Genomic DNA, 72089 nt, shown 5'->3' with positions numbered 1-72089 from the left:
GAGTTCGAATAAAAGTCTAGGCACTGTAAAAAATCATCGAGTTGGCCTTGAACAATTGGAGATCAATACAAATCATCATTTTGAAAATGATTGTCCAAAACACCTCTTACTCTCTTGAAATGTGGTTGGGAAACCATTGTTGAGGTTTCCTCCATGCTTTTTCATATTCAACTAAGAATAGCACAATGCAGGGCACAAACTTGAGCAACACATTCCCTTACATTCACTGTTCAACTTGCTTCCTTGCCGAAGAACTCTGACAATATCTTCAATGTTGAAGAAACTCATGAACCAGTACCAACTATCTTGACTAAGTGGATTTTATTTGTAGTAATCCCTATAAAATGCCTGAAATGTGACACATCTAAATCTCTTCAATAAGGATGAGCATTGTCATGCATTTCAACTTCTCTTTCTCGCTGAAGCACCCATGTGGACCGTCATTTCCTTGCATTGGTTATCTCTTCCAATTGAGAAGGCCCACTGCTTTGAGTAGTATTTTATCTATCTATCATATTGCATTCAAGGCCATTCAATTTCATTATCATCGTCATTGGACATGGCTATGCTTAAACATCACACAACAAAGGAAGAATTAAGCTTGGCACCCTCCTAATTGCTAGTATCTCTAATGATATACTTTGTACATCAGGGTCATGATTACCCAAAATTATTCCATCATTGCTTTTAAAATTATCATTTCTATGAGGATTGAAACACTCTTGTGCCAGGTCTGTTGAGCTGCGATTGTTCCCAATTTTAGTGATTTGTGGCTGCAAGTGTTCAATGCAATTTTGTGAATGAATAGTTTTGTCTAATTGTGCTAATTGGGATGAGGTAGTAGACATATCAAGTAGAGGGAATTAGTCATGGGGAAAATACCCTCCATCCATGCCGACTTAATACCATCATCAATCATAGTTGTGATATGAATGAATTCCATGTTGGTACTCGTATAGTTCATACATTTGCAAGTTCTCTATAGAATCCTTATCTCCCAGTCCATCATTTGACTAGAAGTTGATGTCATAAAAGACTACAACTCTATAACCTTTGATCAGTGTCCTGTCTGCATTTTCATCTCCAAGTTGTTCAACATTAACTTTGGTGACATACAAGTCTTTTCTTTCAACCATGTCTTCTACCATGTGAGACACATCTTTTTCATCTTCATCTTCCCATTCAAATTCTTCTTTCCTACGAGACCTTTCATCTTCTTCTAATCAAAATTTTGCATGTTCTTCAAAGTATTCTAATTAGAGCATCCTATGAACTCTAGATGTAAATTTATTTGTATCTTTGAGGTTGGAACCAGAAATAAGGGAAGTCATTTTATAATATCACATGTAACAGACTCCCAATCTCATCCTCTCTTGTTTTCTTTCACAATTCTTTTATGATGACTTTCTTTTGTGCACAAGTCATCCCACCAGTGCACATGACATATTCTTCTACTCTTAGTAGGCACAACATCATCTTCTACCTCGCCCCAATTTCTAAAAAAAATGTAGATGATAAAATAAACTTCATCTTTTTCCATTTGTGCTTGACTCTGATACCAATTAAAAATATAATAATGAGCAAAGAAAATATGAACACAGAAACTTACAAGACAAAACACAAGAACACATATATTTAAATTCTTATTTATATTTAACTGACACGATTTACATAGACTGTCATTTATAGAAAGCTCTTCAAATATGAAGAAACAGAGAAGACTTTATACCCCCAACACAATTTATATCCTTCCAAAAACATCTATTTAATAAATAAATTATAAAAACACAAAATAAAAACTTTCTTTTAAAATCTAAGATAATTTTAAAATAAAATAATTAAAAAGTAAAATCCAAAATTAATTTTAAAAATTAAACTAAAATCATATTAAAAATTAACTCCCCATTTCTAACTTTCACAACAAAATTTAGAATTTCATTTTGAAAAATACAATTTGGTACAAGCTAATCTTCATCATAAAAATACCAAAGAGAAAATAAAGTCAAACTTTTTTTTTTCAGATTCATAAAAACCTATGGAAATGACTGAAAGTTTCAAAAATATCTATGATATTTTCGATCTTTTGATAACGGGAAAAAATTACTGAACCATTCAGAATGGATTGAACATAACCTGATCTACATAATAATAAGATAACATTTACCAATAAAGTATATAAAAAGTTTCTAAGACAATGAAAACAGAAATTAAATGTACCAATTTCATCATGACAATGTTCTATCCGATAACTTGCAGATATCTTAAGAAATACTGAAATTCGGTGGCCGCGGAAAAATTCACCAGTAATCATATACGAACGCCATTCTTTATTTTATCATATGATTAAAAACAACAAGAAATGATTTGAAAAACCAGTCAACGAGTGACTGAAATAGAGTGGCCTCGGTCCAAGAGCTTCTTTAACACAGAAACAGAATTAGGGAAATGTAGGAATCAACAAATACATAATGTATTTGCACCACTTCATTTAAAGCAGATATTCTGTTTCAGATATACACCTGCATCAACACAAGAGGATCAAAGTTATTTATAAGAGATTTATTTCCGGTAATTAGAATTCAATTGTATAATTTCTCAAGTCAAATTGAGTTCATGTATCCATATTTCATTAGTGATATTTTAAAATAACTAATTTCTTATTGATAATGAATGAAACATTTTGTACTCATTGTATTTAGGCAATATTCACAAGGCGCAGAACATCTCATTACTACTTAGCTTAGAGGATGCTTAATGATAAAGTTCTCTCCTTGATTATCTCCACTCTACTTACAACCTCAGTCATAAAACCTTCAAGAAGTACTGTACCTTCTGAACTATTATTCAAAAAGCCCCTTAACTCATTAGTTAATAGCAAGTCAAATTGTGATGTGACTATTATTGTTCAAGTGATTGATTTTTTGAAACAAACTCATTGACCCATGTTTCTTGAATAGTGCTTCAAAATAACCAATCTTTCCTAAGAATGAATAGAACACTTTAACACTCATTTCACCTAGATGAATTTTAGATAGAACACCTAAAATAAATTAATAGTTACCCATCCCTTTACCACTCCAACTCAAATACACTTAATTAAAAACTCTCCCATAAATTAACTATGCTTTAAAAAAATATTCTCAGCTAATGATATTCTGATCTTTTCCATCTCAATACATGAAAGAATTACCAAATGATATTCACCTCGGTGTTCTAATTTATTCAAGATGAATCTGTGGGGACTCGCTGGCCAAAGGAATTACGTAGAATTGCCTTCTCACCAAACATAGTCTTAACATTCAGAGGCCAAATAGAGGCATCAAATGGAATGTCGTTGATGAATGCATTTGATGGAGGAATATTCTAACTACCATTACTGAGAATCTAATGTTTCATGTTAGATTGAAATCGACCATCACTTCATTCGAGATTTGGTTCGGTTACTGTTTTGCCCAACTTCTGAGCAAGTTGCTGATATATTCACCAGAGCTCTCACTACATCCAGTTTTACTACTTTGAAAACTCAACTCGGTCTCTTTCCCATTTTTCATTATAGAGGGGAGATTGAAGCCACGTGTTTTGATTTCTTGCGGCATGCACTCAAGAATGATAAAAATAAGAGATCTAATATTGAAATAAGCACAAATAATTGGCAATGAAAGAACAAAAATAAACACTTAAGAGAGAAGCAAATTTTATTCATCAAACTGATTGCCACAAGGCTATGCAATGGCCTCTATAAATAGAGAGCCCATGAGATGAGAAGATGATTCTAGGGGATAAGGTGATAAGGTTGTATGACCTAGTATCAAGGAGGACATTCATATCTTCTTAGGATAATGTTGTATGACCTAGTTTCATGGAGGACATTCCTATCTTGTTACCAATTTAATAGAAAATGTGTGGCATACTTGCTGTTTGGTTATAACACCATGACTATTGACTATTTCTAACATCCTCCCTTAATTTCTACCACTAATGATAATGTATGGGAGAAATTACAATAAAAAATATAGATAGGATAGGTCCCGACATTCAGCCTTGTTAGGTACCTATTTACAACAAAAGAAAGAGAGGGGAACATGACATGACTATCCCCCCTTAATGTTCACCTCAATCATGCCGAGCATGCCTCATAGTTTCAGAAATTTGGCCTCAAGCATACTCTTAGTAAATATATCTGCTGCTTGGTCTTCACTTGGACAAAAGAGAAGATTAATAAAATTTTCTTGAATAGGATCCCGAATATAGTGAACATCAATCTCAATGTGTTTTGTTTTAGCATGAAAAAAAGGATTATTTGCAACTTGAATAGCACTTTGATTATCACAATACAAAGGAGTAGCTGAACTTTGTGCAAAACCAAGCTCAAATAAAAGGTTGTGAATCCAAACTACTTCCTTTCCAACTTCTTTTGTTGCTCTATATTCTGCTTCACATGAGGACAATGATGTAGTAGTTTTTTTTTTGCTGCTCCATGTAATTGGACTTGACCCGAGTTGAAAAATATAACCACAAGTAGATTTTTTATCATCTATGTCACCTCCCAAGTCTGAATCTGTGAAGCCAGTCAAAGAAATTGAAGACTTGTAACTATAATGAATGCCATAGTAAATGGTGCCACGAATGTATCATAAAATTCTTTTGGCAACCACCCAATGAGTTATTTTTGGTTCCTGCATAAATCTAGATACCAAATTGATTGCAAAACAAATGTCTGGTCTAGACTATGTTAGATAAACCAAGCTACCAACAAGCTATCTATATAAAGTAGCATCCACCTTCTTGGAAATACATTCTTTAGTAACCTTAATTCCAGATTGAAAAGGAGTAGGGGCTGGCTTATATTCAAGCATGTTAAATTTATCTAAAAGATCCAAAGCATATTTTGCTTGAGAGATAAATAACCCATCATGAAGTCTACTAATTTGCAAGCCAAGAAAATAATTTAGTTCACCCAAATCAATCATATGAAATTCCCCTTTAAGATCTAATTTGAAATCACTAATTGACCCAATATTTGGTCCAGCTATGAGTAAATCATCCACATAAACTTCAACAATAATAATTTCATTTTGCACTCTCTTCACATAAAGATTTGGATCTGATTTGTATTTTTGAAACCCATGAAGCTGAAAATACCTATCAATCTTCTCATTCCATGCTCTTGGTGCTTGTTTAAGCCCATAAAGTGACTTCTGTAATCTACAAACAAGATTAGGATGTTGCTGATCTACAAAACCTGGTGGCTGATCCATATATATTTCTTCATATAAATCTCTATTTAAGAAAGCATTTTTTACATCCATTTGATGAATATGCCACCCAAGACTTGTAGCCAAAGAAAGAATAATTCTAACTGTATTCATTTTAATGACAGGAGCAAAAGTTTCTTCATAATCAACACCCTCTTTTTGATTAAATCCCTTAGCAACCAATCTAGCTTTAAATTTTTCTATAGCACCATCTGATTTAAATTCTGTTTTATAAATCCATTTGCAACCAATGACATTCTTACCTTTGGGAAGTTGCACAAGTTCCCAAGTTTTATTTTTCACCAAAGCATCATATTCTGCTTCCATAGCTTGCTCCCATTCTTTCTTCCCTCTAGCTTCCTCATATGATCTTGGGTCATTTACTTGTAATACTTTGGCCATGAGAGCACTACCATTCCTCTCTTGGATCTTTGAGCCTTGCCTATATATTTCTTCAACACTCCTTGTCTTTTGGCTAGCCGAAAAGTTATCTTCTTCATCATTACTACCTGCAGAAAATGTCTGATTACAAGCATTAGTTGTGTTGTTTTCACTGGTATTTTCATCATTTGTAAAAGTGCACAACTCATCCTCATCAATGTAATCTCCATTTCCTCCTAAAATATCTGAAAAATGAGAAGCATTTGTTGTTATAGAGTGAGAAGGAGTGGCTCTAAGTTGTGAATGCTCATCAAACTTCACATCTCTACTAACAAAGACCTTGTTTGTTGTCAAATCATATAACCTATAAGCCTTTGATTCTTCACTATAACCCATAAACAAACATTTATGACTCTTTGGTTCTAACTTTTCCCTTTGTGCATCAGGAATGTGTGCCCAAGCAATACACCCAAATACTTTAAAATATCCAATGTGAGGTTTCTTACCACTCCATGCTTCTTCAGGGGTGATATTTGTGAGAGCTTTGGTGGGGATTCTATTTATAATATGTGCAGCACAAGAAACAGCCAAACCCTAAAATTTATTATGCAAACTTTTAAAATGCAACATACAATGAGCCATTTCTAAAAGAGTTCTATTCATTCGTTCAGCCACCCCATTTTGTTGAGGAGTATAAGGAACTGTTCTTTGCACCTTAATACTATAATTTTCACAAAATGACTCAAAAACATAATTGCAATATTCACCCCCATTATCTGTCCTTAAACATTTAATTGTTTTGCCACTTTGATTTTCAACTAATGCCTTAAACTTTTGAAATACTTCAAACACTTCTTTTTTCCTTTCAAGAAAATAAACCCATATTCTCCTGCTATAATCATCAGTAAAAGTGAGAAGGTACCTAGCACCTGAAAGTGAAGGATATCCTGGTTCACATAAATCACTATGAATAAGTTGCAATGGATGATTAGCTCTCCATGCTTTACCTAAATCAAAAGGATCTCAATGATGTTTCCCTAACACACAACCTTCACACACACCTTCACAAGCTGAAATTTTTGTTAATCCTCTAACCATATCCATTCTAACCATATCTTGTAATTTTCTATAATTTAAATGTCCAAGTCTAGCATGCCAAATTTGTGACATATAATCAGTATGAGTAATAAAAGCATGAGAGAGTGTATATTTATCATCAAGAAACCCCACAAATTTAAATAGATTCTCTTCATGATCAACTCTACCAATAACAATTATATTGCTTGGGTCTTTTCTATGTCTAACAATAACTTGATCAGCATTGACAACAAACTCATATCCAGCTTGAACTATTTTGTATACTGAAATAAGATTCACCCCCAATCCTTTAACCAATAAAACATTTTTCAAAGATCCATGTGTTACATTAACAGTTCCTGTTCCTAAAACTGGAAGTTTCATTTTATTGCCAATAGAAATTTTTTGATCTGAATTCTTCCCTTCATAAAAATCAATAAACAAAGATCTATCTCCAGTCATGTGAGATGATGTCCCCAAATCTAAAATCTATTCTTTATTAGAATCTGAAGCAAATTATCCCCCTTTAACACTAGATTTACTTTTGGGTGTAGCAATTACCTCCTCATTTGATTTCTCTTGCCTTTTTAAAGAGATAGCTATGAAACTATGATTATCCTTCTTTCCATCTTTAAACCTGTCTTTCTTGGGCTTATATTGCTGCCTTTCATTTTCCCTCTTCTTCAAACAAAACTTCTCTATGTGATTCTCACCTCCACAATACCTGCAAATAAAAGACTTTTTTCCAGCTTGCTTTTCTACACCATCATTTCTAGAAAAATGATTAGAACCTTCATGATTTTGAAATTTATTATATCCTTTTGAATTCTTTTTTCCATCATTTTTAAAGAATTTACTTTTGACTATATATGCATGATTCTTTTTAATATGCCCTTCTTTAATAAGTTGAACTTCTTCATCTAAAACAGATTTGCAAAATTGATCAAAAGTTTGCTGGGGGGTATTGGGATTTAATTGAAGAACCCTTTTCCTTGATTCCTTAAAAACTTTATATGGTTGGGGAATTTTACTTTCAACCATTGCAATCAACTGAAAATCCTTTTTTGCATATTCAGCACCTATTTTTTTTAGCAGAGTATTTTAAAAAGTAACTTCATTGAAGTAATCAGACATTTTTTCAAAATAAGATGGATCTAAATTCATCAATTTTTCTTCTATACTAAACGTGCTAGCCATGTCTGCATCTTTATAATCTTTTTCTAAAGTCTACCATAGCTCTATTGGGTTATCAATATCAACAAATCTTCTATTGAGATTGGGGCTCAAAGCTTTACCAATAATACCTCTAGCTTGCTCCAACTTACATTTCCACAACTCCTTTTCTTTATCAGTTTGTTGAGGTTCCCCAATTTCTTTATTTATTATCCTACATAAAGCCTTCTCTCTTGGAGCATTCTTGACTGCAATCTTCCAATCTGCAAAACCACTTCCATCAAAGATAGGCACAACTTCATTTGAAGAACCCATGTTAGCAAAAAGATCAAGTTCAAAAAAATCTAGCAATACTCCAACAGCATAATAGCCCTGCAATCAAATATCACTCCAAAAAAAATCTGCCCTGCAAACAAACTATTTTCAGCAAACAATTTGCCTGCAACAAAACCCTCTAGCAATATTTCTAGCTGAATTTCTAAATAAATCTCCAACTGAACTTGGCTAAACCTTGCTCTAATACCATGATAAAAATAAGAGATCTAAGATTGAAATAAGCACAAATACTTGGCAATGAAAGAACAAAAATAAACACTTAAGAGAGAAGCAAATTTTATTCATCAAACTGATTGCCACAAGGCTATGCAATGGCCTCTATATATAGAGAGCCCATGAGATGAGAAGATGATTCTAGAGGATAAGGTGATAAGGTTGTATGACCTAGTATCAAGGAGGACATTGATATCTTCTTAGGATAATGTTGTATGACCTAGTTTCATGGAGGACATTCCTATCTTGTTACCAATTTAATAGGAAATGTGTGGTATACTTTTTGTTTGGTTATAACAGCATGATTGTTGACTATTTCTAACAAATAACACATCCACTCACCGCTCACTGCTCATGATTGACAATATGAAGCCTTAGCATCCATCTTATTTTAGATTGTTTTATTTATTATCATGCAATCACTTTGCATGTTATTGTTTAGGTTTTTTTATTGTATTTAACTTTGATTTCTTTCATCAGAGTACAAGATTGAGACTTCTAGTTTTTCTCTATAATGTAACTTTAATTTCAAAAATTCACATTCAATAAAAATATGATTTTTATTATGATCTCATTGTAAGAAATATATTAAAAAATTAATTTAATACACAAATACTCACAATCCTAAAACTATAATCTTTACTCGACACTTGGAAAAAGTGCTCGGCACATGAAGGTGTCGAGTGCCAGTTTTACTCGGCACTTGATGGTGCCGAGTGAGCTCGGCACACAAAGGATAGGTGCCGAGTTAGCTCGGCACTCAAAGAAGACAATGGATGCTGAGTAAGGTCGGCTCCAACTAATAAGATTTATAACTTAGAAAAAATCTAATGTGAATGCTTTCACGATTAAAACCAGAGAGCTGAGCTTTAACCTTTCAACCAAGTTTCTAAAATACAATGAATAGAAGAGGAAGAACAATAGATTCAAGTATGCCTACTTTCTTTTCTATTCAATTGAGATGTAAACTATTACAAAATCTGGGAGCATTTGGCTTCAACCAAAAAACCCTAAAATAACCCTAAATGGATAATACTTCAAACTTCAATAAACTTTTAAACTTGCAGCTCTAATGGCTACATACAATGGTGCCTAGAGAAATCACTGCTTCAACAAGATAAATCTAACAATGAAAAACTTATAGAGTGAATAGGGGAAACACGTGCAACTGCAAGCACAAACTTCTTTCCTTTTTCGTTCTCTGCTCAACTCTGCAACTTGTCTCTGATCTTCTTGATTTGCAAACTCTCTGAATGAATGAATAAAACATTCCTTTTGTCACATTCTAGTTTTCTCCTCTTTTCAAAATTTGAAAACCTCACCTATCCATATTAATTTTTCTGTCTATTTTGGATGTCAAGGAGTAGGTGAGCGTTTGGCTCTAGGCAAAAATGTCAATGCTGCATTAAATATTTCAACACTCCCCCTTTATCTTGAGCCAAACAAACAAGGATCATAGTTGATCCAAATCAACTACACCAAGACACTCTCTTAGGTGTACAAAAGATCCAATGCCTAATGGCTTTGTGAAAATGTCTGCTAGCTGCTGCTCAGAATTGGAAAAATTCATTTTGATATCCCCATTCTCCACCAACTCTTTGATGAAGTGATATCTGATCTCAATATGCTTGCTTCTCCCATGGAAGGCTGGATTCTTGGACAATGCAATTGATGAGATGTTGTCACAATAAATTGTGGTTCCATCCTCTTACCTTTCATTCAAATCTATCAAGATCCTCCTTAGCCAAATTGCTTGACATGCTATTGCATTTGCTGCTATGTATTCAACCTTTTCTATAGATTGAGCAACAATAGGTTGCTTCTTGGATGCCCATGAAATTGCACCTGATCCCATATGAAACATGTATCCGGAAGTGCTCTTCCTATCATCTAAACTTTCAGCCCAATCACTATCAGTGTAAACAACCAACTTGGAATCATCATTTGCAGTATATAAAATTTCAAATCCCTTGGTACCTTTCACATACCTTAGGATCCTCTTTCCCGCTTGCTAATGGAAATCCTTTGGTGTTTCCATAAATCTAGAAATCAGACTTACTGCATGCATTAGGTCTGGCTGAGTTGCAGTCAAATACATTAAACTTTCAACCATACTCTTGTATAGTGTTGGATCCACTCTCTTGCTAGAGTCTTCCTTGCTCAACTTCAGACCTACTGCTATTGGTGTGGGGGCTTCCTTGTTGTTCTGCATTTTAAATCTCTCCAAGATCTGCCTTGCATTCTTTTCTTGAGAGATGAAGATGCCATCATGCATTTGTTTTACTTCTATGCCTAGAAAGTATTTCAAGAGACCTAGGTCTGTTATTTTAAATTCACTTTTCATGGCCTTTTTAAACTCACCAATTAGAGCTTTATCATTACCAATAAAAATCAAATCATCTACATACAAGACAACAATCAATACATTACCATCTACTGCCTTGATGTAAAGAGTGGGCTCATCATTGCTTTTGCTAAAGCCATTGATCATCAAATATGAGTCAATCCTAATGTACCATGCCCATGGAGCTTGCTTGAGCCCATAAAGAGCTCTCTTCAATCTATATACTTTGTTCTCTTCACCTGCAACTTCATAACTAGGTGGCTGCTCCACATATACTTCTTCTTTCAATACACCATTAAGGAAGGCGGACTTCACATCCATTTGAAATACTTTCCACTTGTGCTGAGCTGCAATTGCTATGATAGCACACATAGTTTCCATTCTTGCAACTAGGGAATAGGTCTCATCATAATCTCTTCCATACTGTTGTTTGTAGCCCTTGACTACCAGCCTTTCCTTATACCTATCAATCTTGCCTTCAACATTGCATTTGGTCTTATAGAACCATTTCACTCCAATCACTTGCTTCTTTGGAGGCAATTCAGTTAGCTCTCATGTCTCATTTCTTTCTATAGCATCTATTTCCTCATTCATGGTATTACACCATTTCTTCTCCTTAATAGCTTCCTCAAAATATACTAGATCACTATGAGAAAATAATGCAAAATTAACACTCTTATCATAATCTTCATACCTTTCATCTTGGTATATCTCCCTAAGATTCCTGGTCTTTCTTGGTAAGAGAGAGGAGAGTGTAGGATCAGAATCTTCACTACTAATGCTTTGCCGACCAACTTGGTCTTCACTGTTACTCAGCACTAACATCGGTCATGCCTAGAGAAGCTCATCAATGACTGAATCTGCTTGCCTTTTCTTCTACGTACTCCTTCTTGTTGTTCATCAGCATCTTCTTTTCTCTTAATTGGCACTTTATTAGAAGTGCTTGGTGACTCATAATTGAACCATACCAAGAATGATTTTCAAGAAATTCCACATTTCTTTTGAGAGTCATCTTGTTGTTCAATGGGTCATACAATCTATATGCCTTTGATTCTAGGTTGTACCCTTGAAAATACATTTCACACCTTTGTCATTCAATTTCTGCCTTTTCTCTTTAGGCACATGTGCATATGCAACACATCCAAACACCCTTAGGTGTTCAACTGTCCATCTTCTTCGTGACCATGCTTCCATTGGAATTATGTCACGAACTACCTTTTTAGGACACCTATTAATTAGATAAATTGATGTTGCTATAGCCTCTCCCCAAAATTCAATTGGGAGACCTTTCTCTTTCATCATGCTCCTTGTCATTTCAACAATGGTCATGTTCTTTCTTTCAACCACTCCATTCTGATGTGGTGTATAGCTGGCTGTGAGCTCTTTCTTTATACCATGTTTCCTACAAAAATTTACAAAAGAATTGGAGGTATACTCCCGTCATCTATCTGATCTTAGGACCTTGATATAGTGTCCACATTCTCTTTTAGCCTAGGCTTTAAATTTTACAAATTTATCAAATGCTTCAAATTTTTTCTTTAAGAAATACATGTCATGTCCCCAATTTTTAGGTGACAGTTCGATTTAATTAATTTAATTAATGGTTGTCCAAGGACGACTAATTAGTTAATTTAATTAAATAAATAAATATTAAAAGATGACCTTTATATTTAATAAAGTTACTTGGAGTATTTAATAAAGTCACTTGAGGGATAAGATCAAAAAGGTTCTAGAAGTCTCTGGAGAGGATGGAGAAAAATAATAAATAGGCACCCCGGGGCTCCATTCGAATCAAGCAGTTGTTTTATCTCTCTTTGTGTTTTCAGATTGTGATTCAATCACAGGTGCATTGTGAAACCTAGGGTTTTCGCAATTGTCACAGTTGGCCATTGAGAACGATAACTCTCAATTGGTACGCAATTTTGAGGGTGTGAAATATCACTCGAATTATTGCACTTTGGAAGTGGCATTCAGCCATTTCAAGTTGGATTAATTTGGAGGGTTTTCTAGTTATTCATTCTCAGCCTGGAGTGCCATTTGGCAAGGAGAGGAATCCTATTTTGCAAGAAAGGGTCCGATTTTGTCCAAGAATACTTACCAGATCAGTTGTGATAATTTTTGAAGGAGTTGGCAGGGTTTTTTTGCAATAGTACCATACTGTACCAGATCTATCATACTACACCTGCGACTGTACATCCAGTCATCTCGGCAGTTTCAAAAAAAATTATAAAAACTCTTTAAGGAATCGCAGAGATCCCAGTGGCTAGGCGTCAGCATTTCTGGGCATTTTTGTCAGTTTTATAGCAGGGAAAAAGTGTGTCCTGGAAGGTTTGGTCTCTGGTCTGTACAGCCCAGTTTGGTGGCAGCACTTTTTGGCAGGTCTGGCACTGCCAGTTACAGGACTGCATCGCTCGGTTGGAAGGGACATTTGGCTATCAACTCCAGCATTCTTCACAAGCAGTTCGAACTTCAGTTTGGACATTCACTATCATTTTTGGCTTCAGCATTCCCAGGTTTTGTCATTGCTAATCAATTGGATTTAAACAGGATAGTTTTCAGTTTGAATTAAATGTTGTAGGAAAGATTTTAACAGTGCCGAATCTAGCTTGTATCTTTCTTGCTGAGGCAATTCGAACTTTCATGTATTGGTTGAAGGTAATATCTAATGTAATGAGTGGTTGGAAGGAGATAAACTATTAAATTAGTACTTAGTTTTGCAAAGTTTGGGATGGTTCAGCTTGTTCCTAATTGCTTGCCAATTGTTTGGTATATTGTCTTAGTTCAGTACATGTTTGGTATCTTTTACATCAGCTTGTTGTTACTCAACCATATCTTAAGTTCACATTGATCTTCAGCAGTAGTATGCCAAGTGTTTAAAGAATTGCCATACTCAGTTAGTGAGGTCCATGAGAATGTTATAACCAGCTCTACTGCACATTAATTCTAAGATGGAAGTTAACAGGGTCCTTGCCATTGTAATTTGTTGTGAAATGTTTATTGGCTCATAATAAAATTACACTGGAAACCTTTCATTTCTGAACCAGTTGGTTAGCACTTTGCCAGTATGAGCAGCTAAGGGCTATTACAGTAATAACAGAGTTTGTATTTGCTAATTGTTTGACAAAATGTCAAACCTTTGAAGTTTTAGTATTTTTGGGTACTGGAGTAAGCAATAACCTGTCGGGGTTATTATAGTGGTATCAGAGCAGTTTTCTTGCCATCCTGTGGGGTGAGAACCGAATTACATGAGTGATCAGCACTCGACTTCAACCAAGATGGACAGGTATAGCACAAAGTCTCCAAGGACACAATCTCGGACAAGTAATAGACAGAGTATGCAGAGTCGGAAATGTGGAAAGGAGGACTATTCAGACATTCAGGATGAGCTCAGAAAGATCAAACATAACATGTCTGAACTGTTGGTTAAACACCACGATATGCTGGACAGGCTGTCCGTCCCAGCTAAGGTGAATAAATCAACTGGATTTCATTTTGACAAATCTTCTCACAAAGCGTTGACTGATACAATGAGAGATGTTACTAGGAACCTTAATGAGGAATTCGAGGAACAAGTGTGCAACCGGTCAGAGGTTTCAGTTCAGCCTCAGGAAGAAGCGGTGAAGGATATTACGCTGATGGATAGTAACTGTCAACTTGACACTCAAGTTGAGACAGTTGAATACGAGTTTTCCAAAGGTGATGTCTCAGATACTAAAGGTGGTTTGGTTCCGACAGTCAATGATTACAGTGAAGTGAGTTTAGATGATGAAGATGTCATTGTGCATGATGATGAGGATGTTGATGGTAAGGTACCAGGTAGAGATGAGCAAACACTGCGTATTCATGATTTTGCTGAGAGAGAGTACCAGGCTCAGTTAGATGAGAATGGCAGTACTTCACATGATTTTTCCAGCCAGCTGAAGGTAAGCAAAGATAGTATTGTGGCTTCTTTATCTCATCATGACAGGATGCAGGAGATGTTAGAAGAGCACATCCAGATGATTCAGTTACAAGGAAGACATAAGGGAGTTCAGGAAAATTCTTCCTGCTGTGACTTACATGCAATTGGTGAAGGAATGGGAACGACGAAGTTGAGCTATTTACATCTTCTATCAGATCGTGACCATCTTCTAAGCCTTGCCAAAGACTATTCAGATGCCTTGAGGAGGAAGGAAGAAGAAGTTGTCAAGCTATCTCGCGAGCTTGAGGACACTCGAGCAGTTTTGGCATTACAGGACTGGGAGAAACAAGGGCAAGAGCACGACATGGAGCTAAGCTTAAGATCATCTTGCACTCAGTTTTTGACAGAAGAGGGATCATATATGGTAGCTGATAATGTTACGAGTTCATCTAGCATTCACATTCAGGACACAAGGACAATGGCAGACAGGTATGTGAAGTTAGCTGGTATTGGTCACATTACTCAGGTAAGTAGTTTGCTTGAGTTACCAGTTGTTTCTTGCATATGGATTCGGGAATGTTTCAACAGCATTTGGGATTCAGTCAACCGAAGATCTTTAGCACTTTATGATAGCCATGATTGTTTGAGTACTATCATGGATTTTATTAGAAGAATATACGGCGTTATTTTCCCTTGTGCCAGAACATCCGATGTTGGTATTAGTTTTTATACACCGTTATTGAGCTTGGTTCATATATGTAGACGACCCTTCTTGCTGAAAGGTGTTGAAGATTTTTCATATTTGCCAGTGTGTACGGATGAGTCCCAGGATCATTTTGGCCTTGATGACATCCAGGAGGATGAAGTGAACAGTTTTGAAGATTCAGCTTCCTTGACAGTTTCTCTAGGTACAGAAGAGCTTGACAGCAGTACTACAATCTTTGACAAATTGGATATCGATATGGACCTTGGAGATGATTCACGAGATATGGATGTTAATATTGAGGATACTCCTTTAAGAGCTCCAGAAGAAGATTGTTGGAGACAGTTCAGCCAGAGCCATCGTGTGACTAGCCAGTTAAAAGTTAGTGAGTGAGACATTGCTATCGCTTGTGAGCATTTTGATACTGCTCGTCATTTGTTGGCCATTACTGGTTGGGGTACTTCTATGATGGATGAGCCAAGCGGTGGTTACTTTTCTTTGGCAGAGATTCATGCCTTGCGTGAAGCTGTTCGGATTTTGAAGCAGGATTACTTACTATTGGTAACCGACCGTGATCACTTGGTTGAGTGGGGGAGTACAGCATATGAGGCACTCTTGGATCGTGAAGAGGAGGTGAGTAAGCTTTCCCAAGAACTCATAGCGACTACTGAGGCGTTAGAGGACACACAGCGAGATCTACAGAAGTCGCAGTTTCAGTTAAAGGAGGTGACCGTGGAGTTGGAGCATTTGCGGTCAAAACCAGCCCCAGATCCAGCTCATTTGTCTATTGAGGTAGATGACGGTAAGTACACTCCTACAGTTGCTTTTGAGGATCTTATTGTTGAGACTGACACACATGTTCAGGGTTTGGAAGAAGTTGGTTTTAATGAGTTTGGGATACCGGTAGAGTCAAGTTTCCAGATTGATTCTTCTCAGATAGTTGATAGTGTGGTACAGCTAAGTATGCCACCCTTACAGGAGGACCAATTGTGGTGTAAAGGGGAATATGTTAATGTTTCCTCATATAATTTTTACTGCGCTGAACCACTCATGGAATATTTGCTGGATATTGCATGTGTTCATTTGGACTCGCATAAAGTGACAGAAGGTGTTCTCATCCATGATACTAGTGTTATTCGCGGATTGGTTGAGAAGATTATAGGGGTCCTTTCTACTATGCTACCTCACAGGGATCTCGAGGAAGGATTTGTTGAGCAGAATGCACGGGATCCTATCCAGCCTACAGTCACTCGGAGTAGGAGATTGGAGCCATATATTGATTCCCAGTTCAGTGATGATGAGCCAGCAGCAGAGTCTGGATGTTCTTACCAGTATTATACGGTAGGGTACGCTCATCATTTCTCTTTTGACACAGAGATAGAAGATTTAATTTCATGCAGATGTAGATTGGCTCCAGTTTCTTACCATCCATTAGGGGATAGATGGGCACCATCTTTTGAAAATAAAATTGGTAGTAGCAAGTTACTCAGCCTGCAGCATCGACACACCCGGAGCAATTTTTCAGAGATTGGAGTTGATGGCAGTAATTCAAGTACCTATAGCTGTTGTCATATCTATAGTCCAGTTGGGTGCAGGTGTCTTTTTGACAGAGGCTTGAGTTTCGATAGAGTTGATGTTTCAGTTGGCTTGAGTTCCGCAGAATGGTTTCTTCTACTAACATCTACAGTTGGTTTTCAGATGATTTCATCAGAAGTGTCAGTTGTTTGGATGTTGAGTACAGTTTCTCAGTTACTGGTATTGATGATTTCTCCACGGGAGTATGATGAGGATTGGGATGACATACAGATTTACATTTGGGACCCAGGCATACTGATCGGTTCATGATTCAGCCATTGCTTGGGGACAAGCAATTTCAGGAAGGGCGGACTGTCATGTCCCCAATTTTTAGGTGACAGTTTGATTTAATTAATTTAATTAATGGTTGTCCAAGGACGACTAATTAGTTAATTTAATTAAATAAATAAATATTAAAAGATGACCTTTATATTTAATAAAGTTACTTGGAGTATTTAATAAAGTCACTTGAGAAATAAGATCAAAAAGGTTCTAGAAGTCTCTGGAGAGGATGGAGAAAAAGAATAAATAGGCACCCCGGGGCTCCATTCGAATCAAGCAGTTGTTTTATCTCTCTTTGTGTTTTCAGATTGTGATTCAATCACAGGTGCATTGTGAAACCTAGGGTTTTCGCAATTGTCATAGTTGGCCATTGAGAACGATAACTCTCAATTGGTACGCAATTTTGAGGGTGTGAAATATCACTCGAATTATTGCACTTTGGAAGTGGCATTCAGCCATTTCAAGTTGGATTAATTTGGAGGGTTTTCTAGTTATTCATTCTCAGCCTGGAGTGCCATTTGGCAAGGAGAGGAATCCTATTTTGCAAGAAAGGGTCCGATTTTGTCCAAGAATACTTACCAGATCAGTTGTGATAATTTTTGAAGGAGTTGGCAGGGTTTTTTTGCAATAGTACCATACTGTACCAGATCTATCATACTACACCTGCGACTGTACATCCAGTCATCTCGGCAGTTTCAAAAAAAATTATAAAAACTCTTTAAGGAATCGCAGAGATCCCAGTGGCTAGGCGTCAGCATTTCTGGGCATTTTTGTCAGTTTTATAGCAGGGAAAAAGTGTGTCCTGGAAGGTTTGGTCTCTGGTCTGTACAGCCCAGTTTGGTGGCAGCACTTTTTGGCAGGTCTGGCACTGCCAGTTACAGGACTGCATCGCTCGGTTGGAAGGGACATTTGGCTATCAACTCCAGCATTCTTCACAAGCAGTTCGAACTTCAGTTTGGACATTCACTATCATTTTTGGCTTCAGCATTCCCAGGTTTTGTCATTGCTAATCAATTGGATTTAAACAGGATAGTTTTCAGTTTGAATTAAATGTTGTAGGAAAGATTTTAACAGTGCCGAATCTAGCTTGTATCTTTCTTGCTGAGGCAATTCGAACTTTCATGTATTGGCTGAAGGTAATATCTAATGTAATGAGTGGTTGGAAGGAGATAAACTATTAAATTAGTACTTAGTTTTGCAAAGTTTGGGATGGTTCAGCTTGTTCCTAATTGCTTGCCAATTGTTTGGTATATTGTCTTAGTTCAGTACATGTTTGGTATCTTTTACATCAGCTTGTTGTTACTCAACCATATCTTAAGTTCACATTGATCTTCAGCAGTAGTATGCCAAGTGTTTAAAGAATTGCCATACTCAGTTAGTGAGGTCCATGAGAATGTTATAACCAGCTCTACTGCACATTAATTCTAAGATGGAAGTTAACAGGGTCCTTGCCATTGTAATTTGTTGTGAAATGTTTATTGGCTCATAATAAAATTACACTGGAAACCTTTCATTTCTGAACCAGTTGGTTAGCACTTTGCCAGTATGAGCAGCTAAGGGCTATTACAGTAATAACAGAGTTTGTATTTGCTAATTGTTTGACGAAATGTCAAACCTTTGAAGTTTTAGTATTTTTGGGTACTGGAGTAAGCAATAACCTGTCGGGGTTATTTCAATACACCCATGTCCTATGATTGAAATCATCAATAAATGTCATGAAATAAGTACTCCCCCCAATGGAAGTAACTTGCATAGGACCAACTAGGTCAGTATGCACTAACTCTAATGGAAATCTATCCCTCCTAGAATTTTCAGAATTAAAGGGAAGCCTATGTTGCTTACCCAAAATACAAGCCTCATAGTTGTCACATGAATTTTTTATACGTGGCAAACCTTCTACCATTATTTTATTTGACAATAAATTTAAACCAGCATAGCCTAGATGACCATACCTAAGGTGCCATAGCCGTGAGGGGTCTTCAATCACACTCCTTAGAGCTGATTGTGTGTGAGGTGTAGCATAAACTTAAGATGAGAAACATGTCTCTATCTTCAAGGGAAACATTCTTTTTTTGTCATTTGAACTGCTGCAAGTAAATTCTTGCTTCCATCTTTTTCATGAATGACACACATGTCATTCTCCATTAGCACTTTGTATCCATTTTGAATGAGCTGACCAATGCTCATCAAATTGTGCTTCATATTAGGGCCAAAATACACATTTTGAATTTCCCTTTTCTTACCTTTCTTGGTGCAGACCATAATAGATCCTTTGCCCACAACTAGTAGGGTTCCATTGTTACCCATCTTAATTTCTGATTTAAAACTCTTGTCAATGAATGAAAACAAGATTTTATTACCACTCATGTGGTTGCTACATCCACTGTCAAGGTACCAAACCTCAGGGCTTCCTTCTTCACCAACATTACACATGATGAAGGCAGTAGCATTGGGTCCACTTCCCATGTTCACATCAGCCACATTGCTTGTCCTGACTGATCATTCTACTTCTTCCAGCATTCATTTGCATAATGCCCATATTTATGATAGTACTAGCATTCTACATAACTCTTATTTGAGTTGTAGTTTTTTTTACCTCCTCTTGAAGTATTTTGTGAGCTACTTGCTCCATCTGCTCTTCCTGAGCTTTCTGTTGCAACATTTCTTTGTCCTCCATTTCTTCGGCCTCTATCTCTAAGTTTTTGCCTGAGCCATTTCTTCTTCTCCCCCTTCCTCTTGAATTTGTCTGAGCCTTGAATGCTTGCTCTTGGGAAGATGAAGAAGTAGATCTGTTGATCCTATGCTCATGGGTTTGAAGTGTACCCATCAACTCATTCATTGTCAAAACAGTGAGGTATTTTGCCTCTTCTATGGTCATGACCAAATTGTTATATTTATGAGGTAAACTTCTCAATATCTTCTCCTCTATCCTGTGCTCTTGATAGTCTTCTCCATTTGACTTTAGTTAGTTAATCACATTGGAGGTCCTTGAATTGAAGTCTACAACTGATTCATTTTTCTTCATCTAAAGGTTCTCAAACACCCTCCTGATGTTTTGTAGCTTTATAGTACGGACTTTATCAGTCCCCTTGAAGTTTGTCTCAAGGATATCCCATGCTTCCTTTGCATAATTTGCTGCTGCAATCTTAGAGAATATAGTCTCTGTCATTGCTACTTCAATCAAACTTAATGCCTTAGCATCCTTCCTCCTTGACTCTTTCAAATGAGTCTTTTGTGCAGTTGTGAGAGCAACATACTGAGTTGGGTTTGTCATATCATTGAACCCATTAACTACAAACTCCCACAAATCATTTGTTACCATAATGGTCTTCATTTTCTTTGCTCATGTATCATAATTTTGCCCATTAAAGGATGGTGGCTATTGCCATATCTCTCCTGCATCTCCTACCATGTCAAATATCCTAGGAAAAAAATGCCCTAACTCATTGCGGATGTGGGGCCTCAAAGCTCTGATACCATGTGAGAAATATATTAAAAAATTAATTTAATACACAAATACTCACAACCCTAAAACTAAAATCTTTACTCAGCACTTGAAAAAAGTGCTCAGCACATGAAGGTGCTGAGTGCCAGTTTTACTTAGTACTTGCTCGGCACTTGATGGTGCCGAGTGAGCTCGACACACAAAGGATAGGTGCCAAGTTAGCTCGACACTCAAAGAAGACAATGGATGCCGAGTAAAGTTGGCTTCAACTAATAAAATTTATAACTTAGAAAAAATTTAACGTGAATGTTTTCACGATTAAAATCAGAGAGCCGAGCTTTAACCTTTCAACTAAGTTTCTCAAATACAATGAATAGAAGAGGAAGAACAATAGATTCAAGTATGCCTACTTTCTTTTCTATTCAACTGAGATTTAAACTATTACAAAATCTGGGAGCATTCGGCTTCAACCAAAAAATTCTAAAATAACCCTAAATGGATAATACTTCAAACTTTAATAAACTTTTAAACTTGCAGCTCTAATGGCTGCATACAATGGTGCCTGGAGTAATCACTGCTTCAACAAGACAAATCTAACAATGACAAACTTATAGAGTGAATAGGGGAAACACGTGCAAGTGCAGGCACAAACTTCTTTCCTTCTTCCTTCTCTGCTCAGCTCGCAACTTCTCTCTGATATGTTTGATCTGCAAACTCTCTGAATGAATGAATAAAACATTCCTTTTGTCACATTTTAGTTTCTCCCTCTTTTCAGAATTTGAAAACCTCACCATCCTGTATTAATTTTTCTATCTGTTCTGGACGTCAGAGGGGTAGGTGAGCGTTTGGCTCTAAGGACAAACATCAACGCTGCATTAAATATTCTAACACTCATTTGTTTGTTGTTTATTCAGCATAACATAAGACCTTTTGTTTTAGAACTTCAATCATATCACCATACACACCGAGCTCCTTGTGCTAGTTAAGCCAATGGTGACATAACTGGGTTGTAGGTTCCATGTCTTCCTTATTTAAATATTAGTAGAATGAAATAGAAGTAGCGTTGTGGATTTATTTAAATCCCAAGAAAGGATCAGGACCAGATGAATGTTGTTGGTCAAAAGATTCTTCTTTATCAATGTCCTTCCAATCCGCTGTGTCACATAGGGGAGCGGGACTAAAAGTGTAGACACCATAGAAATCATCGGGTCGGCCTTAAACAATTGGAGATCGATACAAATCATCATTGTGCAAAATACCTACGACTGTCTTGAAATGTGGTTGGGAAACCATTGTTGGGGTTTCCTCCATGCTTTTGCATGTTGGGCTAAGAATAGCACAGTGCAGGGCACAAACTCGAGCAACGCATTCCCTAGCATTCACTGTTCAACTTGCTTCTCCTTGCCGAGGAACTCTGACAGTATCTTCAATGTTGAAGAAACTCATGAATCAGAACCCACAACCTTGACTAAGTGGATTTTATCTGTAGTGATCCCTATAAAATGCCTGAAATTTGACGCATCTAAATCTCTTCCATAAGGATGAGCATTTTCGTGAATTTCACCTTCTCTTTCTTGTTGAGGCACCCATGTAGACCGCCATTTCCTTGCACTGGTTATCTCTTCCAGTCGAGAAGGCCCACTGCCTTGAGTAGTATTAATCTGTCTATCATACTGCATTCGAGGCCACTTAATTTCATTATTATCATCATTGGACATAGCCACCTTTAAGCATCATACACTAAGGAAAGAATTAAGCTTGACAGCTTTCTAATTTGTTGGAAAATAAATTAATTATACAAAGTACATTCTAACTACTTTGACCACTGATCAAGGAGGCTTGTAGACAATTAAAAAATCAGCACTTTCTAAATTATTCTTCCAATTTCCAACATTTTCTAGAGTATTCTTCTAGTTTCCAGATTTCTCTATCAATATATAAATTGATTATAAATTAATGAAATAGACCTCTGATCTATAAGCCCAATTTGAGTTTCCAATATGATATTGGAGCACATTTTGATTCTTGGGCAGTGATATATGTTTTATTTTTGTGCGAATTTGGAGTAAGCCCGAAGAGTATGACTAAGTGTGCATGAGAATAGTATCACGAAGTGTTAAACTTCTGATCTGACAAAAGGAAAAAGAAAAAGCGTTAGATTTGGAGCGATGGCTGTAAGAATTATTAGCGTACAAATATCAGAAATTTCCTTTTTCTCATGAAAATGCAGGTGTGTTGATATTGTGACTGCCGGGAATGAGGCCAACAAAGCCTTCGTAAAGCTCGACGCTTATGGATAGAACGTTAAATGTGGATGAAGATAAGCAAAAGAACATCTGCAGACTTGTGCTTCAATAGTGAGGTCCATGACTGTTTTCAATCACCATTCTGTGCTTAATTAGTGGATTTCGAGGTTTCTCAACGGGCTTACTTGCCAGAGCTTCTTTATTGACAAAGTCAGTAAGGCTATTCTTCACAAATCTGTTTATAGTACTCTTTGGTGCAGCAATGATGGGAACGATTCAGTTTACATTCATAGAAATTTGCAGATTTATAACAAATTAGGTCGGTGTGTAAATGAATTGTATGAGTGTCTAGTGTTATAAGTCGGTTGCAGCAGTTAGCATTGGTTGCTTCTACTATAAAATTATGCATAGAAGGTGAGATGGTGTGGTAAGAATGGTGTCATGATGTAAAGGTATGTTAGAAACTGTTTATTTAATTATGAATGCTATGTTGGTATCAAAAGTAGTCGTGTAACCGAAGAGTATTGGATTGACATCCTCTGATAATTATTATGCTCAATAATTATTGTGCAGTTGAGAGATGGTTTTCCATCATTAAAATGATATTTTTGCTAAGTCTTTGAAGGGTTTGTCATAAACCAAAACCACTTGTTATGGGTGAACCCATTAAAACCCAAAGCATAATGATAAGGAAATTCTTTCCAAAGTGATAGTGGTAATGGGAACCAAAGTTTAATGTTGTAAATGGGTACCTAACAAGACTTAATGTCGGGATCCATGCTATTTGGATCATGGGGGAATAGTCATAAAAATTGGTATAATTAATTTTGGGGGGATATTGGAAAATAAATAAATTATACCAAGTACATTCCAACTACTTTGACCACTGACCAAGGAGGCTTCTAGACACCTAAGAAAACAACACTTTCTAGAGTATTCTTCCAGTTTCCAACACTTTCTAGAGTATTCTTCTAGTTTCCAGATTTCTCTATCAATGTAGAAATTGATTATAAATTAATGAAATAGGCCTGTGATCTATAAGTCCAATTTGAGTTTGCAATATAATTACTAGCCTCCTAATGATACACTTTGTACATCAGAGTCACGAAGGATAGGTGGGGAAGCTTTTTTCTTTGACTTGCAATGCCCCTATTTAGGGAATGCATAATGTAATAGGGAAACAAAATTCTATCTTCATACTAAAAATGATTCACAAGCACAAAAATAAATAATGCACCCACTTTTTCCTACCATCTAGAGTGAAGTAATCCTTCGCACAATTTAGCACACAGTACCACAAGGGTTATTCCCTCGTTGCCTTTTAAATTATCATTTCCATGAGGATTGACACAATCTTGTGCCAGATCTATTGACCTACGATTGTTGCCAATTTAAGTGATTTGTGGCTGCAGGTGTTCAATGCAATTTTGCGAATGAATGGTCTCGCCTGATTGTGAAAAATTGAGATGAGTTAGTAGACATATCAAGTAGAGGGAAGTAGTCATGAGGAAAATATCCTCCATCGACGTTGGCCTGATACCATCATCAATCATAGTTGTGATATGGTTCATATGTTTGAAAGTTCTCTATAGAATCCTTGTCTTCTAGTGTATCATTTGACTAGAAGTCGATGTCATAAAAGATTGCAACTCTATCACCTTTGATTAGTGTCCTGTTTGCATCTCCGTATCCATGTTGAGCAACATTAACTTTGGCGACATACAAGTCTTTTCTTTCAACCATGTCTTCTATGATGTCAGACACATCTTTTCCATGTTCATCTTCTCAGTCAAATTCTTCTTTCCTACGAGACCTTTCATCTTCTTCTACTCTAAAACTTTACATGGTTTTCAAAGTATTCTAATTGGAGCATCCTATGAGCTCTCGATGTAAATTTAATTGTATCTTTGAGGTCAGAACTAGAATTAGGGAAGTAATGTTATAAAATGACATACGTGTTTGCTTCCACAATTCTTTTATGACTCTCTTTTGTACGCTTGTGTTCTTAAGAATTGCATTAAGCTCAATTTAAGATATTTTAAATCTTTTAGTTTAACCTCAGGCTTATATTCCAAGACATCCCACCAGTGCACATGGCATATTCTTCTGCTCTTAGTAGGCACAACCTCATCTTCTACCTAGCCCCAATTTCCAAAAAAAATGTTGATGACAAAATAAACCTCATCTTTTTCCATCTGTACTCCAGCCTCAACTTGGCTACGATACCAATTAAAAATATAATAACAATAAAATAAAAAATGAACATAGAAACTTAGAAGACAAAACACAATAAATCATATATTTATGGCGGTTCAATAAATCTTGCCTACTTCCACACTCTAGAATGAAATTCTTATTAATATTTATGTGATACAATATACAAAAACTATCACTTATAGAAAGCTCTTCAATTGTATAATTTTTTAATTCAAATTCATATATCTATATTCCATTAGTAATATTTTAAAAGAACTAATTTCTTATTGAACATAATGAAACACTTTGTACTCATTGTATTTAGGTGATATTCACAAAGTGCAGAATAGAGACCTCCTTTTAGATTGCTCAACTCATTACTACTTATCTCATAGAATGTTAATACTGGAGTTCTCTCCCTAGTTATCTTCACTCTGCTTGCAACATCAGTCATAAAACCTTCAAGAAGTATTGTACCTTTTGAACTATTAGTTAAAAAGCCCCTTAACTCATCAGTTAATAGCAAGTCAAATTGTGATGTAACTCTTAGAGTTCAACTGAATGATTTTTTGAAACAAACTCATTGACCCATGTTTCTTGAATAGTACCTCAAAATAACCAATCTTAAATGAGAATGAATAGAACACTTAACACTCATTTCATCTAGATGATTTTCAGAAAGAACAGCTTAAATAAATAGTTTCCCATCCCTTTACCACTCTAACTCAAATACAATTAATAAAAAACTCTTCCATAAATTACCAATAATAAAAAAAAAATTCTCAGTTAAGTATGACTCTATTTCATCAGTTAAGTGCCGCACCAGGAAGCTTCTAGATAATGCAAGTAGCACACCTGAAATAAATCAGTAATTACCTATCCCTTTACTACAATTAGAGCACACTTAATTAATTAAGAAGTCTCCGATAAGTCGACTATACTTAACAAACAAAATTCTCAACTATATAAGACTCTACTTTGTCTAATTATCACTGCATTCCAGTCTTACCATCTTTAATACATGAAAGACTTACCAAGTGATATTCACCGCAGTGTTCTAATTTCTTCAAGGCGAATCCGTGTTGATCCGCGGGGACCGGTTGGTCAGAGGAGTCAAGCAGAACCGCCTTCTCACCAAACATGGTCTTCACATTTAGAGGCCAAATGGAGGCATCAAATGCAATGCCGTTGATGAATACAGTTAATGGAGGAGTATTCTGATTACTATCACCATATTCTGTATGCAAAGTTTCAAAAGCATAAGGAGTAACATCCTTTAATAAGAGAATAGTAAGATATCTCTGTTTGTTACCCTATAGTCACATTTTACTCTAGAGATAACTTAACCCTAAAACTCAATCTGAAATAGTGCATACCAGTATGAACTGTAGAACAGTCACTTGGGATTGGTGCCACTGTATTCATCTGTTGGAGTAAAGGCATTGAAGGTGCAGAAACATCTCCACTGTTGGGCTTGGAATTACATTGAGAATCTTGCTTCTGTTTTCTCCTTTCTCTCGTTCGTCTATTCTGAAACCAATAGAATATACTGGGTTCTTCAACATGTCCATATGCTTGGAGCATTTTGGTTATCCTCCTCATCTCCTCTCTATTTGGACTTTCCATTCCTGACTTGAAAAGCTCTTCCAATATCTCCTTTTGTTCTTCAACGGTATACTTCACGCGGTTATTTTCCTGCGTTGCTCGAGGAGGCGATGTTCCTGACAAAAATACAAGAGTAAAAAAATATTAGGTTAACATGTTGGGTAAAACTAATCATGGGGTCCGAACAGAGTGAGAAAAGGATTCATAACCTTCACCAGTAGATGCCTTTTCGGTAAGGTTCACTTTGAACAGACTCGGCCAATTGCTCCTGGAACCCATTTTAATCTCAAATCGTAAGAACCGAAAAAACAAAGAAAGTAAGAGACAGAAGCTCACGGTAAACTGCGCCTTCTTCAAAAAGAGAAGAAACGACACTAGAGAGGCTTTCAAATGTTCAGAGAAGAAAGCAACAGGATCATGATATGCTCAATTACGTCATTATATATAGATAAATAGAACAGACTAGAACAAATTAGGGTTAATTCGTTAAAGGAATGAGTGGGCTTATCAAGCGCCAGTAGTGAACATATGGTATTCTAATTTCATTGGAAATGAATTTTTTTTTACCGTCCCAGCTTATTTTGTAAAGGATAGTATATAGAAAACAAAATTTGTGGCTGGATGGCCACACCTATTTTGTGTGGGTTGTTTATATTTTTTTGTCAATTTTTTAATCTAGTTATTCAAGATAGCTGTTAGTGAGTTTGAAATTTGAAAGAAGGATGGAGACAATCTGTTAAAAAGTAGTTCGAAAAATCTTTATTCTTATAACCAATTTTTCTACTAAAGTCGTGTACACAACATAGTGACAATATTACAAAAGAAATTTTGAAATTTGAAAAAGTGGATGAAAATAATCTAATAGAAGTTTATAAAATACATATGCCTTTTCTTATAAATTATTTTTCAAATAAAAAATCCCTGCAAATAGGATAATTATTTATTTGGATTAAGCTAAAATCAGGTTTTAGACTCCAAACTCAAAAGTTTCAAAGTTCAAAGATTAAAATGAAGGAGTCCAAAAATACAACACTATTGGCAAAAGATAGAACTTTTTAATTTCCAACATCTTAAAACCAATGACTGAAACCAAAACCCAAAAGCAAAACACAAAAATTACATAGAGACATTGAACTAAGCTAATTCCTTGAAGAGCTTGACTCCTATATCTTAGCAACCTCAGTATCCTCCTCCATATTCTTCGCTGCAACAATCACTTTCCTATTCAACATTCAGCCTGTTCTTTTATACTTTTCCTCTCCAATCAAGTCCACCTTGAGCTTGAAATACCCTCAGCATCGACTTTTTCTTTATCAATGATGAGTTTCTAAACTGGCCCTTGAATTTTGGAATCGCTATCCCCCATTACTTACAGATGCATTCTTCTAGCTTCGACCTCTTGTTGCAATTCTTTATCTATTTTACCCACCACCTATTTAATGGATTTAATTTCCTTTATAACCCAACTATCAAAAGAAATGGAAACCTCTTCTTTCTCCTTAACCCTACCTCTATTTTTAGGGGCTTCTTGGTTAGGGATGGAAGCAATGTCCTTCTGTTCCTTCACATTATCATTTGCATGATAATCTTCAAAATCTGACACTAAGTACCCAACAATATTCTGGATGGGAGAATCCATCCTCTCCATACTTTTTTCTTTAGCAATGTCCCCCTCTCATTGCTCTCATCTTTGGAGGTTTTCTTGTCAATGGGAGAAACATAAGCATTTTTAATTCTCTTGGTGGGAGGGGAATCTTCAATTTCTTCCCTTGTTTCCATTCCTCCACCTTCTTCACTAAAACATTCTTTAAATGCCCTATCCTCTTAAGTGTCTATAGACTCATCCTCATCACCCATTTTCTTTATTGAATCATCCCTCTCCACAATTTTTTTCTTCTTGTTGGTAGAGGATTTGTTTTTACTCCCTGACCCACTTTCAAATTTCATGCTAGGGCTTGTGGCAGGGGTTTTGGCTTTACAATACTTAATTAAAAGAAGAATGAGGACCTCATGAAGCATAGGTGGGGAAGCTTTCTTCTTGTGACTTGCAATGGCCCTCTTCTTGTGACTTGCAATGGCCCTATTCAGGGAATGCATAATGTAATAGGGAAACAAAATTCTATCTCCATACCGAAAATGATTCACAAACTCAAAGATAAAATAATGGACCCACTTTTCCTACCATCTAGGGTGAAGTAATCCTTCACACAACTCAGCACACGATGCCACAAGCATTTGATTTTCTTGTTATAAAAGGAACTACCCACCTTAACTAGAATTTTTTTCTCCATTTTATCCTTTGAGAATTTCCCCAGTGCCTTATCTATTGCTTTTCTTTCCTTATAGTATTTATTTCCATCATTCAACATCTCATGGTTTTATAGGAGAATTTGATGTTTAGAGGAAAGACACCTTGTACATTATAATATTGTATTCTTCCATCTTTCAAAAAACCCCATAGTTGTCTCTAGTTCAAAGCAATTGACACATTATAGATGTGGAGTCACTCCACCATTTACTAATTGCTCCCAAACTTGTAGACCATCCCTTTATTTCTCATAGCTACTAGGCTCCTTCCTTTTTGGCTTGCCACCCATGCTATTATAAGTAGTTTTGTCGCATTCACAATTCAAATGACTTTATCAATTGTCAAGAATAAGGAAAAGAAAAACCAAAAGAACCTAGAATGCGTGTCTATAATGACTTCATTTACTACTCTACATTCGTGACAATAAATTATAATTACTCTTATTCAGATTTAATGTATACACTATTCTTGTTTATTTAAATTTTGATGAGGAAATGTATGTTGTCCTCATAAATCTTTAATTTTAAAATGTAATCTTTTATTGGATTATCTTGCCATTATATCTTCATTTAGTCTCTACTCCCAAGTTGCCAATGTGATCTGCACATTAGCCTCTCTTTCTATTCATAAGAAATAATTACTCTCATAAATATATTTAGAATTGATCTCACCACTTTAATCATTTATGTAATTGTCCACGTGGGTTGGGTTTTCCCATTGAGATAATTAATTATATTTTATGAGTCACTTTTGATCTAAGATAATTACAATTCATAGCTTTGGAGAGCTTGATAATGACGAGATCCCCACTAGCCTTAGTCAGGTGGCTAGTTTGGGTGCAAGTGGACAAACCCGATGCAATTACCATTAGAGTCCCTAATTATTCCACCCCCACCCACCTCCCCACAAATGGGATAATTATTAAACAATATAACAAAGGGTAGATTGAATTTTGATAAAGAGGAAGGAAATAGTCTATTAGAAAGTTGTTAAAAAAAATGCTATATTTAATTTTTTAAAATTAAATATTTAATAGATTTTGTATCTCCATGTGTATATTTTTTTATTACTTTAAAATTATTCTTTAATAATATCAATGAATATAAATTATATACATATCTTTTATTATATTTAATATATATAATCATGTCTCAATTCTCATATTCTAAAATATTTGAATAGTTATTATATTCAAATAAATTCAAGAATTCTTATTTATGTCGGCTTATATATATATGATTTAATTAGGAGGGAAGGGCCTTGATCCCAAATGAAATAACTTAAAATATTATATCACAAACTATTACTGTCTTAGGGCCAAGAAGTGCAAAATCAACAAAAGACCTAGAGAACAAGAAATAGAACCACAAATATTCACATGTTGACTACTATCACTACACTCATTAGAAATTTTGAATAATCAAATTACATGTTAATACAATATTTTCTAACCATTGAATCAACCAATGAAATAATCATAGCCTATAGGCCACGAGCATCATAAAAATGAGGTAAACAACTAGTCATTATGTAAAATAAAAATCTCCAATAAAGATGATCATCATATGAATCTTAAACCTAAGGCCAATGGCCTTAAGTATCGATATCTTTAATTACATCCTTCTTTTAATAACCTCTAATTTTTTTAAGAGATTCTTTTTGTTCTCTATTTAGTATTTGTCTTCCTCATTGTTCTTTCATGGATTCCATCGATAATCCTAGAAAGGGCAGAAATTTCCTAATCAAACAATTCTCAAAGGAAGTAGAATTTTCTTTATAGTCGTCACTCTTATGTCAGGATCCTCAAATTTCTCATTGATTTAGTTATGAATTTTTTTTCTATTTAGGAACATTGGGGAAGAGGAGATAATCTTCTGCAACCATTTTCTTTACATGATCAAAGGATATAGAAGTACCTTAAATTTCAAGAATTCATACTTATGTCTCACTACAATCTAGCATAATTACAAATACTTACCCATATTCTATTTTACTATAGCATTAAATATATATTTTTTTAAATGAATACTTTTCTCCCACCATTCCAAAAAAATAAAACTTTGGGACCACGGTGTTTGAAAAACAAAAAAGACAACTAGAACACAATATTTTACATAAATAACAATAGATAAGAAAAAAATTCATTGTTTGTCATTCATTCATGAGAGATGGATTCATGTTGAATCACTACTCATGAAACATGGTTCAATGAGTTTGACTCAAAATCACATAGTTAAATCATAATAGCAATATCACAATTTGACTTGCTGTGGAAATTATTTCCTACTTATCAAATACATTTATATTTGCTAAAAAAAAATTAATTTTGACCATTAACATTTCATTTGAAACAAATAGCTTTTTAGGTCCTGTCAAAGGCCCTAACGAGTCTTAATCCTCATCACGAATGTAATATCCCATTTTCTTGGAGGAATTAATTATAAAGTTATCAATTAAAAAATATATATTACAAGGTAACTTTATAAGTTAAATAAAAAAGCTTCTAGGAAAAAGTAGACGAAAAACTTAAAAAAAAGGAGGTCGACCTATCAAGGAAAAAAGAATAAATAGGCATTGAGGGCTCATTGCCTATCATTGAGATTTATTATTGAATTTTGTTTATGTGCATTGTGGAGCCTAGGGTTTCTGCAAATAGTCACAATTGGCCATTGAGAAGAAAAAATCTCAATTGGTACGCAATTTTGAGGGTGTGAGAGATCACCTGCATTATTGCAGCTATGGGAAGGATATTTTAGTCCTTTCATTTGTGCTTAATTGCTGATTTGGAGTTTCCAGTGGAGTTGCACTGTCACCATATCATCTACAACATTCAGTCTCCACCATTTGATCAATCCAGGTTCTTCATTTCAATCTGTAGTTGCAACAAGTTCTCAATTGTATACAACCAATCAAGGTTCCTCTATAATGTTCTATGTCATAATGTTTTGGTGCTGAAATTTTCCATATCATTTGTAAAAACATTTGGTGAATACATTGGCACTATTATTTCTTTAATTTCAGCAATATACTTTAGCCGTGCATTAAATTTAGGGTTTTGTTTAGTGGCCTATTGGTACAGGTCATTACAGTGGTATTAGAGCAGTTCCCTACCAGCCTGATAGGGTTACCTAGCCACCATTTAATTTAGTTTACAAAAGAACCAGCATAACTAAGAACATGGCTGAGAGACATTCTCAAAGTCCATCCAGAAGTGTGCAAAATGATGAGACTTTATAGCAACAGGAGAGGCTTCTACATTCAATAGAGGCAAGTACACAAGCAATGATGGTTATGATGCAACATTTAATTGGAGAAAATAGGAGGAATAATCATAATAATGACCAGGATGACAGGAGCATAGCAGGATCACAACATAGGACACGATCTAGAACAGCTGACAGAACCACACGTCCTACATTCAAAGAAGAAACTCCAACACGCACATCTGATGCTATGGTAATAGATATTGTAGATGAACTCTGACAAGCAAGGAATGAGTGAGATTCATTACCAGAATATGTATAGGATGGATGGTCATTTGACAGGTGCTTGAACTATAAAGCTGCCAGGCAAAAGCAAGTAGATAAACACAGTGAGTTGCAATAGGTCACCAACAAATTGGCATTACCCACATTTGATGGTAGTGGAAAAATGACTACTTGTGCTTCAATTCATAAGGTGGATACTTTCCTATCTTTGAAAATGATGACAGAATTTGAAGCATTCAAGTATGCCACTTTACACTTAGATGGGGCAACACATGATTGCTGGACACATGGCATGATCACATTGCAACACAATCAGGTAACCACTTATCAAGAGTTTGTGGATAGATTGATAGAAAGGTTTGATAAAAAAAAATCCTAAATTTTATTTCCGAGAGTTAGCCCAGTTGAGATAGTCAGGAGGCTTAGAACAATTTATCAATGACTTCCAGAAGCTTGCAGTGATGGTGCTTGACATTTCAAAAAGGAGGCTAGTCATTTTACTCACTGATGGACTAACTGAACCACTCAAGGGGTGGGTAAATGCCTTTGATCCTCCTACATTATAGGAAGCCATGAAGAAAGCCCATAGTATGGAACTTGCAACTCCAACAAACTGGTTTAGTTCAAAGGGTTCTTCATCATTTAGAGATAACAAAGGGGAATTCAGCAAGGGTAAAGAGAAGGTTAGTGACTCAAAAGAAAAGCTAGCTACACCTTGGGATAAGGAAACACTTAATGACTTGCGTAGGAAGAAGCTATGCTTCTTTTGCAAAGGTCCCTATGAGTTTGGTCATGATTGTCCTATGAGGCCTAAGGGGAAGGCTAATTGAGCAATGTGGGCTTATTATGAAGGTTCAGATTCAGATAGCTTAGAGCACCATGATGAGGATCCTAATGAGGCAGAGGGTGAACAAGAGGTAGATAGTGCTGAAAGAAAAGAGGCTCTAGAGATACATTTACAGGAGGCACGTTTGTCTAGTATTCAAAGAGAGGGATCTTTCAGATTTTGGGGAGTCTTGGTAGGACAAAAGATTATTACTCTGTTGGATACAGGTGCCACACATAATTTCATTGATGCACGATTTGTGGAGAAGTGTAGAATCATTACGAAGGAGTTTGAGGGATTGAGAGTTAAGGTAGCTGATGGATATACTCTTCGTTGTGATAGGATGGTGCGAGATCTACCTTTGCGCCTGAACAACTATGAGTTTAAGGCGGACTATCATGTGGTCAACATGGGTGACATGGACATAGTACTTGGGATGCAATGGCTACATTCTTTGAAGGAGGTTACCCTGAGATTGGAGGATATGGAGATATGATTTGTGGTGGATGGTAGGACTCATGTGTTGAAGGCTATCCCTAATGGTGATGTTAGGACTATCTCATTTAGGTGGTTGGAGAGATTAGCTAGGCATAATATTATAGAGTGGGCAGCAATATGTGCCTTGATGCCCACCCAGGGGGAGCAACATAAGACTGAATATCATCCAGATATTCAAAAATTGAGAATCAAGTATGGGAAGGTATTTAGTGAGATTCCACTAGGCAGGCCACCAGACAGAGGTATTGAGCACATTATCAAGTTGGAGGAAGGTGCTAACCTATCATGATCACACCATACCAGCACCCAAAATGACTCAAAGATGAGATCAAGAGGACCATCAACGAGTTGCTAGCAATGGGACACATAAGACCAAGTAAGTCACCCTTTGCATCTTCTATTGTTTTAGTGAAAAAGAAGGATGGTACTCTATGAATGTGTATTGATTACAGAGTGTTGAATAAGAAAACTATAAAGAACAAGTATCCTATCCCACGCATCAACGAGCTAATAGATGAATTGCACGGGGCTTGTTATTTCACAAAAATTGATTTGAGATCAGGCTATCACCAGATTAGAGTTTGAGAGCAGGATATTGAAAAAATTGCTTTTAGATGTCATTACGGTCATTTCAAGTTTGTAGTTATGCCTTTGGGTTTGACTAATGCACCTGCCACTTTTTAGTCCACTATGAACAAGGTCTTCCACCATCAGCTGAGGAAATTTTTGCTAGTGTTCTTTGATGATATTTTGATCTATAGCAAGACATGGCAGGAACATTTAGAGCACTTAGAGATAGTATTAAGCATTTTACAGAGCGAGTCCTTGTATGCCAAGGAGTCTAAATGTGATTTGGGGATGACAGAATTGTTGTATCTTGGACACATCATTAGTGCGGAAGGAGTGCGAATGGATCCTGAAAATATCTGTGCTATTGTTGATTGGCCACCACCAGAGAACCTTACACAGTTAAGAGGGTTCCTTGGTCTATGTGGATTCTATCATAGGTTTTTTAGTGGCTACTCATGACATGCAATGCCCATGATAGATTTGCTGAAGAGAGGGGCATTTGTGTGAACTCAGGAGGCATAGGAGTGCTTTATGCAATTCAAGGAAATAATGACTACATGCCTAGTATTAGCATTACCTGATTTCACAAAGCTATTTGAGCTTCAATGTGATGTTTCTGGAGATGGATTTGGTGTTGTACTCATGCAAGACAAGCATCCTATAGCTTATGAGAGTAGGAAACTCAAAGGGGCTAAGAAATCATTCAACATATATGACAAGGAGATGTTGGCCATCATGCATGCCTTGGCCAAATTCAGACAGTATCTTGTGGGCAACAAATTTTGTATTAAAATTGATCATAATAGTTTGAAGCACTTTTTAGGACAGCGGGACCTGAATGATCGTCAGTAGAAGTGGGTGAGTAAGTTACATGCATATGATTTTGATATCACATATGTTAAGAGGACACAGAATATTGTTGCAGATGCTTTATCCCGTAGGCCACACCTCACTTCTCTGATTCAGATATCAAAGGATTGGTGACACTTGATTGTAGCAGAATATGCCAAAGACACGTGGGCCTCTTCTATAGTGGAGGGGACAACAATCGACACTAGATACACTCTCATAGATGATTTGATCATTTACAAGAACAAGATTTACTTAGTCCCAGGATCGAAAGTGAAGCAATTGATTTTTAGAGCATTCCTTAATTCACCTACAGTAGGCCATCCTGGGTATTTCAAGAGTTACAGGTTAGTACGGGAATGATTCACTTGGAAGGGACTTAAGGCTGATGTTTTGCAGTATGTGCATGAGTGTCATGTTTGCCAGTAGAACAAACAAGAGCACACTTATCCAGTAAGGCTCCTATAGCCACTTCCTATTCTTGATAGGAAGTGGGAGTGCATCTCTATGGATTTTATTACGGGCTTGCCTAGGGCCCAAGGGCGTGATTGTATCTATGTGGTGGTGGACAGGCTAACAAAATATGCTCATTTCTTCCCTATTGCTACTACATACTCAGCAACTCAAGTGGCAAAGGTCTTCTTCAAGGAGATTTTTAGATTACACGGTTTTCCTCGGAGCATTGTGAGTGACAAGGACAACCACTTCATGAGTCACTTTTGGCAGGAGATATTTTAGTTGTGTGGCACTGAGCTTACACCTAGTACCAGTTATCACCCATAGACTAATGGGCAAACAGAGATTGTAAACAAATGGGTGGAAGGGTGTTTGAGGAATTATGTGGAAGATCAACAGTGAGCTTGGGTCAGATGGATATATCTCTATGAGTATTGTTACAATACTACATATCATATGACTATACAAATGACACCCTTCATGGAACTCTATGGTTATGAGGCACCTAGTTTCTTAGATTTGTTGTTGGGAGATAATCGAGTACCCCGTGTAGGTGAACTATTACAGGAAAGTAAGGATATAGCTGCTACTCTCAGAGACAACATTGCTAGAGCTCAGAACCAACAAAAATAGTATGCAGACGAGAAGAGGGCTGAGCATAGTTTTGAGGTAAATGATATGGTTTACCTCATGTTGCAGCCATATAAGAAATCCACTCTCAAGAAGAGTGGTATAGAGAAACTCAAGCCATGCTATTATGGACCATTCAAGATCATCAAATGAGTTGGTGAGGTGGCTTATGAGTTGGAGCTTCCCACAGATAGTTGAGTGCGTAATTTGTTTCATGTATCACGCCTCAAAAAGGCGTTGGGTCATAATATGATGCCTTCTGCAGTATTACCTCCCTTGGATGATGAGGGGAAATTGATCTTAGTGCCAGAATTCATTCTAGATAGTAGAGAGAAGCAACTTCGCAGGAGAGTAATCAGAGAGAATCTAGTTAAGTGGAAAGATTTACCTATTGAAGATGCAACTTGGGAGGGAGAAGTGATTTTGCAGCATCCAACATTAAGATTGCTTGAGGCCAAGCAATTTTAGGAGGGGCAGACCTCTAATGTCCCATTTTCTTGGAGGAATTAATTATAAAGTTATCAATTAAAAAATATATATTACAAGGTAACTTTATAAATTAAATAAAAAAGCTTCTAGAGGTTGCTGGAAGAAGCAGAGGAAAAATTAAAAATAGGAGGCCGACCTATCAAGGAAAAAAGAATAAATAGGCATTGAGGGCTCATTGCCTATCATCGAGATTTATTATTGAATTTTGTTCATCTGTGTTGTGGAGCCTAGGGTTTCTGCAAATAGTCACAATTGGCCATTGAGAACAAAAAATCTCAATTGGTATGCAATTTTGAGGGTGTGAGAGATCACCTGAATTATTGCAGCTGTGGGAAGGATATTTCAGTCCTTTCATTTGTGCTTAATTGCTGATTTGGAGTTTCCAGTAGAGTTGCACCTTCACCATATCATCTATAGCATTCAGTTTCCACCATTTGATCAATCCAGGTTCTTTATTTCAATCTGTAGTTGCAACAAGTTCTCAATTGTATACAACCAATTAGGGTTCCTCTGTAATGTGTTATGTCATAATGTTTTGGTGCTGAAATTTGCCATATCATTTATAAAAACATTTGGTGAATACATTGGCACTATTATTTCTTTAATTTGAGCAATATACTTTAGCCGTGCATTAAATTTAAGGTTTTATTTAATGAACTATTGTACGGGTCATTACAATGAATTTGAATGAGCAGATTTGATGACTATCAATTATTTTGTTGTGTTTTGTTTCATTATTATTCTAATTTGCCTCTCATTTATCTTCTATAATGCTAAACCTATGACCTAATACTAATATCCTATCAAATTATCTTTCGTATTTGCATTTGGAGTACTATTATTCATCAAAAACCGATCAAAGCGAATATGATCAAGCAAGTCCAAACCTTGCATTTATGATAAATTTCTAGTAGACAACTTGGGCATGATGGATACTTTGTCAATAATGAAGGGGTTGACGAACATGTTCAAAATGAGGGCTTCCTCACATGCGCTAATAATGGAATTATTATGATTTCTTCTACTGAGAAGATGTTTGAAATACTTAAGCATAATCTGGTAATAGCTAATGGTTAGAAATATAATTTCCTAATGTTCATATGAAAATGACTAAGGGTTGACACTATAGGGCTTTAGTTACTAGGAGGAGCATTAAAGTGAGATATCTTTGTCATTGGATAGAATAAGATGAAGGTATGCAGGAAAATAATAAAGCAGATCATACAAAATAAAACATAAAACCCAAGCATACAAAACAAATAGCATATATTATAAAGGATTGTTGCACCAATTATTATGAACTTAATACATATTACAAATACAGACTGACACAGAGCTCTGTAGGAATTTATTGATCTGTTCAGATACGATGAATCAATTATTACAATAGCCTCTATTTTAGAGTAATTGAAGGTGGTTCATGAACTTGCAGGGCAGAGCAAGTCTAAAATCAAATTGGCTGCAATAATTATGAGATATCTAACATGTAGCTATTGAAAAGAATATTACCAACTTTTTGCATAAATAAATAATTTAGGCATGAAGGTAGACTAATATCTCCTATTTATGACTTGTGGTAGAAAATATCTTCTATTTATCAATTGATGAGCTTAAGGGCTTGTGTATTGAATAGGTCATGTAAGGTACAATACTTTCTAAAGATTTTATAAATGAGGTTTCAAGCAATGTGGGCATCAACAGTTTGGTTCACACTCCATGATCTATGGTCAAGATGAAAGAGATTTAGAAGAAAATGATGATGGATGATCGAGTATGATGGAAAAAAAAAAATCTTACAAAATCGAATCCTAAAACAATGCTATAATATAATTTCATATGAATGTTATACTAATGACTTTTTCATAAATATCATTTTTGTGAAGCATTGTGCTAAATGATTCAATGTCTAGTCTATGCTTTCCCATTTTGTGGACATGTCTATTAGCACAGTTGTAACTAGAACATCTGAATAAATTTTTCAATGGATCAATTTCTTCCATGGGGTTAATTTTTTTAGACTGCAATCTTTGAAGAAATGGAGGTTTTATTGACTTTTGTTGTTCCATTATGTCATGTCCCTCTCTTAGCAACGTAATTATAACAGGGGATTTGCCTATTATTGACTCTCGTAGGCAAATAATTATGTGAAGAGGGTCGATTTTGTCTTCCAAATAAGAAAGCGGGGCCTACTCATTTGAATATTAAATAAAGGTTGTATTCTAACTTTATAAAGTTTATTATTTAATTTTATAAAGTTAATATTTGTAGTGCAGGATGATTCCGGATAATTTCCAGGAACTTCCCGGCAAAAAGATAAATAGAGGGCATAGGGTTCCTTTTGAAGGCAAGCGATTTGTGGATTCAATTTCTTTTTCAAGTGAGGCAATTTGTAGCCATCGGTCTGCAAGTTCCCATGAGATCTCTGAGAACGAAAACTCTCTTAGATCTGCATAACTGAGGAGGTGGGATATCTTCCGAAGGGTTGCACATTGGAGATGGTCTTCAGCCATTTCATGCTGAAACTATTTTGGGATCATTGCCAGATGACATCTTGGAGCTCCGAGGATTGGAGAAATTAGAATCATTTAGCCAACAGCAACAGTCAGGGTATTTGTGAGGAACAAATGATGAGCCAACCAATGCATCAGGAGCAGATTGATCATGCATCCGTTTGGGAACATTTGATTTCATGAACAGAGTCGCACTGGATTTACACACTATCTGCGGACTTTACATTTCCGTTGGGGCACGATAACCAGCATCATCTCCCCTCATCACCACCGAATCGCTAGGGAAAGGTTGATCTGTTGGCCGACCATATGATTGGGAATCGGCAGTTTGAATAGCAGATTTCTGAGTTTATTTGCGGAGGGCCGGAAAGGAATTAGTGGGCGCCCTTTTGAAATCCGACTAGGATTCTCTCCACATAAGCCATTGGATCACCATAAACAAGGAGGACGCGGAGGTCCGAACCAGTAACGATATAAGGGGACAGTTCGGTCAGTGGAGATTGAGGATCGACCTCCGTCAGGGAAAGGGAGTAGGGTGCGGGTGCTAGGATTCCGTCTGAGATAGCAATACTGATGCGATTCATGGCAACCGCTGCTGTCAGGTCACTTTTTTTTTATGTTGTAAGTCAAAGACCTCAGATATTCGGATTGTTTGCAATAAGGTTATTTTTCTAAAATTTGTTGTTAAACTAATCTGCTGCATTTAGCTACACCTTGATTGGGGGAAATTAACAAATCATGGATTAATTATGTCTCATGCCAAGTGTCCGACAAATTGCCATACTTCAGCATCGGCATTTCTTTTTAACTCATATAGTGAAGGTCATCGTAGTAGTTTTTGAATTTTGCTGCAAATTGTTTGAAGAAACATCAACCCCTCAAATATTAAGATTTTTTTTGGCAATAATTTATTGAGGGTTATCTCAGTGGTATCAGAGCAGTAGTCCTGCCATCCTGATTGGGTAAAAGCACTCTAATTTTCGGAGTTGTACTCGAACACCATATTCAAGAACAGGGATATGGGTGAAAGACAGAGTCCGCCAAGATTTCCCAGAGTCGACGATGATGAAACTAGAGAATTCTACAGAGCCATGACTAATGGACAACAAGAAATAACTCAGACACTACAGGCTTTGACTACCATAATGGAAAGAGTTATTCAGCCCAGGATTCAAGATCAAGGAAGAGGCACATCTGATCACGATGATAGGAGTGTGGCAGGATCACAAGGTGCTCCTAGGCGCAGATCATGGACAGCCAATAGGCCTACTCGTCCCACCTTCCTAAGGGAAGAGGCTCAGGAGATAGGAGAAGATGATGCACCAGAAGATTTTCAGGATGATCTTAGGGCTGCTACGGCGGAATGGCAAGCATTACCCCCGCATGTGCGTGAATTATTAAACTTTGATCGATATCTAAACCAAAGAAGAGAACATATGAGGAATAGTCGCCAGAATCGGAGACCTAGAGGAAGTCATGAAAGTGAGTTACAACGAGCTGTCAGTAAACTTACTTTGCCTTTCTTCGATGGGAGTGGCCAGATGACGGCACAAGCTTGGATTCATAAGTTGGACACCTTTCTAGCATTAAGGCCTATGTCTGAAATAGATGCCATCAGATATGCTACCTTGCATCTGGAAGGCGCAGCTCATGACTGGTGGTCACATGGAATGGTTACCTTGCAGCACAATCAGGTAACATCATACCAGGACTTCGTGGATAGATTAGTTGAACGTTTTGATAAGAAGGATCCAGAAATTTATTTTCGCGACCTTGCACAATTAAAACAGACTGGCAATATCGAGGTTTATATTAGTGAATTTCAGAGGTTGTCAGTCATGGTACCGGATGTATCAGAGAGGAGGTTAGTTATCTTATTTACAGAAGGATTGTCTGAACCCCTCAAGGGATGGATTAAGGCATTTGAGCCACCAACACTACAGGAAGCCATGAGGAAAGCACGAAGTATGGAACTTACAGCTCCTTCTAACCGGTTCATTCCCAGGAGCACTACCTCTTTCAAAGACAACAGGAAGTTTGATAAAAATAAAGGGAAGAGCATTGAAACCAAAGGGAAGTCTACCACATCCCTAGATACAGAAGCACTAAATGACCTGCGAAGGAAGAAATTATGCTTCTATTGCAAAGGCCCATATGACAGGGATCATGATTGTCCCTTGCGACCTAAAGGGAAAGCCAATAGAGTTATGTGGGCATATTACGAAGGATCAGATTCTGACAGTGCGGCAAAAGAGGATGAACATACTGGATCAGAATCTGAGGAAGAGACAGGAAAGTCAGAACAAAGAGAAGAACCTGAATTGCATCTACAGCAAGGGCACTTGTCTAGCATTCAACAGGAAGGATCTTTCAGGTTACGTGGGGTCCTAGCAGGACAAAAGGTGATTACATTAGTTGATACCGGAGCTACACATAACTTCATTGATGCAAGATTGGTCGAGCGTCGTGGTATTAAGACAGAAGAATTTGAAGGTCTTCGTGTACAAGTTGCTGACGGATACACTCTTAAGTGTAACAAGATAGTCAGAGACATGCCTTTACGCCTGAATAATTATGAGTTCAAAGCGGATTACCACGTGGTCAATATGGGTGATTTGGATATCGTTTTGGGAATGACATGGTTACGTTTATTGGGTGAGGTTACTTTCCGACTCAGGGACATGGAGATTAAGTTCGAAGTAGATGGGAGGCAGCATGTATTGAGAGCTATTCGGAATAGTGATATCCGAACGATCTCTCTTAGACGATTGGAAAGATTGGTGAGACGTGAGGATCTTGAATGGGCAGCCATGTGTACTCTCATGCCTACACAGGAGGAACAACCCAAGACAGAATATCATTCTGACATACAGATATTAAGGGAAAAGTACAGTAAGGTATTCAGCGATATTCCACCTGGAACACCACCTGATAGAGGGATCGAGCACATTATCGAATTGGAAGAAGGCGCTAAACCAGTCATGATTACTCCATACAGGCATCCCAAAAGGCTTAAAGATGAGATAGAGAAAACCATCAAGGAGCTACTCGCAATGGGACACATCAGACCTAGTAAGTCTCCTTTTGCTTCCTCAGTAGTTTTGGTTAAGAAGAAAGATGGTCTGTTACGGATGTGTATAGATTATAGGATGCTGAATAAGAAAACCATTAAGAATAGATATCCTATTCCACGGATTGATGAGCTAATAGATGAACTACATGGGGCATGCTACTTTAGTAAGATTGATTTGAGATCAGGCTACCACCAAATTAGAGTCAGAGAACAGGACATTGAGAAGACAGCATTCAGGTGCCACTGTGGGCATTTTGAGTTTGTAGTGATGCCATTTGGATTGACCAATGCGCCAGCTACTTTCCAGTCTACCATGAACAAGGTCTTCCATCATCAGCTGAGAAAATTCGTGTTGGTACTCTTCGATGATATCTTGGTATACAGTCGAACATGGCAGGAGCACATGGTGCATCTTGAAACAGTATTGAAGATTTTGCAAGAAGAATCCTTGTATGCCAAAGAATCCAAATGCGATTTGGGAATGACTGAGTTGTTATACTTAGGCCATATTATCAGCCGAGAAGGTGTACGGATGGATCCTGATAAAATTCGTGCTATTGTAGAGTGGCCTACTCCTGAGAACCTAACTCAGTTAAGGGGATTCCTTGGTTTGTGTGGATTTTACCGCAGATTTGTTTGCGGATATTCACGACACGCGGCTCCTATAACCGATTTGCTTAAGCGGGGAGCTTTCGTTTGGATAGCAAAGGCACAGGCTTGTTTTGACAGGTTCAAGGAGATCATGACTTCGTGTCCGGTACTAGCGTTGCCTGATTTCTCGAAACCATTTGAACTCCAGTGTGATGCCTCAGGAGATGGTATTGGGGCTGTTTTAATGCAGGATAAACACCCAATTGCATATGAAAGCAGGAAACTCCGTGGGCCAGAGAGATCATTCAACATTTATGACAAGGAGATGTTAGCTATCATGCATGCACTAGCTAAGTTCAGGCAGTATTTAGTAGGTGGCAAATTCTGCATAAAAACTGACCACAATAGTTTAAGGCACTTCCTCGGGCAAAGGGATCTCAATGATAGGCAGCAGAAATGGGTCAGTAAGTTACAGGCATATGACTTCGATATATCTTATGTTAAGGGCACACAGAATGTGGTAGCAGATGCCTTGTCACGAAGACCACATCTTAGTTCAATGATTGAGATCTCTGAGAATTGGAAGCATTTGATTATTGCAGAATATGTCAAAGATTCATGGGCATCCAAGATAGTTGATGGGACACTTGTTGATACCAGGTACACACTTGTGGATGAATTGATTATTTACAAGAGCAGGGTATTTTTAGTCCCAGGATCGAAGGTGAGGCAGTTCATTTTGCGCGCTCTTCATGATTCACCTACAGCTGGTCACCCCGAATACTTTAAAACATATAGACAGGTGCGAGAACGGTTTACATGGAAAGGACTTAAGAAGGATGTTTTGCAGTATGTTCGTGAGTGTTCTATTTGCCAACAGAATAAACAGGAACACACCTTTCCAGCAGGTCTTCTACAACCACTTCCCATTCCGAGTCAAAAGTGGGAATGCATATCCATGGATTTCATTACTGGGTTGCCCAAGGCTCAAGGACGCGATTGCATTTATGTGGTGGTGGATAGGCTAACAAAATATGCTCATTTCTTTCCCATCACCACTACTTATACTGCGGTACAAGTAGCCGAAGTATTCTTCAAGGAGGTTTTCAGGTTACACGGGATACCCCGCAGTATTGTCAGTGACAGGGATAGTAGATTCTTGAGTCATTTCTGGCAAGAGGTGTTTCGATTATGCGGCACTGAGCTCACACCCAGTACTAGTTATCACCCGCAAACTGATGGTCAGACAGAGATAGTAAACAAATGGGTAGAAGGCTACTTGAGGAATTACGTAGCCGATTAGCAAAAGGCCTGGGTAAGATGGATTTATTTGTGTGAATATTGCTATAACACCACTTTCCACATGTCTATCCAAATGACACCTTTTCGAGCATTATACGGTTATGATACACCCAGTTTCATTGACTTATTGATGAGCGATGTTCGGGTTCCACGTGCTGGGGAATTACTGCAAGAAAGTAAAGATATCATTAGCTCTCTACGTGATAACATCGCTCGAGCACAGAATCAGTATAAGCAATATGCAGATCAAAAGAGGACGGAGAGGAGCTTTGAGGTGGGCGACATGGTTTACTTAATGCTCCAACCATTTCGACAATCTACTCTCAAAAAGAGTGGGTCAGAGAAGCTTAAACCCAGGTATTATGGACCATTCAGGATCAGTAGGCGAATAGGGGAATTGGCTTATGAACTTGAGCTTCCAGCAAACAGCAAAGTATATAATGTGTTTCATGTATCACGTCTCAAAAAGGCATTGGGACAGAATGTGATACCCTCCGCAGTCTTGCCGCCTTTGGATGATGAAGGGAAATTGATTATGGTACCGGAATTCATTTTAGAAAGCAGAGAAAAATAGCTTCGCCGAAGAGTAATCCGAGAATATTTGGTTAAATGGAAGAATCTACCAGTCGAGGATGCTACTTGGGAGAATGAGACCATTTTGCAGCATCCAGCTCTGAGATTGCTTGAGGGCAAGCAATATCCGGAAGGGCGGACTGTCATGTCCCTCTCTTAGCAACGTAATTATAACAGGGGATTTGCCTATTATTGACTCTCGTAGGCAAATAATTATGTGAAGAGGGTCGATTTTGTCTTCCAAATAAGAAAGCGGGGCCTACTCATTTGAATATTAAATAAAGGTTGTATTCTAACTTTATAAAGTTTATTATTTAATTTTATAAAGTTAATATTTGTAGTGCAGGATGATTCCGGATAATTTCCAGGAACTTCCCGGCAAAAAGATAAATAGAGGGCATAGGGTTCCTTTTGAAGGCAAGCGATTTGTGGATTCAATTTCTTTTTCAAGTGAGGCAATTTGTAGCCATTGGTCTGCAAGTTCCCATGAGATCTCTGAGAACGAAAACTCTCTTAGATCTGCATAACTGAGGAGGTGGGATATCTTCCGAAGGGTTGCACATTGGAGATGGTCTTCAGCCATTTCATGCTGAAACTATTTTGGGATCATTGCCGGATGACATCTTGGAGCTCCGAGGATTGGAGAAATTAGAATCATTTAGCCAATAGCAACAGTCAGGGTATTTGTGAGGAACAAATGATGAGCCAACCAATGCATCAGGAGCAGATTGATCATGCATCCGTTTGGGAACATTTGATTTCATGAACAGAGTCGCACTGGATTTACACACTATCTGCGGACTTTACATTTCCGTTGGGGCGCGATAACCAGCATCGTCTCCCCTCATCACCACCGAATCGCTAGGGAAAGGTTGATCTGTTGGCCGACCATATGATTGGGAATCGGCGGTTTGAATAGCAGATTTTTGAGTTTATTTGCGGAGGGCCGGAAAGGAATTAGCGGGCGCCCTTTTGAAATCCGACCAGGATTCTCTCCACATAAGCCGTTGGATCACCATAAACAAGGAGGACGCGGAGGTTCGAACTAGTAACGATATAAGGGGACAGTTCGGTCAGTGGAGATTGAGGATCGACCTCCGTCAGGGAAAGGGAGTAGGGTGTGGGTGCCAGGATTCCGTCTGAGATAGCAATACTGATGCGATTCATGGCAACCGCTGCTGTCAGGTCACTTTTTTTTGATGTTGTAAGTCAAAGACCTCAGATATTCGGATTGTTTGCAATAAGGTTATTTTTCTAAAATTTGTTGTTAAACTAATCTGCTGCATTTAGCTACACCTTGATTGGGGGAAATTAACAAATCATGGATTAATTATGTCTCATGCCAAGTGTCCGACAAATTGCCATACTTCAGCATCGGCATTTCTTTTTAACTCATATAGTGAAGGTCATCGTAGTAGTTTTTGAATTTTGCTGCAAATTGTTTGAAGAAACATCAACCCCTCAAATATTAAGATTTTTTTGGCAATAATTTATTGAGGGTTATCTCACATTACTATACGTAAATCCTATTGAATAGGAGAGTAAGGAAACCTTCTTATCACATTTCATTATATTTTAACTATGTTATGACTAGAGATGATAGGGCTGGTAGCTTTGTTCCATACCATAGGTGCATATCATTTATATCTAATGCATAAGCAGGGTATTGGTTTGGATCTACTAAGTATGCAAATAATGCTTCTATTTTTGCTTGTTATTAGGGTTGGGTTGCTACTAAGAAGACAACATTTTTGGTTGAGGAGGATTAATATTTACTACAAGAGGTGACATTAATGCTAGCTATTGAGGTTAAGGTGGTGGTTGCAGGAATCCTTATGGTTGAGATTATCATTGTTGGTGCCCTCTCCATTGGGAATTCTATTGCTAGATCATGTGGGGTGGTTGCCATTAATTTTGTTTCCATTGTTCTAACTTTTTGTGGGATTGTTGTTTCTAATTCCTCAAGGCATATTGTCACTAGAGAGAAGGAAATTGGCAATCTGGCCACTAAGGAGGCGGGCTATTCCTTTTCTAGGATTGATACTTAAAAGGGTACTGTCTTTGACTATTGTATACATTAAGACCAAAAGGATTTAAAGGGTCTTGTAGCATACCTCGTGCCTGCTCTCTGTCTATCTCTGATTCTCTTAAATTTACATGCTTTTCTAGTCTATTCGACCACTTGGTGTCATTTAAAGGTTCAAACCCACACATATTTAAAATATAACATAAATCCACCTTCCTCTCCCACCTCCTTATTCACTCCTCGTTCTAAAGCCTCCAAAGGCTCCCCTATTTGAAACATAGTTTCCTTCTCTATCCTTGCTTTCCTTGGAGAGGTCATTCAAACATGTTTAGAATCATTATTTTCTTTTTTATGATTCCACATTTGATTCCTCACACACACCTACTAAACCCCACTCCATTCCCCCTCTCTTGCTCGTAGACTTCTAGTAGCATCCCTATCATTTTCCCTCGTTTGAATAGTTGACCAATCCAAAGCCAATAGCCTACATTCCCACTTAGCCACCATTGCTAGCCTTTCTCTAGTTTTCCATATGTTATATTAATTTTAATTAAGAAATATTAATATTTTGTTTAATTATTTAATTTTTAATTATTATATCTATTTAAAAATTATAGGTAAATACTCCATGATTTAATTTTCTAAGAGTGAGATAATCTTACTATGACGATATATAATTACTATTTTTACTATCATTTAATTCATATACACAACATATCATTTTAGTTAATTTTTATATATTTTTAATACGCTTTTGATTAATAACTTTCTTTATTCAGAAAATAAAAAATAACTTTTGAAATAGTTGTTTGTTATTATTGATAATTTTGAAGAATTTTGTAAAAATGTATATAATAATTGAACAATTTTAAATTTATAGTTATAGTAATTGATTCTTAAATATGAATAGTTGTACTTTAATATTTATATTGATAAATTTTAAAAATAAAGAACAAAGAAGACATATATATGTATATAAAGAAAGAAAGAAAGAGAGAGAAGGAGAGAGAATGAAATATATATGGATAGAAGGGTGTGGAGTCTGAAAGTACAAACTGACAAGGGGGAGGAAAAACATTAAAGAGGAATATATGAATTTTCTTTAAAGGAAAAACATTAAAGAGGAATATATGAATTTTCTTTAATATTTTTGCATTCACATGAATTGTCTAATTAATAATCTTTCAATATGTTGATTGTATATTTGAAAAACATAAATAAATATGTAATTTATTTCTTGATTGGATTATGTTTTTTTTAGCATTGATGATTCAAAGAAAGATTTGCAAACTAGGTTCACTCTTGTTAGGCTATTCTCTCATTCTAAGTTGATGTTAAAAAACATACACAATCGAATCCATAAACAAATTATATTAGAAATGATTGTAAAAATACGATATTGTTAATAAATAAATATCCCAAAAGATCTATGTAGAGGTAGTACATATATAGCTCGCATATATTGAACTTGTGCAAATGTGTTTCTTGGATGAGATTCTGCAAATTTTTAACATCCCAAACTAGGTTCACTCTTGTTAGGCTATTCTCTCATTCTAAGTTGATGTTAAAAAATGTACATAGTCAAATCCAATGAAAATATGATATTGTTAATAAATAAATATCCCAAAAGATCTATGCATAGGTAGTATATATATATAGCTCACATATATTGAACCTGTGCAAATGTGTTTCTTGGATGAGATTATCTGCAAATTTTTAACATCCCAAAAACACGTCCCATCGAAAAAACACTTCTGTACACTTCATAGATTATGGAAATCTTTTTAACATCTGAGAAACACATCTCATCCAGAAAACACTTCTCCACATTTCATCAACTGGAGAAATCTCCTATCTTCATATTTGAAGTCTGACATCTTCTACATTAATTTTAATAGATATATTAAAAATATCTAACTATTCTATACTTATCGTTCTGCAGCCTATCTTTTTATTAAAAAAAATATAATGGATCAAGAAAGGCTTAGATCTTTAATATAAGAATAGTAATATTTTGAAAGGTACCATACTTTTTAATCGTCTAAGCATGCAGGTATAAATTCATTTGGACCGACGCTTAATTACACAGGGGGGCTCCTTATGCTTTAAAAACCAATCCTGTTTTTCGTACCTATTTCAATAATTTCCTTTCCTACCGGGTGGAAGCACGAAAGTGTGGTTTCAAATCTAAAACTATTTCCGGGTGTCGAAGGTCGCGAGTTCGAATCTCAACCCGTTCGGTACAGAAAGGGAAAAAAAAAAAACAAAATCCGCAGCAGAAGGGTTCCAGAAAACTGTAGCAGCAAAAGAGAGGAAAGCCAAGAGCGGAGATGTGAGCGAAAGGAGGAACTGAGGATGAAAATTAGATTGTAAATGTTAATATAAATGGTGATGGTGGAGGAAAGAAAGAAGTGCAGTCTCTGCGAAAAGAAAAACTGCGCTTGCACCATCTCAAGCACGATGGGAAGTACTGTCATCTTTGCAGCTCATGCGTACTTATCACACACTGCGACATGTACTGCCCTCGCTGTCTCAAGGATTGTGCCCCAATGCCGATGCCCTGTTGAAATGCTCCTCCTGCCCGCGTAGCATCCATCTAGAATATTGCTATCGCAACTCCACGGTATCAAACCCCAATGCGGACCCCTTCCGCTGTTTGCATTGCCTCAACCCTAACTCAGACCTTATACCGTTTTCTGTCCTGAGCAGTAATTGCCCCGCGAAGAAGCTTAAGGGAGGGAATGTTGTAGGATTTAAACAACAGCAGTAACACAATAATTAAAATGATAATATTCAGAATAGGGGAGGCTCTGTTTTACTGCAAAGGAAAACTAATTATTTTTTTTGTTGCATCGTTCATATGTATATATCATTACATCTTACAACTATCATTTATAAAACTCTTCTATGAAACCTATGATGAAAATTACTGCTTGTCATAACAGTTGAACTGTTATTGACTAGTCCTTTATTACATGTAAAACTTTATGAAACCTGCAGTAGAGATGGACTAACAGATTGATTGCTTGTAACAATCTACTGAAAACTAATTTAAATTGCCGCTAATTATATGAATCCTTGGCTTGGATGGTGCATAAGAAATGGGATGGTGGAATTGATGGTTGCAAAAATGGTTGAACTAGTTGTTTAAAAAGAATATCTCGGCATCAATCTTCATATTCAGTCTTGATGCTGAGAGGACTCACAATTCGATCTTTGGGTGCTAAAAATTGATCTTTTGCAAGTGCTTTTGTGAAGATGTCTGCAATTTGCTCCTTTGTGTTGATGTACTTCAACTCAACCACTTTATTTTGTACCAAATCTCTGATGAAATGTTGTTTCAACTCAAAGTGTTTGGTCGTGCTGTGATGAAACGGATTCTTGGCCAATTTAATAGCATTTATATTGTCACAAAAGATCACAGTAGGCTGAACCTATATCTCTCCAATTTCTTCAAGAAGCTTTCTAAGCCATAAAGCTTGTGTGCCAGCTGAAGTGACCACAACATATTCCGCTTCTATAGAAGAGAGAGAAACCATACTTTGCTTCTTTGAACTCCATGTAATTAAACCTGAACCCAAAGAAAAACAATTACCAGATGTAGATTTTTGGTCATCCAAACAACCTCCCCAATCTGAATCACTAAAGCCAACAAGCTCAAACTTATTAGAAAAATAGTGAATGCCAAAATCTACTGTGCTTTTCACATACCTCAAAATTCTCTTGGCTGCCTTCATATGTTCCTCTGATGGATTTGTCATATACCTTGAAACCAATGAAACTGAATAAGCAATATCAGGCCTTGTGTGAGTTAAAAACATCAAACTCTTCACAATGCTCCTGTATAATGTCTCATCAACAATTTCAGCACCATCATCTCTACATAATGTAACTCCATGAGAAATTTGAGTGGAAAGAGGTTTACAATCAGCCATATCAAATTTCTTCAACATATCTTTTGCATACTTTTCTTGACAAAGAAAAATTTCATCTTTACCTTGATAAACCTCCATGCCAAGAAAGTACTTCATGAGACCTAAATCTTTCATCTCAAACTCATTCATCATAGCAACTTTAAATTCATCTTTTATCTTTGAACTAATACCCATATATAAAAAATCATCAACATAAAAACTCACAATGAGAATATCATTACCTTCTTGTTTGTAGTAAAGGGTAGGTTCACTCTTACTTCTTTGAAAGTCATTTTGCTGAAAATATCCATCTATTCTTGCATACCATGCACATGGTGCTTGCTTGAGGCCATACAAAGCCTTCTTCAACTTGTAGACATAATCTTCTTTGCCTTGAATCTCAAAACTTTGTGACTGTCCCACATATACCTCTTCTTCTAAGTTCCCATTCAAGAAGACACTTTTCACATTCATGTGATGAATACTCCATTTCTTTTGAGCTGCAAGAGAGATTAGCATCCTAATAGTTTCTTGTCTTACTATTGGTGCAAAAGTTTTTTCATAATCAATGCCATACCTTTGAGTGAAAACTTTAGCTACCAATCTTGCCTTGTGTCTTTCAACACTCCCATCACTATTATACTTGGTCTCATAGACCCATTTTGTGCCAATCTTTTTCTTCTCATGTGGAAGATCTACAAGCTCTCATGTCTCATTCCTATGAATGGAATCCATCTCTTCATTCATTGCTTGCATCCAAACTTCATTAGCACATGCATCTTCAAAACATGATGACTCAAAATTAGCTTTAGCAAGTAATGCAAAATTTACTGTCTCACCTATTGGATCTTCTTCATGTGCTTGATTTTGACACCTCTTATAGATATCACTCAATCTTCTTACCTTTCTTGGAGGACTTGAGGATGGACTTGCTCTTGGGATTGGTGAGGGATTTCTTGGTGGGCTTGGTGATCTTAAAATAGAACCATTAGCTGGTTGCTCATTATCATTATGAGCAATATCATCATCATTTAAAATTGATTTTGGCTTTTCAACATTTTTTTTTTGATGACCATAAACTCCCCCTTCATCAAAAATCACATCTCTTAAAACAACAATCTTATTAGTAATAGGATTGAATAATCTATAAGCTTTGCTTTCCTCACTACAGTCCACAAAAATACATAATTCACTTTTAGCATCTAGCTTTTTCCTATTCTGATCAGGGATCCAAACATAAGCCAAACAACTAAAAATTTTAAAATGATTTACGTTAGGCTTTTTCGCATACCATGCTTCATATGGAGTCATCTTGTGTAGGGCACTTGTAGGACTCTTATTGAGAATATATATGACTATAGCAACTGAATCAACCCAATAAGAATTGTTGAAACCCTTGGTTTGTAGCATGCTCCTTGCCATTTCTACCATAGTACGGTTCTTCCTTTCAGCCACTCCATTCTGTTGGGGTGTGTATGCAATTGTGAGTTGTCTTTTGATGCCATTCATCTCACAAATATTCTAAAAATCATTTGAGCAAAATTCTCCTCCTCGATCTATTCTCAAACATCTGATTGTGTTCCCTTTCTCATTCTCTACACGAGCTTTAAACATCTTGAATGTATCAAAGGCTTCATCCTTAGTCTTCAAAAAATATACCCAACACATGCGTGAGTAATCATCAAGAAAAATAATGAAATATGATGACTTACCCAAGCTTTGTGTTTGCATCGGACCACAAATATCTGAATGAATAAGTTGAAGTGGGTATTGGGCCCTCCATGCATTGCCTTTTGGAAATGATTCCCTTGAATGTTTCCCTTTTGCACACCCTTCACAAATCTGTTTATGCTCTTCAACCTTAGGCAATCCAAGAACTAATGCATTTGATGTTAGATTCTTCAAACTATTGAAATTCAAATGGCCATACCTGAGATGCCACAACCAACTTTTATCCTCATAAGCCATATTGACACATTGATTATCATTTTGACCAAACTTCAAAGAAAACATCTTATTCTTTTTCATAGGAACAACTATAGTCAATTTATTTTATTTATTCTTATCAAAAATAGTACAGTGCATGTTCTCAAATACCACTTTATAATTCTTCTCACATAGTTGCCCAACATTGAATAAATTATGCTTCAACTTGGGAGTATAATAAATATCTTGAACACTTTTCATACCTTCCTTTGTCTGAACATCCATGGCTCCTTTGGTCGCAACATCCACAGTATTGTTATTATCAAGGGTAATATTAGATCTGTAACTATCATCAAGCTTTGAAAATATTTCTTTGTTACCAGACATATGGTTAGAGCATCCAGAATCCAAATATCAAACATCATTCACATTATTTTCACCTTTCCCATAACACCAAAATAAATTACCCGAGGAAGGATCCTCATCTTGTTGGGCATAATTTGCATTATTGTTACTTGATTTCAGTCTACACTCTCTCTCAAAATGTCTATACTTATTGCAATGATAGCATTGGATGTTCCTTTTATCAAATCTGCCTCTACCTCTTCCTCCTTGAGCACCTCCTCTTCCTCTAGATCCTCTTGAAAAAATTTGATTTTGGCCCCTTCCCGAGTCTTTGTTGTTGTTACTACTACTTCTAGCATCACCGTTCTTTGAAATTTGCAATTGGGAAGCAAAAGCCTTCTCATTAACACTGGTAGATGTGTCCCTTATTCTATCCTCATGTGATATAAGAGATCCAACCAATTCATCATACTCCATGGTAGCTAAACTTTTGTTTTCTTCTATGGCAATTGCTACAATATTTCATCTTGGGGTTAGAGATTTCAATACCTTTTGTATTATTTGCTCTTGAGCAATAGATTCACCCAAAGTGGCCATTTTATGAGTCACATCTTTCAATCTCACATAGAAATCTCCCACACTCTCTGTCTCCTTCATCTTCAAGTTCTCATATTCTCTTTTCAAAGATTGTAGCTTCACAACCTTGATCTGTTCATTGCCATGGTAAGCATCTTTTAGAGTCTTCCAAGCCTCTTTTGTTGTCTGTGCATTAACAATTCGAGGAAATAGGCTCTTATCAAGAGCCATCTGAATGTGAAACAATGCCATTGCATTCTTCTTCTCAGCTTCTTTCTTCAATCTCCTATCATTAGGTTGGAGAGTATTCCAATCTGCAGGCTCTTCATATCTAGAATCAACAATCTCCCAAAAATCTTTCCCAATCAAAAAAGTCTTCATCTTGATTGACCAATATTAGTAATCAACTCCATCAAACTCTAGAATTTGCAAATTATTTGCTATGCTGCTACCTTCCAAACACCTTCGGCTTTACTACCAAATGTAAGATTTAAACAACAGCAACAATACAATAATTAAAATGATAATATTCAGAATAGGAGAGGCTCTATTTTACTGTAAGTGCCGTGAGCCCTCAGAAGCTCGTCGATGCTAAGCTTGGTTTGACTGTGGCGAGGATCACATCCGTCGTTATGCATAGGATTGCACGGGAGGCCACTGCGGAGGCGCAGTGGAGGGTGAAGCAGGCAGTAGAGTTGAAAAGGGAGGCCACCGAGGCACTTCGCCATGCGCTCGCCGTCGCCGATGAGAGAGACAATAAATTACGACGGAGCTTGGCAAAATCAAATGGTGCCATTGCCAATCCAGGTTTTGCCTCCTTTTGTTTGAATGCATACATTAAATTGTAGTTCGTTTAGTGTTAATAATTTCTTTCTTATAGAAGCATACATAAATAATAGGAGGTAAATATGGCCCGTGCCCAAAACTTAGGATGGAACTGTATCACCTCCCACAGTCACGCAATTCTGATAAACCATGAAATGAAGTATCTTGTTACTACACATGTTTCTTACTCCTGCTGGATGATTTTTAAGCCGACTTACAAAATCTTATTTTTGATTAGTAACGATTTCTACTTTATGTAAAAGCTTATTCCAAGGGAATCTCATAAGAGTTTCTTTTTCCAAGTAATATATTTTGAATAAGTGAAAAAATGTGTCGCTTCAAAGAAAAAATTACAGGTGAAAACCGAAGCTTGAAAGAGTAAAATAAGGGTCTGATCTTAAAGAAATGGTGAGAAACCTTAGGAATTTAAGGTTGAAAAAGTAAAAATAAGGGTTTATTACCATTTTCAGGAATTTATGTTGTAGGAAAATCAAAATTTGAATAAGAAAATAAGGTATTAGGTATATGTGGGGAAAAAGCGGGTAGAGAATTCTAATAGTTTTTCTTGAAAGAAATTTTACATCTTAAAACCTTTACTTGAACAATCAAGATAAGGGTTTTAGGCTTTAGCTAAAAGAAATGATGGGAAACACTAAGCTAGAAAAAGCAAGATAAGGGTTTTAGCTAAAAGAGGGAACCCTAATCTGGAACAAATAAAAAAAAATAAAGGCTTTGGCTAAAAAAAATGGTGGAGAACCCTAACCTTGAACAGACAAAAGAAGGGCTCTGACTAGAAGAGATGGTGGATACACTAAAATCTTTAAAATTCAAATTAAGGGTTTAAGCTGAAAGAAGTGACCCTTAGCCCAAATAAATAGAATTACTGTTTTAGCTAAAAGAAGTTGCAGGGAACTCTTAACAATGTTGCTTCCGTGGAGATTTTCTAGTAAAGTCTAAACTTGAACTAGCAAAACAAGGATTCTTGATAATAGAAAAATTGGGATACTCTAATGTTGTTATGTCATACTAAAGACATACATATGTAGACAGTTGAGTGCATGAATGAATTTAAGGCCATCTTCTATAAGTATTCCGCATGTCAATAAAAAATTGGAGAAATATTGTTGGAATATTAAATGCAATGACTGTTTGTCCCTGGAGCCAAATGCCCACCTACCACCTGACGGACTCTAGAACAGATAGAAACAATAACTACGGTGGGTGAGTTTTTGAAATCAGGAAAGAGGGGGAAAAGTATGACAAAAGGAATGTTTGATTCATTCATTCATTAAGTGATTCAGTAGATCAAAAGTTTAGCAAAGAAAAGTAGAGTAGAGAAGGAGGAAGGAAAGTGATCAGCAGATCCAGTCGTTGTAGAGATAGGAAGCTTGTCTCCAATTGCACGTGTTTCCTCTATTCATTCTGTAAATTCGTTATTGTTGGATTTGTTCTGTTGAAGCAGTGATTGCTCCAGGCACCATTGTATGCAGCCATTAGAGCTTTAAGATTTTGACATATTGAAGTTGTTCAAGTTTTAGGGTTTTCTGGTTGAAGCCGAATGCTCCTAGATTTGGTAATAATTTTAATCAAAGTTGAATAGAAAGCAAGCAGGCATACTTGAATCCATTGTTTTTCTTCTATTCATTGCATTTGAGAAGTTTGTTTAGAAGCTTCATATTTTGCCTCTTTGGTTAAAGTGGTAAAAATATTAAGTATATGAAACATAACACTTGGCATCCTCTTCTATTGTGTATCACTTTCTAGAGACTGCCGAGCATTGCCTTTGAGTGCCAAGCTCTTCTTGTGCCGAGCTAACTTGGCACCTACAACCTATCACTCGACACCTTTACGTGCCGAGAAAACTACCACTCGGCTCCTTAAGGTGCAGAGCAAATTGGCACTCGGCAATTGTTAGTGTCGAGTGAAGTTTTTTGAAATTGTGATTTATTTCTCACAAATATATCCAAAAATAAAAAACTTATGAAATAATAAAATGAAACAATGGTTCAAGCTGAATTTTTTTCCGGGAAACATTAATGGTATGTTTTATATTAGAGACAGATAAAATAAAATGTAGTCAGTTGAGTGCATAATGACTTTAAAGTTGACTGCATGATGACTTTAAAGCTATCAATTGTATAAGCATTTATGCATGTTAACAAAAAAACTAGGGAATGTACATAAGGTTTTAGAAGAGTTTGTCCCTTGAAGGCCTATTGATGATATGTAAATAGTTGAGTTGGTAAATGATATTTTATTTCTTTGGCGTTTAGGATGTTAAAAATCAACTAGTCATACTTTAGATTAGGTTTTTCAGTATAATAATCTAGTTCAATTCATGTCTGAAATATATGACTGATAAACAACAGCTGGCATAAACATAATTCAGCTTTATCAAATGAACCAAATAAGTAAAGTACAGGGAAATGAAAAATGCTAAGTAAAAAAATACAGGAGAAGGAGAATGATTATATGGTTTTGGAGATGTTATGTTCTAACGTTGATTGAAGAAGATGTTATGGACTAAAGTTGACTGAAGAGGTGTTCAAGAAGGCTGGAGGAGCAACAATAAGCAGCAAAAATAAAGTAATGAACCTGCTCTGATACCATGCCAATGTTTCATCCCTCAAATGAAAATAAGCAACAAAAATAAATTAATGAACTCTAAGACACAACTATTTATCCTTGGAAATCCTCCTTCTCGAGGGAAAACCCCAGCCACCCCATGAAATATTACTTTATATTAATGAAGGATCAGAAAATCTGATTTACAATATTGTCAAGCACTGGACTGGGCTGAAGAAATAATCCCACTTCTATGAATCCATCACAATGTATATATGCTTGACTTGATCCTTCATTGTCTAGGTAATGAAGGGTCAGGCAGTTACAACACAAAGATTGACCTTTCAGATTACAGATGAAGTGAAGAGACACCCATGAAAAGATTACTCCAGACGCTAAAGCATCAACATATCTGACAGCAGACAGCGTCCTACTTGGCTGTTATTGTAACTGTTCTTACAGATTTTACTAGAGTACTAATAAGAATCTCAATAATGATATCTTTATAAATGATTGAATTTTCTTTCTTCATATTAGTCTTTGGATGATGTAAATTTGTTTCCTTTTATTCACACGATGTGTACATAATTGTTAATGTGCATGTGCTGATATATAAAATTATCGGTTAACTTAAATAGCTGAAACAATTTTGGCCCTAGTTTTTTGTGATACATCCTTGACCATTGCTAAACCTACCTTAAGGCATAACACTTCTGAAAAAAAAATCAGTAAATACAAGACGTTTTTGCATATGCCACAATCTTTGTGAGTAAATGTCGTAAAATTTAAAGTTCTCAGTTCTTATTTATTACAATTGTTGTTTAATAGCCTATCTTTTGAATATTTCTGTTTTAACTTTGATCAAAAAATACTAGCAGAAAATCAGTGTGGAAAGAGTTCTTAGTCATGTGGTTATATTCAACCTTCTAAAAAAAATTAACTTGATCATTTTTTTGGTAGTGTTGCTGATTTGTTAGTCTTATTCAAACTGCAATCTTTATTTGACAAAGGAGTACAGATGTTTGCAAAATGTTGATGAAAACAGAGTCAATTTTTCCAAAATGTCAGCATTGTGAGAATTCATTAAAACTATGTCAAGACATTTATTTGCCAAGTTATATTTTCCATGTGTATACAGAAAATAAATGACAGATCAGTCTTTAAGAAAATGAAAAGAATAATTAACTACGGTTTTCTAGCATTTACTTAGAAAATGGTTAAACTAAAGTTGAAGTCCATTTGACTTAATGTGAACAAAACTGTTAACGGTGAAAATCATGGTTTTTGTGGTTTCGAGGCTAGATTGCTTCTCATTTAAGGGTGAAAAAACATAGAGCACAAAGTATTTTTTGATCCTAAAGAAATTATTATAATTTTTAAAGAAATTATGTGAATGTTGCAAGCAACATGAACTCTGAAGTTATTGCTCGAAACATGGCTACTGTTTCATTGAATTCAGTGCCCTTGCAAAAGTCAAAGGTAGTTGATGAGCTGAATGGGCAAGCAAGATGAAGCTTCATGTACATAGTTGTAAGTGATACTTTCTTTCTAAATTAAGGAAGACATTACGACCTTTGATTGCTTTTGTCACGTATGAGGGTGGCATATGCTTCAGCAATCCCTTTTTATGCATTTATTTGGACTCTTGAGCATGTTACTTAAGGGCAATGTTTGAATCAACCCAAGTTTGATTCTCAAATTAGGCCTCTTTGATAAACTGGCTGACCTTGAAGTATAGGATCTTGGAAGCAACTGATTATTTGTTACTTCCCTCTCCATATTGTATACCCTGTTCTTGGCAATTTCAGAAGGGAAGGCTGTAGCACATTAATTAGATTCTGCTAGTCTCATCAATCATCATCCAGACAATTGAACTTGTTACTGAAAAATATTTCATTCGACCAATAGCAATTTGATCTGTTTTTTCTATCCAAAGTTATCAACTCTTATAGATTCTTCTCTGAAAAACAATGCATGGGATTTCTGTATTTGGCTATTTTTTGTAGCCTGTTGTAGCACGTACTTTGGATTTTAGTGACTATAATTGAAACTGGATCATTTTGTGTTCTTCAATCAGTATAGTCCTCTTTATGGATAAATCAGTCGATATATTTCATAAGTAATTGAGCCCTCTGTTGATTATTGTTATTGAGGTATATTTACTGAATAGAGGTCTCTTAAAATTCTGTTTTGGGGTATTCCAAAAGTGTTATGAAACACAACATTGCTTCTTGGTTGGTGTGATAGGCTGACTTGTTTGTGTTTTAGGTTTTCTTGAGAGCAATCAAGAATACTATTGCTGCTGTACTCGCTAATGCAATTACTCAATTTGTTTGTTGTTCTCTTCTCTTGTGATGCTACCAAGTTGTAAAAGTGAGCCATAGCTGGCCTCACTCATGTGGGGAAACCATAGTTTGATTTCCATTGCTATTGTCGGTCGTACATCATACTTTGACTTGAAAATGCTATCATTGATACCAACTACACATCAGGTTTTTTTTTTTTTGTGCTTGACATTTTAGTTGGTATAGGATTTTATGATCTTCTAATGCAACAGGTTGGGTGGCTTTCTTTTTTGATGGCTTTTATGTATGTCTAGTGGTAGTGCCATAATAGAAGGTGGCATCATTCATATTTGAGATGCTGGATACTTTGATTTTGTTGCGGGTACCAGGATAGAGCACATGGTGTACTTTGATCCATGATGGTGATGTGCTAGGAGGGATTGTTCTCTTGTTCATTTATGTGACTACGGATTGAGCTTATGCAATGTATACAACAAGTGGGAGATTGTTGAGATAATGGGTGTTGCACACATTGCATAATATTGTTATATTGTATTACTTTATTATGTAATGTTGCACCTAGATGGACGTGCAACATGTAAAGATTCCCATGGGATAACTTGATGAGTTGTATTGTAACATTGTGAGAATATTTCATGCAATTATTTAATATTCGAAAAAAATTAAATGCCCAATATTAAATGTGGGGTCATATTGTAACATTGTGAGAATGCAATTATTTAATATTTGAAAAAAGAATTAAATGCCCAATAATAAATGTGGGGTCAGTGGGTTAGGTAGCACATGGTTTTAGCACATGGTTTATGTAATACCACTTGGTGGTTTTGTGGGACTTGCTACTATATAAGCAACTACAAGGGTAGTTGTTGGTGTGACAAAGAGTGAGCTGTTGGTGTGACAAAGAGTGAAAAGGGAAAAAGGGAAAGAGTCGAGCGGGACAAGGCTTGACAGGTTAGCCAAGGGAGCATTTGTGAAGGTTGGAAGCATGGCATGGGATCTGTGGATTCATGCTTGTTCACATGGATTTTTTGGTTGTGGCTATGGCTTTGAAGGCTTCTATGGTTGTATTGTAATGGTATTTTTGCTAAATAATACATGGTGATAGATGCTTTTGGAGGCTGAGTTTTTCTCTCAATGAGGGTTTCCTAGGGTATATCTTGTATCACTTTTTGTAGGTATTTTGTCTAGTCTCTTGCATGTGGATTTTAATTCCATGTTTATTTCAAATCTATTATGGGTTATGTGAAAACGGTTATATTCTTTGTTGCAAGTTTCCTTACACATGCAACAGCTAAACCTTACCTTTGATGATCATGAGGTATGTGATGACTTTTATGTTGTAGTGTCATGGGAAGAAAATAGAGTTTTATGAGTGTAATGGTTGCATTCCCATGGTGATCTTTCCTAGAACTATTAATATTCTAGAAGGGACAAGTTAGCTGGTGATGAGAGCATGCACATCTTATCATCTTTCAACAAATGACAATCCATTGTGTTGATGTCCAAAATCTTTTGAATAAGTGTAGTTTGATGTTTAATGATATGTTCCTACAGTTGTTATTGAGTGCAAGATTCCAACATATTATAGAGTTGCAACCATAGAAGTAAATATCTCTCTCTGGAAGTTCTTGGCATCCCAAAAGGTAAAATATATTATATAATTCATAGGATATTATTGGAGAACCTCTAAAAAAATTGAGAATCTAGAATAATGGGGTCCAATAAAAAGAAGAGAGAAATTGCTGATGCATTTTATACTGGAAACATTCACCATTATACCATGAATTTTACTATGGATTTTAATCATTAATTTTTATAGAATTTTTATGTACACGTCTTCAATAATGTTGATAGCTCCACTCAAAGGAGACATTGATAATGAACCCTCAATGCAATAAAATGCAACTATAACAATGATTCATCACCCCCATTTTCAACTATCAATTGGAAAAGAATAAATCATAGACATAATGATAGTTGTTGACAACAAAAGTCTCACTAACCTCTTCAAATGCATCGTAACCTTACAACAGTGGCAAAGTCAAGCAAATAGGTATTGCAATGTCCTACCCAAACATTTTTTTACTCAAATCGGTTTGATCAACAACATGTCCTATAATGTTGGCTAAACATTACAGATGCATATAGTTATTGATCATTGTACTAATAATGATACTATTGAACACCATATTGATCAAGAATGTATAGGTCAGGCTAATGATAGAATGTTACTGATTTGTAATCATATGACGATTGCTAATCACAAAAAGGGAAATGACATTATTAGTGGTTGATTTGTGATGATGAAATTTCTTAATAATTTATGTCAATCATATAACCATTTTATATATGAAATAATGACAACAATATCCATTGACAATTAGAATTGACAGCACTAACATTTTCTATCCAACAATAGTAACAAGTCAAAGGATAGCATAGTCATTTGACACCTTTTTTAGTAATTATTATACTTATGATGAATATTAATAATTCATTGTTATCAAGGGTGATGCGTAGTATTTAGTTGTAATATGGATTAAGCTCAATTAGAGTCTATAAACTAACATCTCCTTTCAACTCATAAACAACCGAACTTAACTCATTTTATGACTGACTATAATTGGACAAAGAAACTCATATCTACTGATATCTCCATGATGAGAATATCCCGTTCCAAACACAAATAAATTTTTCTAACTGAAATACAAACAATAAGGGTTACGAATACACACAGTCCCATCATATGGTCAATCCACTTTGTATTTGACGTGCTGCAACATAGGGTAAAATTCAAATACCGATTACAAGGTTAAGAACAACGAAATGAAAATAAGTAAATGAAAACATTCAGGAAAGCTGAACAGTCACAGAGATGATCATACATAAATATGGAATGTTATTTTATTTGTCATTGTGTATTACATTGAACATTCTTGTTTCCCATCGGTTCCCCTAATCTCTTCTTCTACTACCCTACCACACCCACCTATTGAATTTCCTTGCATTGTATTTAACTTGGAAGACCCAATAACTAGTTCATATAACTACTTTACTCTAACTTCCCACAACCGATTCAAACAACTGATGATACTATGTCAACTCCACGATAATACAAAATATTTATTAAATCAAAATATTTAAGACTTCACCACACATATTATAAAATAAATCTTGATAATGTCTACATCATCTTGAAGATGTGAAAAGTCTCGAATCTGTGAAATAATTTCAATTGCAGGATGCCCTTGCATCATACTCCCGGGGACAGAAAAATTCAAGTCCCATTGAATTGTTGTGATCTTCTTCCAAGTCTTCCAATTGTATGAAGGCCATAATGTTACCATAAGAATGACTTAATTGATGCCACTCGCCATAACATGCTGATTCCAATCTTCATAGTAAATATCATTCTTGGCAAGTGTAGTGCTACCTTCTTTGAATCTTGGAACAAATACCTTAGTTAGCCTCATATCACTTGCATACCAATCCATTGGATGCACAATATGATCTTCTCCCTATTTGTAAATCTCTAGAGCATTACATTCATAAAAGAATACTTCATCCCTATCATAAATAGTCTTCTCTTCAGCATATGATCTTTGTGCTACATCTTTTCCTTCTAGATCATTTGTGTCAACATCTCCATCATCCGGGCAAATAATTTCTTTAACCATACCTATCACCAACTCTCCTTCATCATCAAGAACCTTTTCCTCACAAGGTTGAACAACAACCTCTTATTGTTCAATCTCACTCTCTACACGAGCATTCATCTGCTGTCCATGCCCTTCCAATGGAATGTGTACCACTTCTTGATCCTTGTCTTCATCAACAGCTTCATCTTCATCTACTGCTTGCTCCAAAAGCAATGCTATCCTCTCCCACTTTGCAATACTCTTATCTAATTCTTCTCTAAGATTCTTGTAACTTTTTTCTTCTTGTTCTTCCAAAACCCTTCTTAGGCTTCTCAACTCCTCCTGTCTCATCCATTCTATTTCTTTCTTTCTTGCTTCTTCTTGCTTTTTCTTTCTTTCTCTTTCTTCTATCTTTTTTTATCGCCATACAAGTACTCCTTTAATGCCTTAATAGTTTCTCTTTCACTCCTTGTCAAAACCATCTTCTCAAACCAATCTAGGGTTCATTAGATATCCAGCCACCAACTTGAAACATTCTTGAAGGATAGTTCTACTCCAAGCATCAACAAGGGACCTTGAACCTTCCAAATCCTAGATCTTCTTCCCAGACCTTTTGCTATGCTCTGATACCAATCTGATGTCGAGTACGCAGTGGTAATGTGGATTAAGCCCAATTAGAGTCTATAAACTAACATCTCCTTTCAACTCATAAACAACCGAACTTAACTCATTTTATAACTGACTATAATTGGACAAAGAAACTCATATTTTCTGATATCTCCATGATGAGAATATCTCGTTCCAAACACAAATACATTTTTGCAACTGAAATACAAATAATAAGGGTTACGAATACACACAGTCCCATCATATGGTCAATCCACTTTGTATTTGACATGCTGCAACATAGGGTAAACTTCAAATACCAATTACAAGGTTAAGAACATCGAAATGCAAATGAGTAAATGAAAACATTCGAGAAAGCCGAACAGTCACAGAGATGGTCATACATAAATATGGAATGTTATTTTATTTGTCATTGCATATTACATTGAACATTCTTGTTTCCTATTGGTTCCCCTAATCTGTTCTTCTACTACCCTACCACACCCACCTATCAAATTTCCTTGCATTGTATTTAACTTGCAAGACCCAATAACTAGTGCATATATTTACTTTATTCTAACTTCCCATAACCGATTCAAACAACTGATGTTACTATGTCAACTCCACGATAATACAAAATATTTATTAAATCAAAATATTTAACACGTCACCCCACATATTATAAAATAAATCTTGATAATGTCTACATCATCTCGAAGACGTGAAAAGTCTCAAATCTATGAAATAATTTCAATTGCAGGATGCCTTTGCATCTAAGGGCAATAGTCATAGTCACTAATTACAGTAGTGAAGATCATGTTCCTTATTCAAAAAGTTTCAAAACCAATAATAACTATTGCCTTCAAAACTATAATCTATTTACAACATAAAATGTGTATAATCTATTTATAAAACTTCTAGAGTAGAATGACCGAATATTTGCAGGTTCCATGCTTAAAAAAATTAGTATGACATACTACCTATGATTTATATTGGTGAAAAAAATGATAAAAGCATTTTTCATGAGATTTATATATAAATAATAAATATTGAGAACCTTGCTAATGAAGGAAGACCAAGTACCTAGAAACAACTTAATGGATGAGACCTTGGGAGAATGTGGAGAAGCGTTGGCTGCCGGCTGGGCTAGGGTTTTCACCTACTCTATTCTTGTTGTTGGATCTTTACTATTTTTTTTGTTCTGTTTGGATTGCTAGCTGCTGGACATAGTTTGCATGGGTGTTTTTGGAAATCTTCTGCAATCAATTTTGGATTGGGGTTTTTATTGTTTGCATGGAAGGGCCTGGGATTTCTTCTGCGTTAGTGAGAACAAATGGTTCTTCTCCAACTATGCATGCAATGCGATCTGAATCATTTTATTCAAGGGAGAGCTCCAAGTTGAAAAAATTTAATGGTTGTTTTCCGTGAAACTATTCATGTGAAGTGTGAGCTTGATGGGGGCATGGATCCAGTTGATCTTGCTATCTGTAATTGCCTCAATTTTCATCTTCATGATGGGGCTATAGCTCAAAGGTTTCCTTCTATGTCTAGGCAGCTTCACCATCAGAGGAAGGGTCGGGTTAACTGGGATGGGCATTGGACTCCTCCTCCCTGTGGAGTTCTGAAAATTAACGCTGATGGTTCTTCCCGTGGGAATCCTGGTCCTGCTAGTATTGGGGGAGTGGCTCGTTGTAGTTCTGGGGATGTTAAATTTTTCTTCTCAATTCATAAGGGTGATTGCACTAACAATCTCATGGAAACTCAGGCTATTTTATATGCTGTGGAACAGTGTTGCTTGTGGGGATGGAGTAAGATTATCTGTGAGTCTGATTCCCAGGTGGTTAAGCAGATTATTCTCTTCTCTACCTCTTTTCAGTTCATTAGGTTCACATATATTCCTCGTGAATGGAACAGAGCTGCTGATTGTTTAGCCAAATGGGCTTCTAGTCATGATCCGGGTTGGAATATTAGGGATAGGAGGCAACTGTCCTTTGAGATGGTGCAAGAATTTGATGATCTTGTTGCTCAGGATCGAGCTCCTTGTTGAGCTCTCCTTGTTGCATTCCTTTCTGTCTTAATAAATTTTTACCCCTCTTTTCACAAGAACCTTGCTAAGAAAATATATGCTGGTGTAGGTCACAATATTCTAAAGATATTTTTTTACATGGTTTGAACAAAGCTCAAAGCCTTAAGTCCAATCCTTTTGCATATTTAGTTTTTTGTGTGAAAAAGGATTGTCACAAGGATGTCCATAGATTACAAAATTTTAATAGAAAAATGAAAAATAGACATCCCATTTCCAAGATTGATGGGCTCATTGATGAGTTCCATGGGTGCTCTACCTTTTGAAGATTAATTTGAGACTAGGCTACCATCAAATCTGTGTTTGCAATGAGGATGTGCACAAGATAGCATTTGGATGTTGTTATGAGCACTTTTGAGTTTGTAGTCATGCTATTTGACTTGACCGGTGCCCTAGTCATTTCCCAATTTGCAGTAAACAAGGTATTTTCAATAGAAGATTCAGATCAATCTAGATTTGCCACAACCCACCACTGACATAGTTGAAAGGTTTCTTTAGCATATGGAACTACTATAGAAGGTTTGTGAATCAGTTTTCAACAGCTATCAGCTCTTTCAACGAATGACAAAGAAAGAAGCTCTTGCATGGACACATGCAACACAAGAAGCTTTTGATAAGCACAAACTTATCATGAGCTAATGTGCTATACTTGCGATTTTAGATTCTCACAACCCTTTATTGTAGGCTGCGATGATTCAGGAGAGGGAGTTGGCGCAGTGACAGCAGTTTTAATGCAAAAGGGGAAATTCGTAGCATTAGAAAGCCAAAAGTTGAAAGATTCAGTAAGGGGATTTTCCACTTATGAAAAGGAGATGCATGCTTGGCATTTTCAAGCAATATTTGGGGAGGCTTGCTCCAAGCCTATGATTTTCATATTGGATGTATGAAAGTTGAAAATAATTTATTTGTTGATACTCTTTGTAGAATGTGCACTTTCTATTCTGTTTCTTTTATTTAATGTTATTGAAAGGTTTTTATTGTTATGGAATATGCTAAGAACACATTTGCTAGTAACGTCTTAGATGGGATCATGAATGATGGCAGGTATAAACTAGTAGATAGTCCAATTTTGTACAGAGATAGTCTTTAAATAGGACATTAGGCCAATCATGGGAACGTTGTCTTGGAATTTCCTGGAGAATGATGTACTCATGTACATTAGAGAATGTACAACTTTTCAACAAAGCGATGAAGAAAATGTTTTTCTTGTAGCGCTACTGCAACCATCACCTATTTCCAATCAGGAGTGGGACATCATATCCATTGATTTATCATATGCTAGGTAAATGACGGTAATTGTATTTTTGGTTGCAGATGGACTAATTAAATATGCACATTTTTTTTTCCATATATACAGAATTTGGAGCACATTAGTAGCTGATCCATTTTTCTAGGAGGCATTCAGGTTGCATGAACTTCCTAAGAGTATTATTTTACTGACAACGATAACTGATTCTTAGCTCATTTCGGTAGGGGCTTGCTGATGAGTGTATTGTGAGCAACACTAGTATAGAATAAAATACCAAGGTATCTTATTCTCTCTTGAGTGAAATTCATGTATGCTGACATTGCAAAAAATCATAAATGTGACTCCAAGGTTCTTTTCTGTTAGCTCTTGAGGTTTGGATAAGTTCAATGATCATTGTGATATGCTGGTAACAAAAAAGTACTTAAGTTTGAATCGCGATTCACCTCTTTTGCAATGCTGGTTGGAAGTTAATCGAATAATGCAATCTGTAATGCTTCTTCTTTGAATGACACAACTAAAACACATTGAAAGTAAGGAAGGGTAAAAGATATTTGTCTTATTTCTTATTCCTAAAGACAATGATATCAATAGACAGTTCTCTAATCAATTAGAATTACAAAATGAGTGGATACAATCCCTGTGATTTAATAAATAACTAAACTAGATAATAAGATCACCTTGTGTATAAATAACTCATTGCAAATGAAATATGATAAACATGACCATATATTTTTTCCCTTTTGCACATTAAATTTGTCTCAAATGTATTGCCAAGTTTACATATAACATTGATAATGTATAATTGAGCATAAGCCCTAAATTTTACGTCAATCAACTTTAAGAAGCAGTGAGCAAATTGTGGAACATAGAACAATTAATTCCCCATGCTAACATATCCTAAAGGTAAATATGATAATATATTGTTGGCTCTACCACTCACAACCATCAAACAAATTGGATCATAGATTTGATAAGATTGTTGATAAATTTAATACATCTAACTCTCCATAAGATAGTTCTATGTCTATTTCCATGTCTATTGATAGGCAATATAAAATATCTATCAAACTATATCACAAAATCTAATGATTATCCACTAAAAATCTCCATACAGTGTAGAATCATATCCTATTATTAAAATACATGACTCTTAAGCACTTATTTGCATAAATGGAAAGTATCTCCCTTTAAATTGTCTTGTTTATCTATACTTATTCATTTCATTAGGTATACAATCAGTAACTAAGAAGATCAATAGGTAACCAAGAGAATGATGTGTAGTTCGTATCAATGATAACATTTTCAAGTCTTTAGACAATGTTTCTTGCTAACAGTCTCTCCCTTCAACAGTAATAGTAGCACTTAGAAAAAAATGGGTAAGTTTTGGTCAAATGCAAATCTCCAAAAATTATATCAAAAATAAAATCCCCCAACTTTAAATCCTTTTATTCACTCAAAATGCTCTCACTTTCATATCAATGGAAACATTTACTAAGTAATAATAATATAAACATCTTTTTTACAAGTATGGCATTAAATATCTTAAAGAAAAAGACATATCATTTAATGATTTGAAAAAAATCTAAACCACTAGTAGAATTTGGCAAATAAATGACTATGTGACTAAAATGTTTAGTCATGAGTCTAAAAATTTTAGTCATGTGAATAAAAGTGATCAAACTATAAGTATAAGTGATCAAATAAATGACTAATTTGGGCATCAAGTAAAATCACAAGGTTAGACAAAGATAAGTGATTAAATAAATGATCAAATAAATGAATTAATAATTGCTCACTAATAATTAGTCACCCAAACAAATGACTAAATGAATGATCATGAATTATTCTACCATATTACTATATTCTTTTACTTTTTTAATAGATTTTATTAATCACATATCATAATTAGTTAACTTCCTTGAATGTCCTCTTAACTGATAGAAGCAAACTCAAAATTAGCTCAATTGACACTCAAAACTTCTAAAAATCTATTTATAAACTTGCAAAGGAAAAAACCCTTCATGCAATCATAGTAATCAATACTTATAATTTGAATTAAGGTACACTTGTCATAACATGTTTAAAGTTTATGTTCAATCCAATTTAATATTTAGTTTAAATATTGTACTTTTTAAATTAAACTTGATATGAACCCACCAATAATAATATTTTCATGAGAAAGTATTATTAAGAATATGTCAAATAAAATTCATATATCCATCATGAATTACAAGTATCTAAGAGAATTGTACACATCTTGAAAATATTATATATATGTATATATATATGTGTGTATATATATGTATATATATATACATATATAGATAAATACATATATACATACATACATATATACATACATACATACATATATATATATATACACATATATACATACATATATATACATATATATACATATATACATATATAGATACATATATACATATATAGAGTACAATATATATATATATATATATATATATATATATATATATATATATATATATATATATATATATATATATATATATATATATAATTGTGAGCATATTTAAGATTATTGTTTGAATTAGCTTGTTGTTACTCTTAGCTATTGTGATATTGTTTTTTTTTTAAATAACATGATTGATAGTTTTTCTTATCCTCATCACATTATTAATCTTAGATATATTATTATTATATATATTAAATTAATTATCTATTAACTAAAATTGTAAAATTATTCTATTTTGTAAAGTTAAATATGATTATTTCTATACTTTCATACAATATATTTATCAAAACTAATGATTTTAATTATATGTCCTATTTATATGAATTAATGCATTATTTTATTTATTTTAAAATTTTTTTAAAAAAATTTGAAATTGTACAAATATTGTAACAAACACATTTCATATTGATAAAAACATAATAATCCTCCTTGCGAATTCTTTACATTGTATTTTTTTTCCTCATTTTTTCACTATCTTTATATCTCCTCTCTACTTTTAGTCCTCCCTCTCTAGCTATAGGTAGAACTTCTCTTGTTTTATATGTGTCTGTTATAAGTTATTCCTAAGGTAAATGCAAACCCTAATGAATGATCGATAAAGAATCAATCTTTGAAATTGATCAGTATATGGGATTTCATGAGCTGCTCCTCTTCCAGTTGCACATGTCAAAATAACATGGTTTTTTCCATGCTTTCTCCATATGTTCACTCCTATAGATTTTGCTGCATGCATATCTCCTATATGGGTATGCTACAAGAAACCAATAGTAGAAGACAAATTAATCCATGTCCATTTAATTTACATAGGGGTTAAAGCATTAGAAACCAAAAACCTGAATATATATGCAAAATACGGGAATTTGAAGGACACGCAATGTGTTTGACGGAATGCTTGAACGAAATATGGTGGCATGGACTATGATGATTCTGGATTTTCACAAGTACAGACAGGACGAAGTCGATTTGAATTTGTACCAGGAGGTGAAACAGATTGGGATTGATTTGGATCATTTCGCACTTGTAAGCATTCTACCTACTGGTGACAGCATGGGAGATGTAGAAGACGGCAAGGAGGTTCATAAAGAAATTGCTAGAATGGGGTATGAGTTTAATTTGTTTTTAGGTTGTACTCGTGTTGATATGTATGTTTAATGTGGAGAGATAGACGTTGCATGCAATTTTCTTGACTATTATTATTTGGACTATAGTGATTTCTGTTTATTCTAGGCAAAGGCGTAGGGAAGAAGCCCTGTCATTGGTTTGCAATATGCAGTGATGTGGAATTAGGCCAAGTTAATTTTCCTATGTTGTTTTTCTCCCAGCTTGTGTCAACTTGAGAGCTATGGATCATGGCAAAGAGATTCATCGGGAGATAATTAGAGGAAGATTTCTATTTAATGTCTTTATAGGGAGTGCACTTGTAGACATGTATCTAAAATGTGGTAATTTGGAGGACGCACAAAATCTATTCGTCAAAATGCCTGAACGGAATGTGGTCTCACAGAACACTATAATTGGGTGGCTGGGTATGCACAAAATGGACATTTTGACGAGGTTATAAGCCTCTTTAATAAGATGCCTGAGTGAGATGTGTTCTCATGTACTTGCACGGTTGCAGGCTTTGCACAGAATGGTAATGCTGAAAACGCTTTTAAATTATTTCAAACAATGCTTGAGCATACTCAACTATTGTAGGATAAGAATAGAGCAAATGCTTTGATAGGAGCCTAAAGCTATTTGGCCAAATGCTTTTATCTGGTCTGAAGCCGAACACCTATAGATTTTCCATGGTTCTCTCAGCTTGTGATGTAGACAGCACAACTAAGAAGCTTCAAATGGGCTTCCCACTCTTGCAATCAACCAACTGGCTATCAAAGGTTTCAGCACACTTCAATCCTCCAATGGATCAAAGAAACACACTTGCCAACTTCATCAAGAATCCAAGGACAAAGAACCAATCTTGCCTACTTTGTAGGTTTTGCACCAATCTCCCACAACTAGGTCAATACAAGGAAAACACACTAGAAATTTTTCACAAGGGTTCTAATATATTAAATGATCTTAGGGAACTTCTTTACCACAGAATATACTACAGGTTTGAATCATATGCTTGCACAATGCCTCAAACCCCAATTTGGCTTAGTAGCCCTATGAGCCCCTTTTAGCCCTCCTAAAATGGCTTTTTGGATCTAACTTCACAAAGCTTCAAACAAGACAAAAAAAAAAAGGTTTTTAAATACCCTTTTCAAAATTCCTTCAAACCCCAAAGCATCAAGTTCTAGACCCACTTTAACATTCCCTCTCCTTCACAAAGCAACACAGACCTAAGTGATCAAGTTAGGCTTAGTTTACAAAGAAACTAGTAGGAAATGGAGTCATGGAAATGAATTAAATACTTAGAAATGATTGAAAATACTAAAATAGATTATTTTCAAATGCTCAACCCTTCACCAAGTCCCAAACTCTTGCCATTCACAAATCAACAGACTACAAGAAGTCAAATCCTTAATGGCACTTGACCTAGGGCTTCGTTGGAAAAATCACAAAACACATCCTCTAGTTTTGGAACCATGGAATGTTAAAAAGGACCCTACTAACTACCATTTCCCAAGTGGCCATGAAATTCCAACTAAGGAAA

This window comes from Cupressus sempervirens, chromosome 10, assembly GCF_028749045.1.
Source record: "Cupressus sempervirens isolate cs-2001-9-10 chromosome 10, ASM2874904v1, whole genome shotgun sequence".
In the NCBI taxonomy this organism is placed as follows: domain Eukaryota; kingdom Viridiplantae; phylum Streptophyta; class Pinopsida; order Cupressales; family Cupressaceae; genus Cupressus; species Cupressus sempervirens.
This window is presented reverse-complemented; position numbering follows the sequence as displayed.